This window comes from Chanodichthys erythropterus, chromosome 5, assembly GCF_024489055.1.
Source record: "Chanodichthys erythropterus isolate Z2021 chromosome 5, ASM2448905v1, whole genome shotgun sequence".
In the NCBI taxonomy this organism is placed as follows: domain Eukaryota; kingdom Metazoa; phylum Chordata; class Actinopteri; order Cypriniformes; family Xenocyprididae; genus Chanodichthys; species Chanodichthys erythropterus.
This window is the reverse complement of record NC_090225.1, coordinates 18,703,445-18,775,533: the sequence shown is the minus strand read 5'-3', so window position 1 is coordinate 18,775,533 and position 72,089 is coordinate 18,703,445. Positions and strand designations below refer to the sequence as shown.

At 37.5% G+C, this 72,089-nt stretch overlaps 1 protein-coding gene and 1 long non-coding RNA gene across 15 annotated transcripts; one reads left to right on the top strand and one right to left on the bottom strand.

Annotated features, from left to right (window-relative positions):
- Positions 1–29,825: 29,825 nt before the first annotated feature.
- On the bottom strand, positions 29,826–58,198 carry pax2a (paired box 2a). 14 transcript variants are annotated; one of them, XM_067386399.1, is made up of 12 exons: positions 57,177–58,198; positions 55,372–55,537; positions 54,497–54,694; positions 51,278–51,363; positions 51,017–51,187; positions 50,125–50,169; positions 44,185–44,360; positions 42,061–42,181; positions 36,746–36,955; positions 34,736–34,837; positions 32,095–32,181; positions 29,826–31,744 (listed from the first exon to the last, which is right to left on the bottom strand). In XM_067386399.1, exons 1-12 carry the CDS (start codon positions 57,217–57,219, stop codon positions 31,623–31,625), a joined length of 1,527 nt encoding a protein of 508 aa, XP_067242500.1. In that variant the 5' UTR covers positions 57,220–58,198; the 3' UTR covers positions 29,826–31,622. The 14 variants fall into 14 exon arrangements, with proteins under 14 accessions (XP_067242500.1, XP_067242503.1, XP_067242506.1 ...); XM_067386402.1 differs by having other exon boundaries at positions 51,017–51,136; XM_067386400.1 differs by having other exon boundaries at positions 31,554–31,763.
- On the top strand, positions 39,061–41,075 carry LOC137020614 (uncharacterized). Its single transcript, XR_010895212.1, has 3 exons — positions 39,061–40,051; positions 40,160–40,222; positions 41,051–41,075. It is a non-coding gene; the product is annotated as an uncharacterized lncRNA (long non-coding RNA).
- Positions 58,199–72,089: the final 13,891 nt, after the last annotated feature.

Genomic DNA, 72,089 nt, shown 5'->3' with positions numbered 1-72,089 from the left:
CTACGATGTTCCATCATGTTTAAAAAATAGATTTTGTAGACTTTTTTTGAAGATTTTTTAGGAATAGTGGCATATCTATTGTTCCTTAAAAACACAAGCAGCAAAATTCAGTTTTTAAACTAGATCGCCACAGTTATAAAACCCCTTTCCCACTCCAGTCAGATTTTGATAGCTCTCAATATGCTTTTAAGCTGGATTTCTATACATGTAGCAATCAGAGGGAAATATTTTACTGGAAAGGCAGTGCAGGGAAAAGCCTTAGCCTGGGTTCATCTTAAAAGCTCTTCTGTACAGATGTGCATGGAATTCAATATCCATGATGTGTGCAGTATATCACAGAGCCGGCTAGAGATAGGAAACGCAGCTCTAGCGCTGCTGAAGAGGCTTTTGGGGACTGAGAGTCTTGGAGTGACGCTCTGTATTCAGCCCCCAGCAAAATATCTGATACAACCATGAGCCTTCATCTCTACCTAACAGAATACTAATGCACAGTCTGTGTGGGCTTTAGCCACAAAAATCCACCTTTATAAGGTTAGGATGGGATTTTTTTTTATTATTATTCATTTAAACCGAGAACATGTAGATGAAACGAAACAACCAAAATAAAAAAAAGCATTTGTACATTTATCAGATTCAACTGATGGCTGAGCCGATTGCCTCACTAACCCTGCTGATGTGCCGCAATATGGCAAGTTTCCACAAGTCAGGCCTGGGTGAAGTGGTCATTAGAAACAAACATTGTCATTTGGAATGGATCGTTACTCATCTGAGTATTGTTCTCTCGTATTAATATGGAGATGACCTTCTCAGGAGGGGGCTGGCTTTGCTTAGCCGCAAATTATGATGAATACCAATTGCTATTTATGATATGCCGCAAAATACTTATGCATCATAGTGTCATATTCAAATTGGTGCCCGTAACCTTGCGATCCCTAAAAAGTCATATGTTATGAATTTGGGTTGGTGGCATTGTTTACGCTGCATTAATCATGCAAACATGCATTTGGAAAACAAATGGCTTGTGTGTTTTTTGGAAATGATTCAAAAAGGTCTGGCGCTGGTATCGCTTGCTCAATACACGGCGAGAATAAAGAAGACGTGGCTGTGGAATGGCTTGTAAGCCGTGTAGACACTTTATTTTTGATTCTATGTTTTTTTGTTGTTTTTTTTTTACATTTTGTTTAGCTAGAAACTGCTTCATGCTTTGCTGACACAAACATGTGTAAGACAAGCTGTGTGAAAGACCCATCAGCCATCTGTAAGTATAAAACAGTACAAAGCCTGAAAGTGCGTTGAAAATTTTTCTCTTTAATCTTCCCATAAGGCTTTTTTTTTTTTTTTTTTTTTAACGTTTGACTGCAGTCATGGTGGCAGCCTGTAAATATAAAATAGTAAAAATCTGTCATAACAGACATAGTATTCAAAGGCTCTAAAAGTGCAGAGAAAATGACTCCCATAATGCGTTTACATTTTTTTACATTTTTTATTTGTGATCTGTTCTTGATCTGCTTTTTTAAAATGAACATTATTATTGCTGACATTATGCATGCTGTCGATTATGGGATGGCTTGACCTTAGTTACCTAGTTACCCATATTGGATGCAGGTCAGTAATTGAATACCCACAGCAGACGTGCTGCTATTTCTTAGCGAGCTCAGCTGCTGAATGAGCTGTACTGTCATTGCCGTCCAATGAATAGGTTACAGCACGTCTGAATGAAGGTTATTCTTGGCTGGGACAAATAAAAGGATGTTGGTGATTTCATGAATCATAATGAACATGTGATGTGCACATTTTTGAGAGCTTAACCAAGCACAGCCTTGGGTTCCTTTCTCTCCGTCGCTCTGAAAGGTGACATCCAATGTTCTGATAAGGCACTTAATGTACATGAAGAGCCCTTGCATAGCTCATTTATTCATTGGCTCTTTCAAAAGCATCCTTTGTCTACACACGGGGCTTATTGTCTCCATATTAAGTGGGGTTCTGTGAAGATTTGAACAGCATCTTGACTCCCCTAAGTTGAAGTGCGGCCGAGGTTAAGTGGTCTCCGTGCTCGCAGCACCCATCTCCACTCCTGCGTGACAGCTGGGGACTAGGCCGTTGCTATGGTTATCACTCCTTCTGTTGCATTGCTGTGCCCCAGACTGCTCATTTGAGACAGAAGCAGTCCACCACCCAGACACGAAACAGCAATCCGCAGATCCGTAAACTTCCAGACAGGCGGATTTCTTGCCATTTTTCTCCCCTCCCTCTCTCTCTGCTTTGCTTATGGCATTTGGCTGTAACTGTACTTGCTTTGTTTTCACGCATTTGCAACTTTTAATTGCACACAAATTAAAGCAATCACATAAAAATGGAAAGTCATTTTTGGAACACTAAAAGTAAATTCCATTCACTCGAGACATCCTTCCTCCAGTTTATATTGCTCTCTCTTACAGAGCACAGTATTGCAGATGGAAGCTTTCCAATTGATAGTGAGGCCACTGATCAGGAAAATTATTTCAAATAGTTTTCACCACTACCCTCCCCACAGCATCGGCCTTTGTAATGGCACAGGAATAGTGAGCATGTTTATGGATGTTCTGCAAAGGGAATTTATTGAGATAATTGTAAATAGGCATATTTATCCTTGTGAACTTCTATAATATAATATAATATAATATAATATAATATAATATAATATAATATAATATAATATAATATAATATAATATAATATAATATAATATAATATAATATAATATAATATAATATAATATAATATAAATAATATAATAATTTAGTAATATATGTATTTTTATTAATATATATATATATATATAATTTTTTTATTAATTTATATAAATATAAATATTAATTAATATTTTTATTAATATATATATAAAATTACATTTGTATTAATAAACTTTATTTTGTGTGCATTGTTTAACATAATAGAATATATAAAATCTACTACTACTACTACTACTACTACTACTACTACTAATAATAATAATAATAATAATAATAATAATAATAATAATAATAATAATAATAATAATAATAATAATAATAATAATAATAATAATAATAATAATTAATATAATAGTGGTTTAAAATAATATATTGGTTTGTATTAAAAGAACAGTGACACTTAATTTTGCTTGTATATCTTTCTGCCTCTTGTTTTAAAATTTAATTAATTTTTTATTTTATTTTATTTTATTTTATTTTATTTTATTTTATTTTATTTTATTTTATTTTATTTTATTTTATTTTATTTTATTTTATTTTATTTTATTTTATTTTATTTTATTTTATTTTATTTTATTTTATTTTATTTTATTTTATTTTATTTTATTTTATTTTATACAAGCTCATTGTGTAAATGCAATCCACATTTTCATAAATGCGGTCTGTGCTGAGCCCTGTACTGTGATCTATGAATAAGTGTGTAGATATTAACTCGTTCTGGCAGTTTATTTCTAGAAACACAGTTTTTTTGCTAATAGGGGGACAGGCACATATGGATTAATTTTTGTCACCGCTGTCACTTTTAGCTCCAAATTAGTACATCCACCCTCCCTTTGTTAGAAACCCTGAGAGAGACGGCACTCCTTATCTCAGAATCTTCTCAAATCACAGAGCAACACAAGCAGACAAACAAAAACATTTCCTCCAGTGAGAGGCTTGTCTCTTGCAGGGCGAACATTAACAGCTCCGTATGCAGCTGTGCTTGTAATTGTGTTTTTTCTTCAGAGAGTCGTAAAGATGAACTTCAAAGACTTGGTTTAGTGCTTTAAACTAAAGGAGAACCATTCCGATCCCAAAGCGCTCCGCTTTCTCAATTACACTCAGTTCTTGACTAGATACATTTAAACTGATAGGTTAGATGAGGGTTACTTTGATCTCAAGTCTCAAAAGTACATTCCAGACCTGTCCCACTGCAGACGTAAATAGAGCAAGTGGACATCATTCTGGCAATTTATAGGTCTTCAGTTACCCCCGGTTGTCGTTGGCATGCCTAAACTCCGAGCCTGGCTCTTCCTGTCAGCACCTGTTTGTTGCTGGGCCAAAGTGCCTGGGCCGTGGAGCATCTGGAAGTCCCCACAGCGTTAACCTGCCTTTAGCACCTCCTCCGTCATGCTGCCGGCCGGCCTGCGTGAAGGGTAAATTCAGGCCGTGCGGCGGCGGGCCCCACTGGAGCCTCCGACCAGCAGGCTCACATTAGAGGACATTTGTTCCACAATATTGCTGCCTCCTGCTTTCCCTAGGCTGGGCTCGGCGCAGAAGGTAGAGGCAGATATTTGGGTTGTGGCCAAAGCATCTCCATAGCCACCTCGCTAACACTGCAGGTGCTGAGCTGGGCTCCCCACTGCTAGCACTCAGGGTCCAGAGCCCACACCGCCTGACGGAACAAATGCCGGCCGCACGCCGAATAAACTTATCTTGCTTGCATGACAACACATACCCTCGGGTTAGAGCACTGCGCTAGTTTTGCAAAGCAAGCGGGGTCAGGAGCACATCTTCGGCGCGAGGGGGAGGACGAGGAGGAGGGGTTCCTCCACAGACAGAAGAGAGGATGAAGGATGGCGTCCTTCTTGCATTCATATTTGGCTCCAATATGCATTTTTGATAAATGAGCAGATACAAAGTGTCTTTTTAAAGAGATAGTTCACCCAAAATGAAAATTCAGTCATCGCTTATACCATCATGTCATTCCAAATCTTGACTTTCATATGTGGAACACAAAAGATGCCTGTGTTTTTGTCCATACAGTGAAAATCAGTGTGGTCCAGCTTTGTTTTAGACCCCATTGACTTTCTTATTGTTTTGAGGAAACTGTCCCAGTAACAAGCTGTTATACAGGTAAGATTTTTGCACACTTTTTTTCCGAGAGTTTACGGTAAAGTCTTTTTTGTTTGTATTCGTCTGAAATGATTCAAATACACAATGGAGACTCCATCCTGGCAGATTGCAGTGATTAAATAGGTTTTAATGTGAGATCAATGACTTGAGGTGAAGTATAACGGTGTTGGCATGTGTTGAGTTGAATGGCTCACTTCTCCCCTGCTTTTAGAGCCCAATAAGATTTCATCAAGGTCCTGATGTAAGGGTGCCACAGGCATGATTGATCACCCCCAGCAGATTAGGACCCCCCACCCCCCACCCCAATCCCGGCCACGACCACCAGAGGCCGGCCGTGTCTGGGCGTAATGATTTGCAATGATCGGGGGTGAGGAGTTTGATGATGGATGAAGCTTTCTTAAGAGGTCAGACGGTCAAAGGAAAAAAGAGCATTGACCATACGGGGTATTGACACAGGCATTGGACACTGAATAGCATGGTGCCGTATGTCTTTATCATAATTAAGTGGGGATACTTAACCCTGGAATGATGTGGTTCCTCTTGTCCATTGGGAGGCACGAGCAGGCCTCCTCAGGGAAGCTCTCCCACAATAGCCGGCCATATTGTCAAATGATATGCTAATGGCGGTGACCCCTGGTTCGGAGGGGCTATTCCCACATCTGAGAGGTTACTCTCATGAACTGAGCCCACTTAATGAAGTTTAGGATATCTTTTCGTTATTTTTGTGGTCTAATATGGAAAATGAAAGCTATCAGGAGGATTTTTTGTTCATTATTAACTATACTGTTTGAAAGAAAGTTTACTTATTAAAGGGTTAGTTCACCCAAAAATGAAAATTATGTAATTTATTACTCACCCTCATGTTGTTTCACACCCCTAAGACGTTCGTTCATCTTTGGAACACAAATTAAGATAAAATTCGCTGGCTCGGTGAGGCATCTATTACCAGCAAGATAATTAACACTTTCAATGCCCAGAAAGCTACTTAAAGACGTATTTAAAACAGTTCATGTGACTACAATGGTTCAACCTTAATATTAGAAATCGACAAGAATACTTCTTGTTTGCCAAAAAACAAAATAATGACTTTTCAACAATATCTAGTGATGGCCAATTTCAAAACACTGCTTCATGAAGCTTCGAAGCTTTACGAATCTTTTGTTTTGAATCAGTGGTTCGGAGCACCAAAGTCACGTGATTTCAGTAAGCGTGGCTTCGTTGCGTTATAAGCGTTTCCAAATTTTAACAGTTCACGTGACTTTGGAAGTTTGATACGTGATCCGAACCACTGATTCGAAACAAAAGATTCGTAAAGTTTCGAAGCAGTGTTTTGAAATCGGTCATCATTAGTTGACTTGACATCACTATTGTTGAAAAGTCATTATTTTTATTTATTTTATTTTTGTTTTGTTTTTTTGTTTTGGCATTTTTCTCGTTGCTTTATAATATTAAGGTTGAACCACTGTCATGACATGAACTGTTTTAAATATGCTTTTAGCTTTTAACTTTCTGGGCATCTGAAAGTGTTAATTATCTTGCTGGCAATAGAGGCCTCACTGAGCCATCGTATTTTATCAAAAATATCTTAATTTGTGTTCTGAAGATGAACTAACTCTTTAAATGATTTTAATTGTGTCCTGTGTATGTAAAATATGCCAATATATGCAGTATATAAATTATACCAAAATGAGCCTGCTATCTGAAACAAAGGCAGTCATTGAGAGGATCCTTGACTATGCTGTTCTAGATAGTACATTGATTTTCTCAATTCATACATCATTCATTTTAGGTTTTTGGTTGGAAAAATTGTGTGGATAGCAGAGGATATTGATACAGTCCAACTGTATGAGTTTTATGCAGGCGATGCCTAAGAAGAACCTTGGATTTGGAGGGGTCGTCGCTGGCACACATGAGTGCATGCATCAGAGAGCAGGAGTGCTCAGCCAACTCCCCCAAAAAGCCTGTCCCTCGGTACGGGGAATTACACGACCTCTCTCAGCTCACCGTAACCTCCTCATTATACACACACCAATGAACTCGGATCATATTTTCCTGGGCAGTGGGAAAAAATGGAAATGGGAGGGAGGGTGGTGCCATGCATTTGAACAATGCTTTGCTGTTTTTTAAAATGACTCCATGGAGAAGTTCAGATCCCATGTTACCGTACAGACATTCCCATTTGCATTTTTGGTATTTTTGGAGTGTTTTTATGCCCCCTATTCTGAAAGCACAGAAAATAGTGTAAAACTGACTCTGATTATGCCAAGTAAAATTTCATATCTTGTCTTATGTTTGCAGACTTAAATCATATATATATATATATATTTTTTAATAAGGTTTATTTCTCAAAATAATCAAATATGGTTTTCTTTTCTTTTTTTTTCATTCATAATTATACATATAAATAAAATGGCTTCAAATGGAAAAGAATCACTAAATTAGATTCCAAATTAATTTTCAGTTTATAGTGTTTGGTCATTTAAGAGCAAGAGGTTGATTGTAGTGGACACTGTTTATGAGCCTCCTGTGCTGTCTCTGTCCGTGGTCTCTCTCTTTCGTTCCCCCCATTCATTTTCAAATTAACCTCCTAATAGACCTCATCTGTCCATGGAGAGCCTATTAACTAAAGATCTGTTTTCATCTGCTGGACAACTTAGGACAGGAGAGACCCCTGCCACACAGACCTCCGCTCCCATGCAGCGAGCAGCGTCAGAAACAAAAATCGAATCAAAAAAGAGGTAATAAAAGGATTTCATTACATATAGTTAATTACCTCCCAGGCCCGGGCCAACCTTTTCCTGGCAAAAGAATTAGAGAACCTTAATTGCTTTATCACCCGGCCTGTGATTTCCAGCAATCAGGCGGCTTTCATTTAATTCGGCTGCCAGGGGACAATGGGGTGCGCTCTGCTCTCTACCTGCCCTGGAGCACAGGTGCACATGGGGTGGAGTAGGGTGAGCCCCAAACTGGCAAATTTAGTGTCTGTGAATTAATGAAAATCAACAGCGGAGTCTGACGACTGCCCCTGAGGTGCGTGTTAGTGGAGGACGCTGTGCTTGAGAAGGAGATGACTAGTGAAGGCCTGTATCGGTATAGTGGCGAGAAGGCAGGGAAAACCTCACACTGGTCGCCTGAGGATAAACGGAAGGAACCGGAGGGATTTGGACAGCTAACGATATCTGAGCAATTAACACAGACTGTATGAGAAGGAGGAAACCTGACAGTCTCTTGAATGTCAGTATGATTAAATGGGATATATTAATTATAGAGACATGTTGCTTCTTTAGAATAAAAGGATTATCATATCATGTCTTTGAATATGTTTTACATTTAGGTCTACTGGGAAATAGGTTCCTATTTTTTTTTTTTTTTAAAAAAAGGAAATATATATTTCTGTTACTGTCGTAAAATTTAAAGACACTTTGAAATGGCTTGACTGTTTCTGTTGAAACAGGCCAAAAATATCCAGTAGCTTTTAGTTTACATCACTGTAGGGGTGGGCGATATGACCAAAATCATATATTGCGATATAAGTAATTTTATTTCACAATAACGATATATATCACGGAATAGTTACTTTTGCTTTAAATGATATCACAAATTTTCATAATTTCAAAATAGGCATTTTCAATATCATTAAAAAAATGAATACTAGCCTAAAAACTCTCAAGCTTACTGAAGACAAATAAATGGTGATAAAGAAAGAGCAAAGAAAACAAACTACAATAGTACAAAGACACAATTGAAATAGGCCTACCTGAAAAACTTCAAGCACTAGAAATGCTTCATAAAATTTTTTTTTTTTTTAAATTTAACATTAAAATTGCAATTTTAACCAAGGCTCCGGGACGTGTGAGGAGTCACCTTTCATTTGGGTCATACCCGTGTAACCCTCGGTTTCGTAGAAACCATGGAAACACCAAAGACGCTTTAATATTTACATGTTTTACTAGGCTAGGGAACAACTGTTTTGATATATTTGTAGACAGAAAAACGAATTATTGTTATATAGTATATATATGTAATCTAATTTTCTCGATTTTACCATGCTTTACCATGCCTCAGAGAAAAACAATATTTTGTGAAGTAGCTAACATAGCATAATCAGATGCAGCTTTATTTTTAGTTACGGTAATACAGAATTTTCTCCATCATACAATACGTTTTAAAATTAATTCCATGCCATTTATCAACACAAGCCATCCAGCATTTAATATGATATTCTAATATCGATCTAGCTTACTGCATTGTGCAACAAGTGTCTCACAGCAGCCACCAAGCGAACGCACAGAGTAACATTATATAACATAATTTTTAACACACTCAAATGTATCTAATATTATCTAATATGATAAACAGAGCTGCGTTACCTCATAAACTTACTCATGACCGGAAAAACGGAAGTGTCACCGGCCACTGTGGCATAATAAAAGTTCTGCTGCTTGCGGCGTGTGTTGCACAGTCGCTCCAGCAGCCTCGTTCAGCTCCCACAACACTCGGTCCTGCTCTGCTTCATACTACAGTTAATAATCGCATCCATGAACATGATTTCTGCCCGAGTCCTATCCCATTTTCCACCGGCTGTTGAGGTGAAGACCACATGTCCAAAGATTCCACGCTCAAACTTGACGTCATCAAGCTACGCCTTTGTTTTGAATAGGCCTCTAGCGACCTCTAACGGACAGAAAATTTTACATATTGCACCTTTAAGGCATAAATGGCTCTGTTTACTTACAAACATATGGTCACTTTGACACATAAATATTCGTATTTAACCGTTTAAGCCCAATTAGTCAGCAAAAAACACTCAGTTCAGTCCTCACTCGCTTTATGAGCTACCGCTTCATGTCGCGCATTTAGAGAGCGCGCTCGCTTGTTTTTAAACTGAAATGCTTAAAAATGCATGCAAACGATAAGCTTTCGTGACCACGCAGCATAGCAACGTCACGTGAGCATAACTGCTATAGAGACGATAGTCCAAAATCTCTTCCGGTTGACAAATTTCTACCAGTTAATAATGTCTGCCAGTATATCGCCCAAACCTACATCACAGCCGTGAACATTGTTTGCTTCACTCTTAGAATCCTTTAAAGTTCTATATAGAACATAGGCTATTCTTCTGCCAGGTGATTCATAGAACCTTTTAGGGGATCCCATCATTGTGATAATTTTATGGATTTAGTTTTATTAATTCATTTTATTATTTAGCTTAATTCACTTTAAATTAAACCGCTCATAAAAACACTTTATCACTAGAAAAAAATTTAATGAACATGAAAATATTATGCAAAAAAAAAAATGACCAAACAGCACCAGCATCACCAAAAGTTGTTTGGGAGGGTTTCCAGAAAAATCCTCCTCGCTCATCCAAAAACAAACTCCAGCATATTCAGTTGTCAGACATGACTTGAACTTTAAAAGGGACCTGGTTCTATAGTCAGATGAAGCTAAAAGAAAAGAGCTTTTTGGCAGCAAACCCACCAGATGGGTTTGGTGCACACATGGATAAAAAAGTACCCCATGACCACGGTTAAATATACTGCTGGATTTTTAATGCTGTGGGCCTATTTGTTTTGCTGGAGGTCCTGGACATCTTGTTCAGATACATGGTATCATGGATTCGATCAAATACTAACAGATAAAAATCAAAACCTGATCGCTTCTGCTACAAATCCTATAATGGGCCATGATTGGATCTTCCATCAGGACAATGATCCAAAATCAACACAAAAATGTGTCACTGAGCACAAAATGAAGCTTCTGCCATGGCCGTCCCAGTTCCCTGACCTGAACCGTAGAAAATGAGTGGGGTGAACTGAAGAGAAGAAGCACCAACATGGAGCAGGGAATCTGAAGGATCTGGAGAGATTCTGTATGGAGGAATGGTCTCTGATCTCTTCTCAGGTGTTCTCCAAACTCATCAGGCATTATAGAAGAAGACTCAGAGTTGTTATCTTGGGAAAAGGATGTTGCAATAACTGGGTGAAAGTCAACTTATAGGAGTCATTGAATTCAACTTCATGTTTTCAGAATAGCTGTTTAGTAGCGATAAGATGTCCGGTTGGTTTTATCCTGCAGTCCCTTACTTCTCCATTTATCCATGTGGTGCTAATGAGGTCAAATTTAAATACGAAATTCCTGACAGTACATTTTCTGACACTGCTACCTTTAGGTTCTGCATGGCTGTTTGAATCAAAGAGTGGTTATCTCTTATATTGAGCTGTTCTAACCTCTGTCCGGTCTGATTAAACACACCGCTGTGAATTTTCTTGTTATTCAAGACCAGGTTTCAGGGTCACTTTCTGTCGAAAACAAAAATGCACAGGCCAGTAGAAGACAGTATGCATGTTAAAGCAAATATTATTCCTTTCAAAGTTTTGATTCAGGTGTAAGGGTTGGCATTTCTTTTACAGTTGGACTTTTGGGGTTACTGTTTTGTTTTAATTAGAATGCATTGCAATAACACTCTCTCCTGATGTTGTGCTCCGTGTGAACTTTTGTTACATGTATTGGATTTTTTTATTTATTTGTGGGTAGTAGAAGTAGAGTTTTCAAGCAGTGCTCTAGCTGTCTTTGTGAGCTCCAGTTGCACTTGGCTAACTTATAAAATTACAGTATTGTTAAAGCATTGACATAAAAGATGCTGCACTTGCCACATTTTTTTCATTCTTTATTTATGCAGTACAAATATTTGGAGTCGTTAAGATTTTGTAATGTTTTTGAAAGTCCTTTATGCTAACCAAGGCTGCATTTATTTTATCAAAAAAAACAGTAAAAACTGTAAAATGGTAAAATATTATTACAATTTAAAATAACCACTTTCTATTTTAATATATTTTAAAATGTAATTTATTCCTGTGACAGTAAATCTGAATTTTCAGCATCATTACTCCAGTCTTCAGTGTCACATGATCTTTCAGAAATCATTCTAATATGCTGATTTGATGCTCAAGAAACATTTCTTATTATTTTCAGTGTTGAAAATAGTTTTTGAAGATTTTTTTTTTAGGATTCTTTGATTAGAAGTTTGAAAGAACAGCATTTATTTGAAATAGCAATCTTTTGTAACATTATAAATGTTCTTACTGTCACTATTGATCAATTTAATGCATCCTTAGTATTATTAAAGTATTATTTTCTCAAAAAAACAACAACTTTTAAATAGTTAAAATAGTGTGTGTGTGTTTGTGTGTGTGTGTGTGTGTGTGTGTGTCTTAAATGTCTTAAATTCTTAAATTCTTATCCATTTGTAGTCCCTGTGAGGAAAACAGATCATACTAAGTGAAGTTTTGTGAAAATGTAAAAATGAAAAGAAAAAAAAAATGAAATTTTTTTTTGGATAGGGTTAGGAGATAGAATATAAAGTTTGTACAGGTTAAAAATCATTATGTCTATGGAATGTCCCCAAAAGACACGTGTGTGTGTGTTTTACATAACGCAAGATGTTTATAATGAAAATATATATATTTTTTAATTTAAGCCCTAGTGAAACAGATATTAGTAATTGAATTGACACAATTTATCCTGTTTGAAAGTTTAGATATTTAGGTTCATTACATTCCCTCTTTGTATGTCAACTATTTGTAGACTTCTGTAGTTAATGTTTTTGTCTTGTGGAATATATATAAACTGTTTTTTATATAATATATATAATCTGTTTAGTCTTTCTTTTTTGCAGTGCTAAATAAAAAAAGAACATTTTTTTATTAACTAAATAAGATTTAGTCTCTTATTCATATATATATAGCTTGTGGTTGTTGTGGTTTATTTCACATTTAAACAGAACTCATTACCCAGTCTCTTCATTTACCGTCACCTTCTTTGTTTCAGCACTAGATAACCACAGATTGTCAGCCCTTGATTAAAACGTTGACTTTTTACTCAGAATTAACCTGATTATTGTAATTGAATGTAAAAGCGTGTAGCTCAGCACAGGCCATGATCAGTGGAGATGGATTAGGAGAGAAGGCTTTCAAATTGAATACAGTTTTCCCCTCTCAGCCCATTAATTGTGCCGTTTACCACTACCTGAGTAAGTGACCAGTGCTATTTAGTTTCTCTAATGATGATGCACAGTGGGCTTGGGTCGGAGATAATTAAAAAAAAAAAAAAAAAAAAGCTCTGCCTTTCTGTTTCAGCCTTTACTTTTGGCTCATTGACAGCTGAGCACAAACGAAATATTGAGCTGTCCTCTTGGCAGCATCCTGAATGCCAGCATCGAGTTCTTCAAATGGTCTCTTGTGCTATTTCAAGAGCTAAAAAAAAAAAAAAAAAAATATTGGTCTCTGGTCTTCTGCTCATGACTGACAGAAGTTTTTAAATGCGCTCTGGTGTTCAGCTGTGTGCCTCTCACTCGAAACTGTGACAAAGTTTTCAAAGTTTTGAGTATGATTTTTTTCCTCCCTACACAACATTGACTTTTCTACTTTTAACTTATCATTAACAGCATGAACTACATTTTTTTAATATAGTAAAATTGAATCCACTGCAGAAAACAAAAAAAATCATGACATTCATTTTTGGAGACGTCAACAGTACAACATAGTAGTGTGATAATGTGATGCGATTTGGGAGATTGTTTGGCAGCATTTTACAGTTTTAGGGACAAACCAGAGAGAGAGAGAGAGAGAGAGAGAGAGAGAGACCTTTGTGAAATCTCTCTCCATCTTTCTCTTTCTATGTCTCAGCAAGTGTTTTGCTATTCCACACATGTCCACAGGCTAAGTGACATCAAGCCTCATTATATTCATCACATGCCACATTTGTAACCTGTTAGGGGAGTAAATTGTGCTAAAATCAGCTGATGCCCCATCCCTATCTCCACTCTCACGGAGAAGATGTTCTCCGCTCTGAGAAGTGCAGCACAGGGTTAATTGGGTGGCTTTGGCCCTGTTATATTCTCTGCCGTTTCTGCCATGATGCCATATCTAACACATTTCAAAGCCTGACACCAGAATACATTGTGTCTGGATGAAAACTGCAGTTCGCTGATCTTCTTTGCAGCAAAATGAGGAATATGACATTTATTTGGAGAGGGTGGTCGGAGGTGCTGAACCTCATCTGTAGTAAACGGATAACATGAACGGATGAGTCTGTTTAATGAACTCATTTGGTTTCCAGCAGAAATGACTTTTTAACCTGCATTCTCTAGAGTTATTCTGAGAGGGATACATCTTCTGCTATCACTTCTTCTCTTGTTGTTTTAACCTATATCACATTGTGCAGTGCTGTTAGTCTTTTTGTCAAGAGAAATAAAGGCCTTAATTACAGATCTGGATAAAATAGACTATAGTATAAATGCACTAGTCTTTTTTACCATTGCATTATGTACATGGTTCAGAAAACAGCTACAGATAACACATTTTTGCCTTATTTTGCATAAATCTAAAAGGAAGAAAAATGTAAAGTCCTAATCATAAGATGATGAGGTTGATTATCAGGGAAAATGTATGTGTTTGTTTGTTTGTGTGTGTGTATATATGTGTGTGTGTGTGTGTGTGTGTGTGTATATATATATATATATATATATATATATATATAATGATATAAAATTATATATTATACAAGATTAATACAATATAGTTACAGAAAACATGTTTTAACTTTATGCTATTATATTAACTTAAGCTGCTTCTCAAGAAAATGTATCTTGATTTAATGTTTTGATATGTAATATAAAATATTTTTTTAAATATAATCCAACATAGAATAGAATAGAATAGAATAGAATAGAATAGAATAGAATAGAATAGAATAGATGCATCATACTTTAGTATTATGCAAGGATAATATCCATATTCAGGTGTGCTGGAAGCATGCTTTGTCTCAGAATAGAATAGAATAGAATAGAATAGAATAGAATATGCATCATATTTCAGTATTATACAAGGATAATATCCATATTCAGGTGTGCTGGAAGCATGCTTTGTCTCAGAATAGAATAGAATAGATGCATCATACTTTAGTATTATACAAGGATAATAAACATATTTATGTGCGCTGGAAGCATGCTGTGTCTCAGAATAGAATAGAATAGAATAGATGCATCATGCTTTAATATTATACAAGGATAATATCCATATTCAGATGTGCTGGAAACACGCTGTGTTTCAGAATAGAATAGAATAGAATAGAATAGAATAGAATAGAGTAGAATAGATGCATCATGCTTTAATATTATACAAGGATAATAGCCATATTCAGGTGCGCTGGAAGCATGCTGTGTCTCAGAATAGAATAGAATAGAATAGAATAGAATAGATGCATCATACTTTAGTATTATGCAAGGATAATATCCATATTCAGGTGTGCTGGAAGCACACTGTCTCAATAGAATAGAATAGAATAGAATAGAATAGAATAGAATAGAATAGAACAGAACAGAATAGAATAGAATATGCATCATATTTCAGTATTATACAAGGATAATATCCATATTCAGGTGTGCTGGAAGCATGCTGTGTCTCAGAATAGAATAGAATAGAATAGATGCATCATGCTTTAATATTATACAAGGATAATATCCATATTCAGATGTGCTGGAAACACGCTGTGTTTCAGAATAGAATAGAATAGAATAGAATAGAATAGAATAGATGCATCATGCTTTAATATTATACAAGGATAATATCCATATTCAGGTGTGCTGGAAGCACGCTGTGTCTCAGAATAGAATAGAATAGAATAGAATAGAATAGAATAGAATAGAATAGAATAGAATAGAATAGAATAGACACATCATACTTTAAAATTATACACAGATAATATCCATATTCAGGTGCGCTGGAAGCATGCTGTGTCTCAGAATAGAATAGAATAGAATAGAATAGAATAGAATAGAATAGAATAGAATAGAATAGATGCATCATGCTTTAATATTATACAAGGATAATATCCATATTCAGATGTGCTGGAAACACGCTGTGTTTCAGAATAGAATAGAATAGAATAGAGTAGAATAGAGTAGAATAGATGCATCATGCTTTAATATTATACAAGGATAATATCAATATTCAGGTGCGCTGGAAGCATGCTGTGTCTCAGAATAGAATAGAATAGAATAGAATAGAATAGAATAGATGCATCATACTTTAGTATTATGCAAGGATAATATCCATATTCAGGTGTGCTGGAAGCACACTGTCTCAATAGAATAGAATAGAATAGAAAAGAATAGAATAGAACAGAATAGAATAGAATATGCGTCATATTTCAGTATTATACAAGGATAATATCCATATTCAGGTGTGCTGGAAGCATGCTGTGTCTCAGAATAGAATAGAATAGATGCATCATACTTTAGTATTATACAAGGATAATAAATATATTTATGTGCGCTGGAAGCATGCTGTGTCTCAGAATAGAATAGAATAGAATAGAATAGAATAGATGCATCATGCTTTAATATTATACAAGGATAATATCCATATTCAGATGTGCTGGAAACACGCTGTGTTTCAGAATAGAATAGAATAGAATAGAATAGAATAGATGCATCATGCTTTAATATTATACAAGGATAATATCCATATTCAGGTGCACTGGAATCACTCTGTGTCTCAGAATAGAATAGAATAGATGTATCATGCTTTAATATTAAACAAGGATAATATCCATATTCAGGTGTGCTGGAAGCACGCTGTGTCTCAGAATATAATAGAGTAGAATAAAATAGAGTAGAATAGGATAGAATAGATGCATCATGCTTTAATATTAAACAAGGATAATATCCATATTCAGGTGTGCTGGAAGCACGCTGTGTCTCAGAATAGAATAGTGTAGAATAAAATAGAATAGAATAGAATAGAATAGATGCATCATGCTTTAATATTAAACAAGGATAATATCCATATTCAGATGTACTGGTATCACGCTGTGTCTCAGAATAGAATAGAATAGAATAGAATAGAATAGATGCATCATGCTTTAATATTAAACAAGGATAATATCCATATTCAGGTACACTGGAATCATGCTGTCTCAGAATAGAATAGAATAGAATAGAATAGAATAGAATAGAATAGAATAGAACAGAATAGAACAGAATAGAATAGATGCATCATGCTTTAATATTAAACAAGGATAATATCCATATTCAGGTGCACTGGAATCATGCTGTGTCTCAGAATAGAATAGAATAGAATAGAATAGAATAGAATAGAATAGAATAGAATAGAATAGATGCATCATGCTTTAATATTAAACAAGGATAATGTCCATATTCAGGTGTACTGGAATCACGCTGTGTCTCAGAATAGAATAAAATATAATACAATAGATGCATCATGCTTTAATATTAAACAAGGATAATATCCATATTCAGATGTGCTGGAAACACGCTGTGTTTCAGAATAGAATAGAATAGAATAGAATAGAATAGATGCATCATGCTTTAATATTAAACAAGGATAATATCCATATTCAGGTGTACTGGAATCACGCTGTGTCTCAGAATAGAATAGAATAGAATAGATGCATCATAATTTAATATTAAACAAGGATAATATCCATATTCAGGTGTGCTGGAAGCACGCTGTGTCTCAGAATAGAATAGAATAGAATAGAATAGAATAGAATAGAATTGAATAGAATAGAATAGAACAGAATAGAATAGATGCATCATGCTTTAATATTAAACAAGGATAATATCCATATTCAGGTGCACTGGAATCATGCTGTGTCTCAGAATAGAATAGAGTAGAATAGAATAGAATAGAATAGAATAGAATAGAATAGAATAGAATAGAATAGAATAGAATAGATGCATCATGCTTTAATATTAAACAAGGATAATGTCCATATTCAGGTGTACTGGAATCACGCTGTGTCTCAGAATAGAATAAAATATAATACAATAGATGCATCATGCTTTAATATTAAACAAGGATAATATCCATATTCAGGTGTACTGGAATCACGCTGTGTCTCAGAATAGAATAGAATAGAATAGATGCATCATAATTTAATATTAAACAAGGATAATATCCATATTCAGGTGTGCTGGAAGCACGCTGTGTCTCAGAATAGAATAGAGTAGAATAAAATAGAGCAGAATAGAATAGAATAGATGCATCATGCTTTAATATTAAACAAGGATAATATCCATATTCAGGTGTGCTGGAAGCACGCTGTGTCTCAGAATAGAATAGAGTACAATAAAATAGAGCAGAATAGAATAGAATAGAATAGAATAGAATAGAATAGAATAGAATAGAATAGAATAGATGCATCATGCTTTAATATTAAACAAGGATAATATCCATATTCAGATGTGCTGGAAGCACGCTGTGTCTCAGTGAGTACAGGTGGGCATGTAAAGAAGGCAGAAAGTCTTGTCATCTTGATTTTTAAATATGAAATCTCACTTAAGTTCTCCAGAGGGGAAACAAGCTTCACCCATTCTCTGCTACAGCAGAAGAGAGAGAGAGACAGAGAGAGCAAGAGAAATTTATGCCGCCACCAGTGCTGAGCATATGCTGGAATAATTAGGGGGGAAAATCTTGCGCTTATGCAAACTTCCAATTGCCAAAAAATAATCTGTCTCAAACAAAGGAAAGACCCCTATGGTGCTGGGGTCTATGGTTTCTGTCATACCTATTCCTGTGGGGTTTCACATGACAAAATGCAGAAAGTTGTTTTGTCCCTCTTCCTGTCATGTTACACCCCTTAACCGGAGTATTTTCCCCCCTCTCTCTCTCATCCTCTCTCTCTCTCTCTGTCTCTCATGTTGTCTTGCTGTCTGTGCTGTCAGCCCATAGCCTGGCACCTGCTCTCATGTTCCTAATTAGTCTCATTTAATTAATTATATTCTGCTGCACATCTCCTTATCTTCCTCTCGGTTCAGTTTTTTTTTCCCATTTACATTAGGCTGAGAAATGAGCTTCTCAGCTTTGTCTAATGAATTTAAAGAAATGTAGCCCTTGTAACACCACTTAAAATAGTATGAATTCTAGCGGCTATGGTTACTTTTCGACTGTAACCCTCTGATGCATGAATTATTTAAGCACATGTGAATAAAATATCTTAATGTTTCTTTCTTTGAAACAATATGTACAATACAATATTACATTGCACAATATATTTTTCCAAATAATATTTCATTTAAATAGAATTATGGGTCATAATATATAAATACAGTTTATTTTGTGGTGGACAAATGATATAATTTTGAGAAAAATATGTATTTGTTCATCCACATTATATATTTTAAGAGTTAGTTTATTTATAGGTATAAACGGCATGCATCAAAGGGTTAATAACTAATGCTCAGCCATGCGTCATGTTTTCTTGTTTGCTAAGCATGAGCTTTGTGATAAATTCAGGAAAAATAATATATTAATACTAAAATATGATTTTAATGAATGACGTGCAGATTGATTTATTTAGCTCACATCCATACAGTACATATCATATTGTTATATACTTCTAGTCCTTTATCTTTGGTTTCTTCCAAATTTCCCATGCCAGTTTATTTGTTCGTCCATTTACCAGTCGCTTAGAGTCAATCTGATATGCACCCTCCGTCAGCAATCCCCACGCTCAAGGCCTCAGTGCTTCGCATTTAGTTACTGACACACTCATCCGCCGGCTCTTTACCTTACCTAAGAAAACAAGTCAACTTTAAACACGGCAAGTGAGCCGCAGTCAGGGGCGCACTTCAGCAAAGACAGTTTACCTAAGCACCTTCTTTCTTCTCGGTTAGTTTCTCTATTTCATTTGTCAGATTCACTCAGCTTGCATGCCTCTGTTGTCTATCAGGTTTACTGAAGGTGTGATAAATAGCGTTTTTTTCAGCAGAGTGGACTGTAGAGGAGCCAGAATTCAACTGGGTCTAATGTGCTGACTTGAGACTCAGATTGGAGAGGCCGTGGGTGATCACTCATCATTTGATCTGCGATAAGGTATTGTGGTTAAGTTCCAGTGAAGTCAGAGTTCAGACAGTTCTCAACACCAGACTCTCTGTGATGAGAACTCTGCTGGAAAAGCAATTTCTCAAATTACTGCGTTAAACTCATAAATGACTTGATCCCGTGCTGTTGTTTTCCTGATAATCGCTATGTAGTCGACTATAATAACGTCTTCTGCATATGGCGAAGATAAACCATAAGACAGTCTCATGTGGTGCCTCCATATTGGACACCTGCAATAAATAGACTCCACTGTTTGGCAGATCAGTCCTCAATCTTTTCATCTAAGAGACTGCTATGGAAGTCCATCCAAGGTACCTGGGCTTTCATTCTGGCGGTGGAAAAAGCCTCAAATTTCACTTCCTGCTGGTTGAGATGGGGTGTTCCACAGATGCCTGAGTCCCAGCGCCTTCGGCTAGAGAAAGGGCCCCATCAATAATTCAGCTTCTGATCAGACTCTCCACAATGGGGAAGAACAAACTTTTGGCTTGACGGCAACCACGTCACACTGATAGTATTTCCCATGCTTAGATAGCTTTGCATTGACCATATGGACATCATAATTACCAGTGGGATGAGGCAACAGTCTCTTGATCACCAGGCCAAAAATCACACAACAACCTTAATTAGTTTGGGCTGCTTCAGAGCCCATCTTGGACTAATCTGGTGCTGTAATGATGTTTTCTGATAGGCAAGATACCATAGGTACTAATTAATTCTAATCGAATTTTGGAAACGTCCACGGAGAAAAAGAAAATGTAAGAGGAGAAATTTGAGCTGGATTATGTTATCTACTTTGAATCTTGTACATGTATTTAGCATTTTATGCGTGATTATGCAATTTAGCTGTTCCATTCGGTCACATATACAGTATGATTAACTAAATAAATGCAATATTTGAAATTTTCTACCTATTATAAGCTGTATTTGTTCTTGAAGTGTGTTCTTTATGTTTGCAGGTGAATAGTATGAATACATTTCAGGGCTTCAGACTGCGGTTATAATAATCACCAATGCGACAAAAAATAAAAACGAGTGAAATCACCATTGGCGTCAGTCAGTAAAGTTTTTTTGCTTGTATAAGTGTTTATATCAGATATCATGTAGTTTGAGTGCACACCATTGTTGCATGAACATGAATGCAGCTGTGATGTTTGATTTGCAAACAGTTTTCTTTTTTTAATGAGTCATTAAAAATGAATCAGATTCACTCAGTAAGTGAATCGTTTACTCCCTAACTATGTCAGATTTAAAATGAGCTTTTTTGTGACATTCATATAATAATGTGTAATTAAAGATGCAGCCACAGAGATTTGTTCTAGTGTATATACATAAATTGTCTATCTATAAACATTCAAATATTTAACAAAAAATATTATTGGTCATTGGTCCAGCTTTAACGGGATAGTTCACCCAAAAATGAAAATTACCCCATGATTTATTCACCCTCAAGCCATCCTAGGTGTATATGACTTACTTCTTTCTGATGAACACAATCTGAGATATATTAAATAATGTCCTGGCTTTTCCAGGCTTAATAATAATGGCAGTGAATAGAGGATGATATTTTGAAGCCCAAAAAAGTACATCCATCATAAACATACTCCACACGGCTCCGGGGGGTGAATAAAGAGTGTGTTTGTGTAAGAAAAATATCCATATTTTAAACTTTAGCTTTCGAAAGATGCCCGTACGCATCGTTTTACGGCAAAAGAGTAACCCTGATCTGGCGCATTGTCGAATGCAGAAGCGCAGAGGTTAGAGCAAAACAAAACACTGGTCACGAATTAGAAGTCTAAAACAAGAATTTTTAAAGAGAAATGTCGGAGGATTTTGGTAAAAGAGAAGACGAGCTTGAGTTTGTTGACTATCCTTTTTCGCGTCAGGGGGTTACTCTTTTGGCATAAGTCGACTTGTGTAGGCCGTCTGCCGGAAGATAGTTATTTTAATTTTTAAAATTTTAAATATGGATATTTTTCTTACACAAATGTCTGGCTTCGCTTCAGAAGGCCTTTATGCACCCCCGGAGGCCGTGTGGAGTACGTTTATGATGGATAGATGCACTTTTTTGGGCTTCAAAATATCCTCTATTCACTGCCATTATAAAGCTTGGAAAAGCCAGGACGTTATTTAATATATCTCCGATTGTATTCGTCTGAAAGAAGAAAGTCATATACACCTAGGATGGCTTGAGGGTGAGTAAATCATGGGGTAATTTAATTTTTGTGTGAAGTAACCCTCTAAGTTTGACTTTGACTTTGTTTGGGTGACGTCATGTTTGTTTTCTGTTTTTTTCAAAAAGGCAAAAATATTCTTACAAAAAAGATTAATATTTATATGGCACAATTGGGATCACTTTGGAGCATCAGATTTGAACTCATTTATATATAATAATAAATACATCTAGAATACACACAAATATCCATTTATCACAACCATGTGATGTTAAACAGATGCATATATTGTAAAGAGCCTCTCACCTCAGTTTTCTGCCTTGTTTTTCAACTTTTTGAATCCAACATCCCCTCCGCTTCCATGGCCTCATGGAATACTGAAGTTTCTCAGTGGAAACAGTACAGTATGTAATTAGTGTATTTTTTGTCCATTGTTTCATGAATAGTGCATATTCAGACATACTTCTCATTTGACTTACTGCTTTTCACATACTAAATATAGTAGAGAAGTGGGCATACTGCTATGTGTATATTTCCTGCTGTTTTACTAGAGCAGTGATTATTCACGAAATTGAAACAGTCAGCATGCATCCTCCATAAAGTCTCTTTCAGTCCATATGGAAGTGGCCGTACATGCGTATGTAACGAATCAGAGGTTATTTTCCAATAAAAGAGTATTTATAGTATTCAAAACGATGGGGTGGGATTCTATTCTATTAACCTGAGTGCAGTGTTAAAGGATCTGTTTATGGAGAGGAAATGACAAGAAATGGGGTTGACAGGCCTGGAGTGAGACAGTTAAATGCCCCTCGCTGCTTTGGATAATTAATAAATAAAGCACCAGGGGAGCCCTGCCATGCCTTTCTCTATGACAGGGGCTGTCTCCAGTGCGCTAAAGCATTAAATGACCAATTTCTGTCAGACTAACTTCCACCATGCACTCTCTCTTTCTTTCTCCCTCTCTCGCTTGCTCTTTTTCTCCCTTCTCTCCGTGGCTTCCTCCTCCGGCTCTCTCTCTCTTCTCCAAAGTAAGCTACTTTGCTCTCTTTGCACTGAGTTTTTCAGCGACTGATGGCTCTAGTTCATTTCTGCTGAATTAATTGGTCCCTGAATGAATTCTGTTGACAGGGCAATTCATCATGTGTTTGGCCTGACAGTGACTGGGTGTTGGGGAGGGGGTGGTGGTATAGAGAGGAACACTGAGCCAGGGGGAGGTTGGGGTTAGGAGGGACGATGGGGGTTGGTGCTTCTTCACTTTCTCTCCTTTTTCTGTCTTTCTCTGTCTATGTCTTGCTCTCTTTCTCTACTCAGACACTTAACGGGCGAGATGAGCCTCGGCGTGGAGTCTTGAGGACTCTAAAGGCGGGATTGTGTGTTGTTTTAGCCTCTGTCTCGAACATTAAGGGTGCCCTGGGGTTTCAAACACACAAACCCCCTTAGGTTGGGTCTTTGTCGGCTTTCAGAAGATCTCCACTTGATTGGATGGTCGGGTCAAAGCAAAACTCTCTGCTCTAGGCGCTCTGATTTCTCATTTCCTTACAGGCTAGGTGACATAATTGCATGGAGAAGCAGATTGCGTTAGTGCTTAATTACATAATGTGGCACACAATGGCCATTAGAAACGATCGTTTAGCCGTTGAAAGAAAATGAGATTTGGCTGCCGATGGAAGTGGCCAGATTTGGAGGCAGAGGGTCTCCGATCAGATGGGCTTCTGTAAGATTCCTGTGCTAATAATACAACTAATAAAACCACCCCGTTGTTTGGTGCGAAGGCCGAACCTGGTAGCTCTCAGCGCCACCCACACTGCGCTTTTTACAAAGCTAAATCAATCAGTGCTTGCTCATTAGGATGCTCACCAACTTATGTAACCGTCTCTTGGATGAGCTCACACAGCTTGGGTAAAAATGACCTCATAATCACAGCGCAGCCATCAAGACAGCATCTGAGCGCCAAAGCCACTGTGCTCGCGACAGAGATGATGCTGGGAAAAGGGTTTTATTTCGTTCGGATTATTTCCACAGTAAAGAAATTCAGTGTTAAATACATATTGAAAGGTCAGGTTCATTAAAAGTTGGATATGTAGTACGACCTATATACCTGCTACATACAGTCAAAGTCCCTTTCAAGGAAAGTCTGTTCACTTGGCGGTCATTTTTGCGACCCCCACCAGGCAGCTGTTTCGGCATCCAAGACCAAGTGCTATGTATCTGAATGGGGGAATCCTGAAATCTCTGCTTGCCAAACTCACATTTAAATGGCATATTTCTAATCAGCAACAAATTCTTATATGAACAGTCCCATAAATCATGTTTCCTATGTTTGATAGCATTTAAAAAGTTTATATTTCAGGCTAGATCTGCCAATGCGCATGTGCAGTTCTAAGAGCGCTGACTGTTCGTATAGTAACCGGAGCTTCTAACGGCAGCTGCATTGACACAATGACTTTACCAACTGGCACTTCTATTTAGAATCGGGACATATTCCGCCATATTGCTCATTGCACTTTCTCCTCGTTCATAAGTAATATGAGTCTTTGTACATCTAAGCCTGGTTTCACAGACAGGGTTTAGACTAAGCCAGGACTAGGCCTTAGTTAAATTAGAACTTTTATGTAGAACTTTTATAAATGTTCCTTAAAAATATAAAAAAACATTACTGGTGTGCATCAGTGCAAGTTGCTTTCAGTTAAATCAGCTCAAACATGCCTCTTAGTCTGGGGACTAGGCTTAAGATTTGTCTGTAAACCCTGGCACTAAAGTCTTTGATACAGTACACTCACATTAAGCAATATATAGCAAATCTCGGCTGCGTAATTATTTATATTGTCGCAAAATGTAAAATGTTTTATCACACAGCTCTTTATATAAATTAAATATAAATCCAACTTTATCCGCATATATACAGTACAGTACAGTACTGTACAGTACTCTCATGTCAAGTTGATATATAAATAAATATTGATAAATCTCAACTGCTTAATTAATTAATTTTTTTTTTTTTTTTTTTTGCAAAATGTAACCATATTATCGCCCATCTATGAAACTGGATATACAAGCATGTCATATAAACTATATACTGTACCATATCTTAACTGCTTGATTTATTTTAATGTAAATGTAAACTATATTACCGCCCAGCTCTAATCTGCTAAATGTGACTATAAAGATAATATAAACACTAATATCATGATTTTATGTAGTGCTGCTTTGAAACAATGTGTATTGTGAAAAGTGCTATACAAATACATTTGACTTAATTCAGACCTTTTTGCTGACTTCTGTGGAATCTGTGAAATATACAGATATGGTAACACTATACAAAAAGGTTTCATTAGTTAACAGTAGTTAATTACTTTAGTTAAAATGAACTAATAATGAACTGCACTTCTACAGTTCTTAGTTAATATTAATTTCAACATAATACATTATGGATATCAAATTTTGTATTTGTTAACATTAGTTAATGCACTGTGAACTAACATGAACAATGAACAGCTGGATTTTTAGGTAACACTTTACTTTACAGTGTCATTGTTACATATGTTACATGCAGTTACTATAGTAATAACTATAAATTATGCATAATTACATGCAACTAACCCCAAACCAAACCCTAATCCTAACCCTATTGTAAGTACATGTAGTTACTTAAAGGTGCTCTAAGTGATCCTGGGTGGAGTAACTTCCTGTTGAAGTTCGAAGTGTTGTCAAACAAAACATAGGCTAGCTAGACCCTCCCTCCTCCTCCTCCTCCCCCTCCCCTCCGTGCTTCCTGAAACAGTCATGAACGCGCATTTAAAATCATTCTTGTCGGTTATTGGCTGGAGCGTGTTTATTATGTTTCGTGGTCCAGGCTGCACCAGTTTGTTTTTATTGCTGTTTTTGGAGCTTGTGGCGACTACAGAGACCGTGTTTTTTTACAGTGTGTTCAGGGGACAGGCAGCTAGCGGATAGTGAGGAGATGTTTGCTGTATGTGACAAAAAATGTTTTGGCCTAAAGCCGCGTGACATCGCTTAGAGCACCTTTAATATTACTCAGTACTTAAATGTAAAATTACAGTGTAACAAAGACACCTTAAAATAAAGTGTAACTGATTTTTGTATTGTTGAATTAAAATGTATTGTTCATTGTTAGTACATGTTAGTTAATACTAATGTTAACAAATGTGACCTTTTTGAAAAGTGTTTCCATATAAAATGTTTCCCACAGATATGGTACAAGGCACTCATGACAAGATGCACAACTATCCAGAAGAAACTCACAGAAGTTTCAGATAGGAACAAGGCATGTAAAAAATAAATAAAGAAAGAAAAATAAAGGCAGAACAAATAGTCCCAGACATCAGATTTTTTTAAAAAAAGATTTGCAGCCTGATTTATCCACAGTTTTGCATGCTCAGATTGTTTGCTGGCCTGTGTTCATTTCATAGATATTTTAATTTACACCCTTTTCTTAAGTAGCATGGAAAATAAGTTCTTGTCATCTCACAAACTACACTGTCTTGATGATATACAGTACCTAAGAAATACTCCATTCCCAGACATCGTAGAAAATTTCATAATTAGCGGTGTCCCTAATGAGGTGGATTTGATTGACAGCCCCAGGTTGGCCTTTCCCCTCCCCAGCATCAAATATGACAGCAGTGATGATGACGAGCACATAGACGGCTGACAGGACTTAACAGTGAGTGCTGTCCAGTGCAACTCCTCTGGTGCTCCTTCTCTCTCCAGTGTGACACCCCATGACAGATGATGCCGTTTTCTCCCCATTCAAGCCTCAGAAAACAACAGACATTTTCCCATTTCTTATGAATAATGTGTCTACAAATCTTTATTGTTTGTAGGAAATTTACATAGAACTACATGGACACATTTTCCATGCGATTACCAATGTGACTAATGCTTGATGAGATGCAGGCGATGTCACGCTGGCCTGTTTCTTGGTAATGTGTATGTTTCTATGTCAGTGATCAGGTTATTCTTGTAAAACCAGTGTAATACAGTCATACTGTAGTCCTGGGTTGTCAGATAATTGGAATAGGGCTCACATGATGTGCGTTTCTGTAGCATACATAGAGTTTCTCTTAAGCAGATTAACAATTAGTTTGTATTTTGGACTGAGAGTTTATAATTTGAAATGAAAGTTTATAATAAAAGTTTCTAATACTGTGAGAATGCGTTAAAGGTTTTAACTTTTTTTATCTTTATCTTTTTTTTAATTTAGTTCCCAAAAAAGTGCACAGTATCCTAATGATATTCCAAATCTATAAACAGCAATGTAAAGTTCACTTTCCAAAAGTAGTTCACATAACCTTGAAATTCACTAGAGAATGAGACTGAACCGTCATGCATTTGTTTGTATAGTTGTCTCCAGTAGTACTGAGCTCGGGCCCCTCGCAGTGTTTGAGGAGCCGAGAGGATGACAGGTGCTTTTTGTAATGCCTTGCTGATGAGAGCCAATCAGCTGATTCCATTCTGCTGCTTTTTTTCCCCATCTCCCCTGTTGTCATCTGGCATGCTAAAGTAAAGATGAGCCTGATTGACAGATGCATCCGGGTTCACAGTTTATTGGTTCCAGCAAAAGAAGCAGATATGCCAATTTAGACAGGGGAGTGACAAAAAAGTTTCCATCTAAATGGAATAATTTTACCACTGGGAATTCTCAGCTGGGGGAAGAACAGAGGCAGGCCTTTTTCGTTATTTTAACAAGGGCTGAATGACAAACATATACGACAGTAAGAGGCTGACAGAACAGCAGCTTTTGATGCTTCACAGGGGAGCCATGAAATAAACAATAGGCAGAAAAATTGAATTACAGCAGGGTAGGATTGTCTGCTCGGGCTGGAGGAGAGCTGCTGCAGGCAGCAGTCAGCTGCGGAGGGAACCCAATGCATCATTAAATAGTCCACACTCTGTTTTACACCCTCACTGTGACGACTCCTCTCTGCTTCCGTTCCTCCACTGTTCCTTTTTCTTGCTAAGACTGTCTTTGCTCTCATTCTTCCTCGCTTCAACTTCTTTTATTTTTGCATCTCACTGTCTTGTTTAGCCTTAAATAACCTCTTGTGTCGCCTTTGCAATGGCATGAAGGTCCATAATGAGTTTTGGTTTTGTTAATAACTATAACTATGAATATGAAGGAATATACATATATAAATATGAATTCAAACCAAAAATTATTTTAAAAATATTTTTACTAGTGGGTGCAGGACAATATAGTTCATGTAATTTGAGGATAGCAAAATAAAGTAAACTGTGACATATTATACCTAAAAATTCTTCATACAGTGAACTACCAGTAAAATTGATAAAAATTTGGAACCAAAAATGATTCAGACACTTTGACCTGACCATGCTTTACTTAAGTGTTATCTGCCATAAAGATTTTTTTCTGACACAGTTTAACTCTGAGATCTTGTCACATTTTGTTACATTTTTTTTTTTAACTATAGTGAATAAACTGTATTGATGAATGAAATGTTCAAGTTGTCTGAATAAATTTTGGTTTGACTATGTATATATTTAATGTGTGTGTGTATAATATATATATATATATATATATATATATATATATATATATATATATATATATATATATATATATATATATATATATATATATATATATATATATATATATATATATATATATAGATATAGATATATATATATATTATAGATATAGATATATAGATATAGATAGATTTTAATTCAAATAATTTGTGTACATATTTTTAAAACAATATTACATATATCAGCACATTTTCAACTGCTATATATGTAATACTGATTTTTAAAATATGCATACATTTATATACATATGTATAATTTTTTATTACAATTTATAAATAATACATGATAAAATATTTGAATTAAAATATTACATATACACCACATATTTTATAATACGGTCTGTTAAATATTTGATTATGTACTTTTCTTATAGCCTTACTTGTTTTTTACACTCAGCAAATGAGTACATTTATTATGGACAATTCCAGATGTGATATTTTCATAACTATCATTTATACAAACCGAATGTCTCACAGGTTGGAGTGTCCTTGAACTCTGAATGACTCTTTCACGAAAGGGTTAATAATCACCACTATGGTCACAGGCTGACATACAAAAAATTTATTTCTCATATGCACAAAAAAAAAAAAAAAAAACAGAACTGGACAGAGGTGGAATAAAGTGATGGCTAAGGCCATGTCGCTTTTTGTTACATATTTTTCATCAGAAATTATTTTTATGCTTGCAAAAAATTTTGTTGTAGTACATATTTAGCATTATTTTAATGAAAGGAGAACCATCTCCCCTTCCTGCTCTGCTGCTGTGGGCTTGTTTTAAAATGAAGAATTCTGTCAAGAACATGTTTCCATGTTTTATGCGGGACAGCAGTTTAACATAATAGCTGGAATTTGTGGAATGATAAAAAAGAGACCCTTTTTTTCCCCTATTGTGTGAAATAGAACTTGTGGTTGTTCTGTGTGTACATTTATGTACATTTGTATTTGTTGTGATTTATTTCCCCCCCCTCCCTTTGCATGCTATAAATTTGAATAATCTGGTCTTGTAGTAAAATAACTTTAAACTAATATTTGCAAAAGGAATTCTGAAGTCGTGTTTTTACTCTATCTTGAATTATACAGGAAGGTTCAAAGTACAAAAACAGTCCACAAAACCAGGCATGTGAAATGTATTTGTTCATTTCTACAGGCTTATCCTCTGTACAGGATTTAGGGATCATTTAAAATGAAGGGTAAAATTGAACGCAGTAATAAAGGAGAATACAGAATACCATTTTACTTGATTTGCATAGAGACTTAAACAGTATGAACAAGTTAAGTAAATGTGAACCTAAACAAAACATACAAACAGCCGCACATGTGGTGATAGCATCTGAAACCCACCGAACGACGCAGGTCGGGTTTCAAACTTTTTGTTGTGCGTCTCTGCAAAGCACAACACATTGAAGACACAAATGTAATGTCAATCTTTTTTTCTTTTTCTTTCAATTCTCATATCTACAAATGGAATCAGTAAATTAGTACGATACTGCAATGGTGAAATGTAGATGATCTTATATACATAGAAGAATTGTTTTCACATTATACACAAATCATTCTACAAAGCAGCAGTTTGTTGCAAATGACATACCTTTAAGTAACAGAATTCACCTTTTCTGTGTACATTGCTGTGGGCCTAAGATGGATCTTTTCCTTTTTGTTCAACATTACCACATACAATCAGTTTTGACTACTATTAAAACATAATACTGTTTTATTGACAGATACAGCAAATAAAATATTAAATATCAAACTAAGTCTTTGGCAAACGTGGTATAAAGTACATTCACTTTACATTTCCAGGAGCGTATGGATGGACCGTTTCCATTTCTATCCTCAGTTAACATTTGGTGAAACGTTTGTTCGACCACACAGAGGGGTTACATGCATGTCTACCTCTCAGGACCATAGCCAAACCATAAAAAAAAATAAAAATAAAAAATAAAAATGAAATTAAAAAAGCTGTAAGGCATTTGTTGAACTTGTTGTACAATTGACTGCTAATGATTACTTTGGTACTGAGCCAGTCAGAGTGGTTCTGTCTCAGTTACACGATACAAAAATGGTTCTTGAAGTTTAAGGAATCATTTATGATCCACACGGAAGGACAAAAAAGGCATATACTGTACTAGTTTCTAACATATAGCAAGTGAATTTTTGTCCAGTGTTGCTGTTACTTTGTCAATTGGAGTAGACCTTTTTGCTTAAATATAACATGTAATCTGACAGACTTTAGAAGATAATTGCAATTCATTTGTACTTCTAAATCCAGTAATGCAAAATAGTGCAAACGAGAAAAGAGCGGCACCGATCATGATATTGGAGATTACACATGATGATGATGATAAAATGGAATATCCCGAAAAGGTATGACACACACAAATGCACACACGCACACAAACCATCAGCTAAACCAAAACAATAATTTAATATACGGTTTTCTTTTCAGGTCATTTACAGCAACAGTTAATTTCTTCAGTGTCTGACCTGTTTTGATCTTTTTTTTTCTGTTTTCTTTTCCCCCATTTTGATTGTGTATCACAGAAAATGTTAAATCATGTTGGTAATTTCATACCATGAGTCAGAGATGGCTTCTAAGACTGTTACACTTGTCTGTTTGACAGAAAATACAGCAATACTGCAGTTTTCTGCTCAGCTGACACGTCGCTGTTCTGTCCGTGAGAGGTAAGACACTAGTGAGATGGTGTAGGACATGGGCAAATTACTTTAAAGGCCTCAGGCAACCTTGTGTGTGTGATCTGTTAGTGATACTAAATACAGTATGCAAAGGAATGTATTGATTGATTTAAAGATAGAACAAAAAAAAAAATAACAACAACACATCAATTGTTACTTCGTATTTCTTCACACGGTTCATCTTGTTTTATATCTTGTATAATATATATATTTTTGTAGAATCTTTCAAAGTCTTTCAGGAAAGAGTTCAGTCATTGTTCAGTGATTTAGAGAATGAGAGCCTTAGTGTTGATGTTGCGTGGGGGGGGGGGGTATAGTTGATGTCTGGGGGGGGGGGACCCGCTGTTGCTTGACCCTCCTAATCCGATCTCGGCCCCATGAAACTGAAGACCGTGTAGCCATCTTCAATCCCTCTGACCTTAGCGCCATTCAGACTGGTACGATATGGAGGCCGCGGCCATGGTCCTGCAGTTTGATTGGGTTGCCATGGTAACTAGTGGCGGTCATAGGCAGTGGCAGCAGTGGGAGGGGCGGAGCCCCGGGATGCGGCACTATAATAATAAGGGGAACCTGGAAGTTAACAGAAGAGCGGAGCGTTTGAAACCACAGCAAGAGCAACACTTACGCCCACTCCTAATGATTTTGCTTATGTAAAATACAATCAAACTATTCTATTACATTGTGAAACCTCGGCACGCACAAAAACACTTGCGAAGGGCTTATGCGCGTCTTAATTTAGAGATGCAGTGTGTTATGACCTTGCTAATCAAAAAGAGAAATAAAACTGTAGCTAGTTTAGTAAAGCTGTATGCAAATAATGTCATTGTAAAATGTGATTATATTAATCCCACTTTAAAGTGACTAATCCCATAAGGGATAAGCAAAAAGGGTTAATACTCACTTAATAACGCGGGGTTGCTGAACCGCCAAGCTTCATTGTAAGTTGTGTACTGTGGGTGAGAGTAGGGATTTCCTGAAAAGTCGCTTCCTAAAATCAAACACAAATGACAGGTTAGCAATAAAGCAAACGGTGTATTTTAAAAGCATATTCATGGGTTGGTATGAGTTAAGCTCAACTGTTAGCATTTGTGGTATAATGAAGGTTATGCTGAGGAATTAACTGTATATTGAAAGTAAATGGTGCCAATTTATGGGGGGGGGGAAGCATTTTATAATTTCAATTAGCTTAAGTGCTTTTTTATTTTGTTGTATTATGAGCTTTAATGCTGTTCAAATAATCTTTTTTGTTGTTTTAGGGTTTTAGAGATGATGACGTAACATCAAAATCATTGTTTATGGCTAGTGAAACAGTGAGTATTTTAACTTTACAGATTTTTGCTCCCTTGTATGTGCCTCACTGTACACTGAAAAAAAAAAATTGGTGTAGGAGGTACTTTTACTTGGAAATTGCTTGAAAATTTCACAAATAATTACAAAGAAACAGCAAGTAAACACATTGAATTAAATGAGAAAAATTAAAACATTTCATGTGCTTACTCTAATAATGAAAAATCTAAAAAAAAAAAAAAGAAAGAAAAGGAAGGACAAGTAGCTGTCAATTGAGCTTAACCGAATTACAGTAATGCTGTATTTGAAATATTGCATCACATTAGTTCAGCACATCAGAACGAAAGGAACTGGCATTGTTTCACCGCTCTAGCTAGCAGATGGCCCGCCCTGTCCTCTTTCCTACGCCCTGGTGCTCGGCCATTTTGGCTGAATTTGTTACATTAATCCTGAGCTGGGTTTTGAAGTTTCTTTTCTTTGATTCTGCTGTTGCGCTCTTAAGATTCTCTTTTCTTTGGCCGCACCAAAGCCCGGCTTCAAAAAAACCTCCCCAATGGATTCGTTCTCGCGCACACTCGCCCCTTTTTATACGGCCGAATTCGACTTTCAGGAAGCGGCCCTGTCCATGTCAGTGAGCAATGCTGTTGGTCCCCCACGTTTCTTTCTTTTATGAGACAATAAAGGCTGGGTTTTATATGAAGCTGGTGAGGAATGGCTTTTGCTTTAACAGTGTTTGGGGTCTGTCACTAAATCTTAGTCGTTCGAGGGCCAGATGAATGGAAGTGCACACAAAACCCATGGCTCTAGGATTTAAGAGGATTTCTCAGCCTGTGTGACCAATGAAAATGAATCTTTGATGAAAACATATTTGATGTACCTGTAAAGATATGTTTGCCCAACAAATGAATCCTGTCACTGAATTAAATTTGCCCCTGCGAACCATTCATGTTTGTGGGCCGTGGAAGCCCAAGACAGACTTGAATCTATCTGAGGCACTCAACAGTGACCGAGAGAAGAATCCCTCTCTGTGTCTGATGTAAAATATTTGTTTTCCAATTTTCGCACACTGCATGTTTGTGCTCGGCTACGAGTCCGACTTTGTGAGCGCTGATGTTATCCCCTGGTTCCGCGTACAATTGCATTTACACTTTTCCAACTTCTCTGCGGCATCTCTCGGGCTGTCCGTTTGCATACGCATGTGTGTGATTGTGCTGTTTGGGGAGAGGGCACAGTTCTTGCTGCCAGATTGCATCCTGTCCTGGCAGTGAAACTCAAGTCAGGTCCCTCTGAGAGATAGTGATTTAAATATTTACAGGCCTTCCCGCCCGCTGTTTTGTGACCCTTAACTGTTTGCTGTGAACCTGAACTGCAGGTTAAGTAGAGGGGAAAAGAGATACGCTCTGCAGCACTGGAGGCAGGGGTGGAGAAAGCTGTGTTTATCGATGGCCTGTGAGAGCGTCGAACGGTTGGGGAGAGAGAGGGAGGGGCGTAATGAGCACTGGAATCCGAGTGGAACTGAGAGGAACTGTCCTATATCCCACACTTATGTCCTTGATCACTTATTGAGAGGCGCTAATTTTCTCCTCAGCAGCCGATAAGCTGAGAATCCTGTTCGGGTTATTGACGGGTCGAGATCGAGATTCACAATGCCTGTCGTTGTCTTTAGTTAGACTGCAATTCTGGCTCCTTGTCTTGCAATTCTGGCTCCTCATTAATCTTATCCTCATTAATATTATCCTGTTTAATAAACATTAGCATCACCAGAAATGTCATGGGCAATATGCTTGTAGCTTTTGTGTCACTTCTCTTTAACTCTCATTCTGAAAATGTTACCTGGCATTCTACACTAATATATTGAAGCTTTTAAAACATAAAAAAGAAGCTTTGGGACAGTGATAAGTGAATACTAATGCACGATTTTATATATATATAATATATATATACATATATATACATATATATACATATATATACATATATATATATATATATATATATATATATATATATATATATATATATATATATATATATATATATATATATAATATATATATACATATATATACATATATATACATATATATACATATACAACTAGGTTTTTTTTTTTCAAGATATAGAAGTGCAAATTCAGGTTGGCTTTGCATGACCTCAGGTTTCCTGAAGATGATCAGTTGCAGAGGACCATTTCCTGAAAATATTACGAGCTCTCTTAAAATTAACGTCCTCGTAAAAAAAGTAATTACACTTACCAGGGACCATTCCAGCAAGTGTAGAGGTGGGGTAGCTGCCCTGCCCAGTAGGGGGAACGTGAGGTGGGTACCCTGGTAGGGTTGTGCTTGCCATGTCTCGACCTGTAAAGAAAGTCAAAATTTGTAAGTGCACAATCCACATCACAAAAAAAAAAAAATAATAATAATAAAATAAATAAATAAATAATGGGCTATAAGTGACCAAAGGGTGATAAATATATGATTATCCTAAAATCTTTCAAATAAAATAATAATAATAATAATAATAATAATAAAAAGCTTAAAGAACTTAAAAAACTTCTTTTTAGATTAATACCACCATATATCTACTATTTGTATGGAGTTTCTTTTGCATATGCTGTAAAAAAAGATAAAGTGAACACCACAAATTGTGGCACTTTAAAATGTATGATGCATAGAATAAAGTGGAAAAAGCAAAGCATTAAACTACTTAAAGTGGAACACCATGTACATCAATAACAATAATACTCAAACATTTGTTTTTAAACACAACCCCTGTAACCATATTCATACAATCTAAAAAGTCAACTCAAGCTTATTTGTTGTAGACAAATAACTAGAAAACCCACATGCCAATCATGCATTGGGTAAAGTTCACCTCTCCTTAAATTCACAACCTGAAAAACTGTTGACCCTGCAGAAGCTAAAAACACCTCCACTGCTTTTTTTCCCTCTTCTAGGTCACTCGGCCTTTTAACATCCTCTATTACACAGAGTGGCGCTGCTGGCCTGTTTTGACTGAAGTGTTTTAAATTGCTTGACAGAGAGAAGCACAGAATGCCCTCGGCCTGCTGGTGGCATTGCTGCTGCTAAAAAGCCCAAAACATCACGAGAGTGCAGAGCACACATTGCCTCCATATTCAGTTCTGTAATTGGAGGTGACAGCTAGCAATCCTGCAGGATGTGCTGGCTCAAACTTTAGAGCACGTAGGCCTTCGTCAGTCCTGACTGGGCCCTCGTGAGGTCCGGCATCATTGTTTGAAAGGGGACCATTAAGGGTCGGAGGGGGGGGGGATGCATTCCCCCGGTCCAGCTACTAACAAGAGAGCTGCCAGTCAAACAGACAGCAATGTGAAAACTTGTGTTTAAATATGATATTGTGCTTTTTGTTTAATTTACAGGAACTGAAGGCAAATTATAGCCATATTGTTGTCTTGTTTTTGGTCATTATGAGCACAAAGCAAATAAATGAAATTTGCACTTATGGAGTATCACAAGAGACACAATGTCACTCACACGTTAACAAGCATGTTAAAAAATACTAGTGCACAGACTTCTAATCACTAAAAAAAAGAAGGAAAACCAGAGAACTAGAGAAGTGTTAGCAGTACTTCTCAGGACAGTACAGGATAGGAGCTGTCACCAGAAGTGCCATGAAAGTGCCCTAGTGGATTTTTTAAAAAATATTTAGAAAATTTAGTTGTAGTTTTATACATAAATGTATACCTCAATTATATATACACAGACACTACCTTTCAAAAGTTTTTTTTTTTTTTTTTTAAAACCTTTCAACCTGTTTTTGAAAGAGGTCTCTTATGCTCATCAAGGCTACATTTTATTTGATCAAAAATACAGTATAATAGGAATAGTAATATTGTGAAATATTAGTACAACTTAAATTAATTAGATTGGGCAAAGCTGAATTTTTTTCGGTATTCTTTAATGATTAAAAAGTTCAAAAGAACAGCAATTATTTTTTTTACTGTCACTTTTAATTAATATAATGCACAATTGCTGAATAAAAGTATTAATTTCTTTCAAAAATATCTTGCTCTCCCCAAATTTGTAAAGGTAGTGTAACACTTACATGAAAAATTAGTTATAGAGTGTTTTTCTCTTCCTTTGGTAATGTGTAGGGCACAAAATGACCTTGGACTGCTATTGGTGCCCTCTCAGAAAGAAACAGATGCATGACGCCTCTGGCTGTTTCCCCCATTTACCAGCGCTTGGTAAGTTTCTATTTTTTTTTTTTTTTTTGTTGGGCTGTACCTGCTATAATAGGCTGGCTTGCATACTGGCTGTAGCTGGGGGCATGATGGGCATAGGCACCGTAGCAGGGGGTGGAGGCATCTACTGACACGCTGGGCTGGAGGGGCAACAGTTCCGCTAGGCCCGAGACTGCCAGTGAGGAAGGGGTGAAAGGAGCCAGGGAAGCCTCATGCGGCTCCTGCTTAACACACGCGGAGGATGAATGTGACTCTGCCAGGTGGAGAAAAACAACAAAAAAAAGCCACACACACACAATCAGACAATGCACAATCACTCGCACTCAGCAAAAAAAAAAAAAAAAGAAAAAAAAAAGAATCATGACAGATGGAAGTACTGAATGGGAGCAGTAAAAGAAAAGGAAAATGAAGTTTGGCTGACAGTGTTTGGTGTTGTTGTAATGCTACATTGCGTTTAGGAGGAAAAGAAGGATTTATGTGAAGTTCCGACTGCCGTGGTGTTCTGACTCAGTTCCTTGGGTGTGTTCAGGAGTTTTAACAGAGCCTCCAGAGGCAGACGCTCAGAAAACAACATTTCTACACGCACGAGGGGATTTGGTCATGGTAAGCCGGGAAATGTTACTGTGTGCGTGTGCTGTGTGTGGGTTTTATGTGCGGATCCACACATAATTGCATCAAAGATGCTTTAAAACTTTTGCCACACATATTTGTGGGCTGCATATTTTATCGTTAAACTATATTTTGCATTGTTTCTGTAAAACTATTTGACAAAATAATTATTTATTTCTGTTTTTCAGTATTTTTACAGTTTTTTTAGTACTCCCAGCAACTCTCAGTGAAACATCACCTCTCACAAAAACATTAGGATTGATATTTTATTCCTTATGGAGGCTTGGAATGTATCTCTACAAATTCAGGATTTGCAACATAAATTTAAAATAGATTAAAAAATATATCCAATTTTATTGTGGACATTTTTTGTTGATGTAAACATTGTTATAGATGGAACAGCCACTGATTTTAATCTTGAATCTCTTTGATTCCATTTGAGAGAACAAAAAAATATTCAGAATATCACAATATTCCATATTTTGCGATATCAAAAATAAATTTTTTTGGAATACCAAGAAAAGTTACAGGCCAGGTGGCTAGTTATATTTATTTGACAAAACTACCCACTTTGTAAGTCTTAGTTTTGGGCCCTGCTTACTCACACTTATGAACAGAATAGATTAGAAGTGAAAACATATTTTTTTCTCATAAACAGATTGGAGAAATCTTTGGTTCCATTGTTTTTTTGTTTTTTTTCTATCCATTTTTTCCTCAGAGTGGAAAGCAACATATAATTTGCTCCATAACTGAAGAGACTTTCACAGTCTTCTATCAACTTTAGATTTATATCTGAATCTAAATAAAGCAAAAATTTTATACAAACCTGATTGGAATTATTTATCCGTCAAATGAGCTAAAAATGAGCAAATATAAACAGGTAAATCACTTTCAAACAATATCTCTAGAATAGCATCAGCAAACAGCAGAATGGCTCACAGATCAATCAAGCTCAAATACAGAGAAATTTCCCTAAGGTTCGAAGGTAAGAGTCGCATCTCCAAAAAAAAGCCTGCAAATCGCGACATGGCCTCTTTGCATCGCCGGCCTTAATATCATTTGGCTGATGAGGTTTGGCATTTTTCATCTTAGCGGGTTTGCCACTGCAGCTCAAGCAATCAATGCGAGTTCTGTCTTCATCTCTCTCTCCACTCATCCTCTTTAACATCCTCTGCTGTTAACATGGTCTGTGGGGAGGGCTCTCACAGCTTCATGATAGCCTCATTAGCTGTTTCCCAACTATTGTTGTTTTACAACCGAGCTATGTGCGGAGAGTCGCTCATTAAGATAAGGCCTCCTTGTTGTCAGATGCAACCCTGACAACCCGTTCTGACCTAACGCCAGGAAATCAGGCAACTTAACTGGCCTCTTTCCCACACAAATCAATGGCAGAATTTTCTTTCCTGCGTAGGTCTGGGACTCGCAGCCGAATCTTCATACAGCAGAAGCAGGATAAACATGGCGTTTTTTTAATTGAGAGACACATGGAGAAACGAGGCGGTTAGATGACTATATTTCAAAGAGGAAGATGATGGCCATAAAGCCTAACTTCAAAAATAAAAAACCTTAGAGGCCAATAAAGGAGAAAAGGAAGAGAGGCTGTCTGAGGAATTAGGCCTTGCTTTTTCACGGCCTCTGCTTTGCCGCTGTAAAGCAGACAAGGGTGTTCGCTACACTGACCGAAGCCCAGTGTTCAAGATCACTGAACTCTGAAACTAATCAGAGGTGCTGTTGCTTATTGTCCTGGAAACAAGCAAGACCTGCAAAAAGGAAGGCTGTCAACCTCCTGATTACAGAGATGGAAGATAAACACTGGCCTATGTGGAGGCGCATCACATCTCAACATGAACCAGAGCTATAGAGTTCTCTATGGCTGTCTCGCTCTCACAAATGCATGGTTTCCCACAAAAAGAGAGATGGGAATGACTTCCATTTTTTTAATGGCAAAAGTCACCTGCCTTGGAGATTAAAATAAAAAACTTGTATTTAACAGACACCTTCATGTTTTGTAACAGCACTGAAATCTTTGACCTCAATTTTCAACAATTTCTCACAAGCAAAAACAGACTGCTTCTCCCCGATCAATTACAGCAATGAAATGTCTGGATGGCCAAATTGCTTTAATCCCCAATATAAGTTCCTGAAGTTATTCATTATCAAATGTGTGCTCAAAGGTTAGTGTGCTATTGTGAGGCTGAAATAAACATTAATTTGGGCTCTAGGGCCTGCCGGGGCTTCTGGTGACTCAAGACAGAGGCAGTTTGTCACCGGGCCACACATCAGGTACCTCAGTCTAGCCAGCAGCGTGTTGTTTGCTGCTCACTGGAGAATAGCGGGCCACACTTAAAAAATGGCTCTCTGTCGGATATATTTCAGCCGGAGTTCATCAGCAGCATAAGCCGACACAAAGCAGTCTTTTCTTTCACTCTGCCTGCGTATGCTGCTTTTCTTTCTTACTTTTCTAGCTTGTTTTTTTTCTTTCTTTTTTTTTCAGACATGGAGCTCTGTTGCTTTCAGGCCCGGGCTCTCAGTATTTTTTTTTCCCTTTCCCCCTCCTCTCCTTCCATCTCTCTGAAGAGATTTGGAACAAGGGGGATCCCTTCAGCACCTGCTCAGGTTTTCAGCGGGTCGGAGGGGTGCCCATTTACACGGTACCATCCTACTGGCACCAGGAAGACTTCCATTATATGGCTCGGCAGGAACAGTGCTTAAGAATCCGCACTAGTCATTCATTGTGAAGGTATGTGCAAACGGCTTTTTTAAAAGGCTAGTCATATCTGGACAGCATCCAGACTTTTTACTGCAGTTTGAATAAATCATGCCATTGTTTTTCCCCCCTCTACTACAGTTAATACATGAAAGTGTGGAATGTGCTTGACTCATTGGGCAAGTACTGCCTACAGAAGCACAGGTTAGTCCCTCCTCATATAACTCTATCATCTGTACTTTCTGGGATTTTATAGCATTATTTATAAATGAATAATATTTATTTATTCATAAATGTATTTATATGTTTTTAAGTATGCATCTATTCCATTATTTAAAGGAATGTACTTTACTCCAAGTTTTATTTATCTGTTTATTTTTATTTTTGTTAGATTTCATCCAGCATCATAAATTTCAATCAAATACATAAGCTATTTTAGAATAGCTTTTCCTTTAAGACTTTCGGTACAGAGCAGTAACCCCTAAAACTAATTGGGTAAACAGTTAACACAAAAAACTCGTCTCCTATGCCTCGTAGTGCCCTTAAAATTCCAATTTCTGGTTTGTAATGAAGAGTTCATTAATCATTCATCTTTAATAGATTATGCAAATCGCACGACATAAAATCAACAAGATCAATGGCAGCGTGAATTTTAATTGGCTCAGGAAAACATTGCTGGGAATGAGCATAATCTCCAGCTCTATCCAATGAGAGGGAGTAATTTATTCAGAATTGGCTCTCAGTGTAAATGCGAAGGGTAATTTAGCACCTCCTTTAACTCTGTCCTTATTCTTATTTTCAGTTTATCACATGCGAGTACCACATAACATTACATTATTGGATCTTTGAACTGCTTTTCTAGCTTTTTTTTTTTTTTTTTTTTTTTTAATAAATGAAGTTATTACTGCCAAAAGTCATTTAGAATACGACATGGAACAGTTAATATACAAGACTCTCAAGAAATGTCATTTGAGGCTAGACATTCTGAAAGAGTTTTAGAATGTAATTTAAAACTGTATTTTATTTTTTCAGAAAATGCTGAATTTAGGATGCCAGGGGTAGGTATCATCATCATGCATGCATAAACCAACACTGTTTTGAAATCATTAACAACAATAAAAACTTAAACAACCATTCTCTACCAGGGCCGTTCCTATGCCTCACTAGAAGCAAGAGGTGGTCTGCACTAAGACCCCCGGTGTGTCCCGTCCCAGGTGCAAGAAAGGCCACCTGCCATGAGGGTGCTCCCTAGACCGAGACTGCTTTCATACAAAGGACAAAAACACACCTTTCTTCTCCAGAGGCCCAACTTTCTGGAGGGAACTCTACCTCCCACATATTACCAAGGGGGGAAAAAAGCCCTTTCTTTTCACATAACATTATCCAGCTATCATTTGAGAAGGGGGCACAGCAATTTTCAATCATCCTGTCCTCCGCCCACACAGAACTCATTGGCTTTGATGGCTCCTGCATAATTATGTGAATTTTATTAAAAGCTCAGCGTATTAATCTCAGCCCGACAGTTGGCTATCAGTAAACTTAACCTTCTCTGAGGTAATAACAGCCGCAACAATGAAACAATCTTTCAATTAGCCAGGCTGACATTAACCACCGCATACCACAAGAAAAAAACAAAAACGATGCAACAATAAAGGCCAAACCATGCTAGACCGCCATATTTCTTTCTGAGAACTATGAGCTGAATGAAAACCTTTCAGTACACAATGGAAAAGTGGTAAAACAATCCATCGTTTTTTTGCACGGTGACACTGGCCGACAATTTCCCATAATCGCTTTGAATGTTTGGGTCTTGCATGCAAGTAGCAGCGCCTGTCTGTTTCGATCGCCTCTCTCTTACATGGCCCCTCAGAGCAGGCAGCACTAATCCATCCACTTTAGATCAACATGTCACATTCCACTCTCACCTGTCCGCTCAACTTATAAAGCTCACTTTACCACATAAAACACTCACATAGACTAGAATATGAATGTCCTGCCAGTATTCTAATGGTCAGCTGGGACGGTCGATCCAGCGCTCTTACCTGTCACTACCGGGTAGCTCTGTGACACGCTGGAGCCCAAATCTGAGCTGACGCTGGTTGACAGACTGGGCTTGACTTCATCCAGTCCAGGGTTCAGTGCTGGTAGCGAGTATTCATTAGCCTGCCAATGAGGGGAGGGGGGACACTTTTAAGTAGATATATCTTGGGATCCAAGCATCACTTTTAGGTGTCCAATTAGAAAGCCAGTCCTATATGTTATTTTTAAACAATTTCTCTTCTTTTTATGATTTAAGGAAGGGAAAGTGTTGTACACAAAGTACCAGGGATTTAATATAGTGGCGGCTCAGTTACTGTGGCTTTGTAAATGGGCACCTGAAATCCAGTTCTACTACACTTGCACATTACTTTTCTTTCCCCCAGTCAGAGAGATGTGCATGTGTGTTTTGGTGCAGTTAATGTGAACTGTGTGTGCATACATTAAGGTTGTGAGCGGGACAGAGAGTAGGATTTGGAACAGACTGAAAGGAAGGGGTGTCAGCTGTCTCTTTGTGCTTGACTGCAGTCATTCCCCTGACCAGCCAAGGGAGGAGACGGGTCCGCTTTGTTAGATTACCAACATGGCCTCGTTTCGAGACCATTTGAAATTGTTTTCTTTAGGATGAGAAAATGATGACACCAACATAAGCCCCAAAACCGCTCTCTATTATAATTTATAAAAATGCTAAAACATTGACGACTATGTTGTCTGGATTATGCTGCATTTGAGATACTACGACTTTCTTCAAATAGATTTCTTTGTAACTAATTCAACAAATGAGAATAGATTTCCGGCTCCCATTGTTCCTCACTTATTAAAGTGCGAGCATACATATGTCCGCTCTTATGCGTATACGTCCGCGTGCGTGTGTGCGTTCGTGCATTTGCGCACCACAATAGGCCTGTGTCCCAATGGGAAATGCTGTGACCCCAGACTTGTCTGTCTCTATTCCAGATAAACTCTAATTGTCTGCTACAAATGTTCAGTTGGCCAGTAGCGGATGTTCCTCTCTATTTGGTCTGGCCTCAGATGCACAACAGCTATTTTATCATGCAGATAGGGGCAAGTTGGGCGTGGGGCAACTGAAGAGCCATCTGAAAAGGATGACCAAATGGCTGGCAGAAGTGTGGGAGGGGTGAGCCCATTGAGTTTAGCATTTCCAAAATGGCTTTTTAATGCGCGGCCTCACACACCAGACATGGCTAATAGGTCCGCTCTTTCAAGAGTTAAAAAGGGGGCGCAAAAATGGACCAATAAATGGGAATGTAGTCTGATTAATATTACATTAAATTAAAAGTGATTTTTCTGGACTGTTCCAGGGCTGTTTTTTCCCCCGCGTTTAGCCTCTTTCCTTGCCTTTTTTAATACCTTCTTGGCTTCTCTTTGTGATTGCAAGTCATTTCCAATTCGTTTTGGTATTGATCTTCCAGTAGAAATCAGTTTTGTAATTAGCTGCAAATTAGGCCCTCTACTAGGGGTGAGGGCTGTCCCCCTGATTTATCACCAGTGTAATTCTCTGCGATCGGAGAGAAATTAAAATGAACTCAATTAGGCCACTTCTTTTGCTTTATGGGCCTCTACTTGGAGTTTCAAGGAAAAATTAATAGTCACTGGTTGTTTGATAGTATAATGAAAGTAAATAAAGCTTATCTCTTGTAATAAGCCAAAAGCTTTAAATAAGAGCTTGTATATACAAGGTGGTGGGGTTTTTTTGTTTTTTTTGGGGGAGGATTGTTTTTCGCAGCATAATTTTTCGTGAGACTCTTCATTCAGACCGAAGATTTGTCAATTATTTTTCATATTCGTATCAGTGGATTCATGCTGAAGTGCATTTATTAAAACTAAATTAATCTGGCTTTAATGCACCTTACACTATTTAATGCATATATTAGTGATGCTCGGGCAAGATGCATCATTTAACATTTGTCTGGGATTTGATCGTATAGTGACTTGATTTTACTAGTTCACCGTAAAGAGATTTTATTCAGAAATAAAAAATCTGTTGGTTCAAATGAGCTCTGCTGTCCGCTCACACTCTCTTAAAATTAGTACTGTCTAACAATCTCAAGATTTTTGTTAATGTATTAGTTTGTTAGTATTCGTCCATTTGCCTCAATATTACTAACCTGCTCTGGCTTGATGTGTTCTGACGTAGGGAAGACGTCGGGGTATGACGGCCGCTCAAACACCCGATCCAGAGCCTCCAGCTGTTGTTGAGTGAAGGCATCGGCCCTCAGGTGCTTCCGTAAACTCTCCACACTACCCTGAGAATCACTGTTTGGGCCAGAGCCATCTGAACCATCTATGAGAGGAGAGAGGGACAAGGCCACATGCTAGTACCAGTCGTTATGGTCCCGTTTCTCCCCGGGGCAGGCACCCCATAACCCCCACCTCCCCCCACCCCGCACCCAACACAACAGCTACGTCTAGCGCTGTAGTGCACCTCTCAGCACCACTAGATGAAAGATTGGAGTATATCAGCTCAAATTCAGTCAGCGCTAGCCTCAAACTGATCCTAATAACTGTGGAAAGATAGAGCACATGAGGCTGGGAGAGAAAGAGAGGGAGGGAAAGATGTGGATGGTGCAAAGTGGGGGAGAGAAGACCCACACCTCCCCCATCCCAGATCAGCATCAGCACCGTCATCATCTGATAGGCCTGCAGTAATTGATGGATTGCCTTCAGCGCAAATATATACTTGTTGGGAACGTCATGTGTTTTAGTGCGAGCCACCTTGTTCTCTTTTCCGTCAGTGGGCTAGTGGAAAATGGAGAGCTATTATTTAAAAGGCACAATTTCCTTTAGAATGTAATGCTGCTTTCACTTTCAGATTGCTTTTCCCTGGAAAAATGGGAGGCCAGTCCCGGCTTGAATACAATTACGCAGCTTGACTGCCAGCTTATGCATTTCCCTCCATCTCGCTCTCTATAAACAAATGAACAGTTTCCCCTCAGACCGTGACCTCATCACCCTGCCGAAGCAGGTAGCCTTCCTTCCCCAGTGCCTCATTTTGTTCTTCCGGAAACCCCTTCGCAAACATTCGGCAAACGTCCGTGCAACCTCGGCAGCCTCCCGCCTCTCGGTCTCTGGTGGTGGAGGGGCTTTTTTTGCTCCCTTACAAATCTGTCATTCTAAATTTGCAGCAGATTATGTTCTCTCCTCGGCGAGAGCGTAGTGATATATGATATGCAAGGCCCCTATTGATTGCCTGATCTGGTGGCAGGAGAGAGGCGAAATGAACTTGAAATGAACATCATGCCTCAACTCATTGTGCGTATAATACTCTACTTAATCCCACATTTTTCTGTGCTATGGAATTCAATTGATCAATCATGTTCCACTGATAGTACCATTTCAGGGGCTTTATTGCCATTCTACCCGCCAGCTTGACCTTTTTTCAATGGCTGAGGCCACAGGATGAACTGACTTTCAGGAGAAATGGATCCACAGAGAGGTCTGATAAGAGACTGGGAGATATTATGTGTGTGTGTGTGTGTGTGTGTGTGTGTGAGTGTGAGTGTGTATTTAAGCTACACAGAGGCGACATTTTTTCTCTTCCTATTAAGTTGAGGTTGTTTTGTTGTGTTTTTCTTCCTGCATTATCTGAGTCATTCCATATCTGAGAGCAGGCATTTTTTATAGACAGCTCCCTTGGGGGCCTTCTATAAGGCTGCGTGTTGTTGCTGTATAAACCTCAATTGTTCTCTTTGGTACAGAAGAAAATAGAGTCATTAATTACTTTCTATCAGCTGGTCTAAGTGCAAACTGCGATCAATAAGCAGGCGTTTGTCATTTGCTTCGGTGCAGCATGTTTGCCATACTCAAAAGCCCAAAGCACGCAGGGCCGCTAGTTGACATGGGGACGGAGCTGAGGTTTGAGCTGTGGGGGGCTGGGCTGTTCTCTGTGATGTTACAGTTAGGGGAGATTTAGGTTAGATCAAGGTTAGATCAGCGTTTCACAATGGAATTTTGGACAATCACAGGAATTCGCTGTGAATGCGGTAATGTTGTCTAGACTATATATATAGCTCCGCTCCTATTTACATCAGTGCTTGTGCTATATTGATTTCATTGGAACACTTGAGTGTGTTTGTTTTGACATCCCACTGCATTAGCACTCTGGTGCTATGGGACTAGAGCTCTGTCAGATCAGATAACCAGAGTCCATAAAACAGGCCTCCCATGGGCTTCCTCCTCTGGAGAGCCCAGTTCAAATAAAACTAAGAACAAGAGACAGTCAAGGGTTTATCATGGTGAACTTGTCATTTTAATAGATGCACTGTACGAAGTCAATGTCTGTATGTGTAAGTGCTTTTGAATATTTTAAAGGAAAATGTACTAAATTTGTTGATTATGAACTCTGAGAGAATATATTAGGTTTTAGGAAGTATGTGTTTAGGGTTGACCGGGCAGGTGTGACATTCTTTTAAGAGAACAGTGCTGAGTTTCCTGCTTTCATCTCATCAGATAAGGCTGGCTTGGATGAGAGAGCTTTTTGAAAAGCAAATGAGGGTCTCTTGACCCCAATGACCCTTGACCTGATATCACACATCCCTTGTTTTTATGTATTACTTTAAGTGTTATATGGATAGTTCACCCAAAAATGAAACTTTTATTATCATTTACTCGCCCTCATGTTGTTCCACACCTGTATGACTTTTTAGTTGTAAACAAAATACAGTGTGTTAAAGAATTAAGCCTTTTTTTCATACAGTGAAAGTCCAAAGTTGATTTTCACAAATTAAAATGTCACACAGGTTGTAAACATGTGGGCATGTGAATGATGACAGAATTTTCATTTTTAGATGATCCCTTAAAGCCTGATGTTAAGTATTCCATCCTATCAAAATGTTCTGATTGGAAAAAAAAAAATCAGCTTTTGTCCTAATAAAAAGTGAACTTTAATATACATGCTCAAAAACTAGAAATTTGTGTGGGTTTACACTAGTTATATAGGCTGAAGAAGCGAATATAAAAAGATTTGGCACTCCTATTTATGAAATCTACAGTGCGGCAAGCCTGCACTGCAAATAACTAAATCAGAAGAAGATGAGACAATAAGAAAAAGAACAAGAGAGAGAGATGGAGGGAGAGAAAGGGCGAGGTGGCAGCAGCAGCAGCAGCACAACCGGGGCTGTTAATTTCCTGTTATGTTACAGCGTGTTTAAAGGCTTTATTAATTCAATTTAGCGTCGCTGAACAGTTTGCAGGCTGCCAGTAGGAGCTGCGCTTTCTTCCTTTTCCTTTTTTCTTTTCTCAGGCTACCGCTGTCAGCATGGGTTTCTCCTCTCACCCATAACACACATTTCTTTACTGTACTCACACCCGGTCCGTCATTTAGCACATCGGCCTCATGTGACGCAGCGTTCTGGAACGCAATTAATGAATGCGTATCTCCCTTGCTCTCACTCTCTTTCCTTTTAAAATCTGCGTAATGCGGCGCACCATTAATTCTCAGCATCAACGTTCATAATTGACTTTTCTCTGACATGATTCCTCTTCGAGCGAACCACCCTGTCCTTAGATGTTTTCGTGCTGCAGATTTTCGCGTTTGTGCTATCGGTCCAGGCCGGGGTGGCGGGTCTGCTTGAATGCAGATGTATCAGCCAAGCGGGGGCATAGACCTTTTGTGTCCTTTGATAAGGAGCCCGGCACCTTCTTCTCAGCCGGTTACGCTCTGCAGCCTCGCTCAAATCTGGGCTTTCTCTTTCATACAGAGGCCATCATCATGATGAGATCGGTGGGATGTTCTTATTCGATTTAGATTGAGGCCAATCCATTTCTTGGTTTGGATGTATTTCATTTCTATTCTTTTTTAAAGTAGAATCCATATTGACACAATAGAATCTCACAAGCCATGAAATGGAAGCGCAGGTTAAAGCATTCTAGCTGTGGGCCAAACTATTTTAGCATGGGGATTTGAAGTGTGTTGTCGCTCACTCTCGAAGTAATACTTTTAGATGAAAAAAAACAAACAAAAACAAGCAACAAAGTGAAACTTTTGCGTACTTGTACCACGATGGCACGGATATAATCTCTTTATCGCGTTAACGTCAAATAAATACGTCGCTAGGCCTTATAAATCAACCCTCTTTCATGTGAATGCACGCTCCCACAGCTGATTCAAGCGTCAATCTGTGTTTTTGCATGTGATTTATTGCAACCGGCCTACTCCCTATGTAGGTTATGTTTGGACTCATACAGATGGAAGAGAGCTGGGTCACACCAACCTGCTAATCAGCCGACGCAAGGACAGGTGAGAACGAAACTGATTGGAAATACGCAACTCGTGCCTGTACGCTAGTAATTAACTCAGTTCATTCATTTGTGTCATTTTGTAACAAAGTATTAACTTTGACAAATGAGAAATCCCAAACAGGCTTAATTTCCCTCTTTTGCCATTAATGCATTTGGCAAGAGAGGCATTCTATTTTCCATAATGAGATACACAAATAAATCTGGCAATGGATTGAAGGGCCTGTGAAGGCAGCAATAAGGTTGAGGCGCATTCTCTGTGCTGGCATAATTGGTATCACTGCTTGCAGACATATAAACCAATCTTTACACAGATAGGGCTGTGTCTTCCTCTTCCCCTTTAGGCTATTTCTTTTGTCTCCTCAATAGCTTGCACATCCACGATAGAGGAAGGGGGTGCTAATTCGTGAATTAATAGCTTTTCTCTGCAGAATTGCAAATTCTCTTAAATGTCACTATGTTCAACTTGCGGGGAGCTATTGCCACCAAAGAACTAATCTTGGGAGGCTCCCCCCAACCCCTCCCTCCCTCCCTCTCTCCCTCCCTCTGAAGGTCCGCACCACGTCGAACGTCATCCGTAGCCGGCGAGCAACGCGCTACTTTTAATTTGCAGTAACACATGAAAATGACAGATTAATGACTCTTATGACACCTATGTCCCTGAAGCTCCTCTTGCAAAGACCCGGTGTACATAACGCGTGTCACACTACATTATCTCCATATCACTCTTGTAATGGGGACCTTTTTTTTTTTAAAGGGCACTAGCATCATCAAATATAAAGTCGGCGGACGCCTACGTCTCTTAAATCAAGCATCGAATGAACGCTAACTCATTACAAATGACTTTTTCACTTCCCAGAACTGGCTGTTTTCAACCTCATTTTACACGTTACGTGTTTCAAAGTGCATTTGCGCAGCTCTTCCTAAAATCGGATTAGCATATTTCTGTTATGTCATCATCTAATGAAGGGAAGATTGGCTGCGCCCAGCCAAATAAGGCTCAGGTAGCCCAAGGCTGCTGGGCTGCTATGAAATTGAAACCATACACTGGCTGTCGCTCTGCCTCCCTGATGTCTCGGTGTGAAATAAGGGCTAAGTTTAAATAACACAATGCTTTTTAGACATTTGGCACTGTATCAAATTACCAGCCATGAGCTCTTCATCAGGGACACGGCATGACATATGCCCTACAAATGTCTCGGTACACCTTGAGAGACCTGCATAAGGTTGTGTGATGCCAGAGGAGGGAAACACATTGGCAACAACAGGAATATTTACTCTAGTAGTTATAATGAAAGGTAATCCTCGCTGAAGCGGTATTAAATTTGATATTGCGCACACGAGGCAACTCGTGTTTTCCCGCCTAGTGTTTTATGATGCAATTACACTCAAGCTCTTCATCCACTCTTCATGTCGTGTCAGTTCTAATCAAACTAGGCATAACTACCGGTGCTGGCGTTTGGCTGGGTAATCCCCTCTCGTCATGTTATGTCCTTTCTCTGTTTTTAGAAGCAAACAGTCTATGACAGTGGCAGAGGAAAAGCCCCACGTTGGTCTCGGTAAGAGCATGCCACACTGTAGCAAATGTGATTTGCCACAGTCGCTTTCTCGCAGTGTTTATATATGATCCAGAGCTCTCTCCATAAAGATATCATTAAGCGTCAGTGCGCTCCGTTTCATCCCCCTCCCCTCGACACACAACCCTACACGTACACGTGCACACACTCACACACACCCTCACAGAGCACTTGATCAGACTCGAGTGGCTCGTGATTGAGCAAGCAAGAGAAAGGTGGGCTAACAGAACTTACAATATCCTATTTTCCTCCCATCCAAGTGGTTGCCACTCCAGAGAACTAAAGAGATGGAAACATAAAAGAAGCAAGTAGCCCTGCTTTGATAAATGTTTTAAGAGATCATTTCCAACCACTTCAACCTCCCTCCCTCTGACTACAGCACTTTCTGTGTTCCCGTTCGGCCCAGTGCCACATGGATGTTTATTCACTAGCATTCAAAAGGCGATTGTATGAAGAGCTGATCAGCCATTAGGCCTTAGGCGGTATGTGCCCTCTCATTTATAAAAGGAGAGAGAATGTTGGCATGAGCAGGTTGGCAGTTCCCTTATTGCTGCTATTTCAGTTCTTCAAAAGCACAAATACACAGCCAGAAATTAAAATGTCAGAATATGTCTTGAGTTGTTTTTTAAGTCAATTATAAATCGCACATCAGGTACTTTTTGCATTACATTCTGCATTTCCAGTCTGTTCTGAGCACATTTTTGCCATTTCCTCATGCATTTATGTTGCTGATTTCTTTGTCTTCATTTCCATTGACCTGTATTATTTACAAAAGCCGTATCCCTGACGCACTACCTAAGCGCTACGCTGTCATGATTCGGACCAAATGATAGCATGTAGGCATATTCTTGTTTGCGCAGAGCTACTGTATCATCAAATAAAATGTGCTAGAGCCGTACAAACACCATAGTATCAAACGGCTGAATGTAACAGTCCAATCTGCTTTACTACATAACAAGTCACTTGAGAGCGCTTTTTTTTTTCTTTTACAAAATGCTTTGTCCAGTGCTATCAAAATGCCATCTTCATCTCCCCACACAAATTGGAAATTACAGGGGGCTGTAGAGAGGCCTAGAAAAGGAGTGAGAGGGGAATAAAAGCGATGGAGAGAAATCCAGTCTCTTACCATCATCGCGTTTTCTCTTTTCGCCGTTGGAGCGAGGGATTCCTAGGATGCCATTAATAGAGTAGGACCCCACGGGGTCATTGGAAGCGCTTGACACAGGTGGGGAGGCTGTGCTGGGCACTGAAAGAGCACAGGAATAGGTTAACGTATATGGAGTGCTCTCAAGATCACCTTAAAAGAGAATGAATTAACATTAGGTCACAGGCATAATTGATGTCATTACGATTTTAATGTTTATAGGCTAAATGAATGCTGTCTCACCTATAGTGTGTCCCGCTGTGGTGAGAGGCGTTCCTGTGCCGTCGGAGGATGGGTGGAAAGGCTGCTGAACTTTGGTTCGAATTATCCTACGAAATGACAGTTAAAAGAACACGATGAGTTGAGGGAAAAGCTAGTTCGCTGGATCATTTTACGGTAAGCTTTCGCATAGCCTGATGCGACCCATTGCGTGTGTAAAACTCTAGTGTTGTTTTGGGGCCTTCTTATATAGATGCACTGATTCTGTCACAAATAACCAATCTTGGGGTATTAGGGCCAATCATGGAGGAGATGTGCGAGGCAGAGTGGGAGCTACCGCGGAGAGAGTGGATTCAATCAAATGGGATCCCATCTTTAGAAATATGATAAAGTCCCACTACCTCGAAGGTGTGATATGGGGGAAAGTCTTCATTGCACTTTGGTCTGAATGATCTTGCAAACAAAGCATGAAATCACATCAATTCACCTCAATGATGAGCTTCACTGCCCCGAACTGGCCTCAGCTTTAATAATCTCTCTCTCTCCCTCTCCTTCTCCTTCTTTATCTATCTCAATCTCTCCCTCTATCCTCCTCCTCACTGAAGCAAGCGAAGATTGCTTGTAGAGTGTGGATACTGACTTCCCAGATCTGACATTTTTTTTCTAGCACAAACATTCATGGGTGCCAGCATGGATGAGGCCCTATTGATTGGGACTTGGGGATATAAAAAAAAAAGTTGGGAATTAGAGGCAGAGAAGAACAGATGCAAATAGAGGGCTATAAATTATATGTGACAGGAAAGCAATAGTGTCTTATTGCTTCACCAAAGCCCACTGCTGCATCTGATGTCTTTAATCTGGGACACACTTTTGAGAGAAGAAGCTGTCACCTTATTCGAGGAACACATTTATACTCGTTGGCTACACATTTTCACATTTGTATAAACTATAATATGGCGGTAAATTTCATTACTAAGGAAATCCTCATTCTGTATGTGCTGATGCACTTGACTTGACTAAGACTTGATTTAGTGAACTGATATATATATATATATAAATTAAAAATTCAATTATTTAATTTAATGTCAATAAAATAATACTTTTATAGTATATCTTCCTAGACAAACACCTTATCAGTATTTTGTGAATTCCTTTTTAACATCCATCCAAAACAATGATTTAACCCTGTGTCTAGCGTTAGCCACACAAACTCAATAGCTTGGATCCATGTTCTCGCTATCGAATGAGCTATTTGGAAGGTGTGAATTAATGACTTGCCAGGGTGCTGAGAATTCCCTGTAGAAATATTAAAATATGAATCGATGCTATTGAAAGGACGCTTAGGATTCAGGCGATAGAAGGGCTCAGAACTGGTTGTGTGCCAGTGACTTCATGCTGTGAGGAGGACACAGAGAACACCCCAGACAGTGTGTAATCTTTAATAATTCATGCAGAGAAAATGTGCTTAAAGCTGGGACATCTTCTAATGTCAACAGAGCAGAGGTCAACCTCTTAAGCGCTTAGTGCATGAGGGTCCTGCCTCTGAAGTCTGCTCACTCATGAGGGAATACTTTTAGACAGGGTACAAGAACACCTGTTTGAAATGGCGCAAGGCGTACAGTTCGACTACAGCCTGCTATAATTATAATAAATGTTAAAATATTGTGTTTGCATTTTGTTTGTACTTTGCCGCTTTAAGCAATCTCAAAGTTAAAGGACAGTGTTTTCCGGTGCTGTACAATCCAGTTCACTTAAAAACAGCCCACACTGATGTTTACTGTAGCAAATCCTAATTTATTAAATAATACAGGCAAGTTTTGAAATAATTAGCTCGGGTATCGTTTTTATCCGATGTGTGTATAGAAAACCATCTTTGTATGGTTCAGAATAGCAATCCAAATAAATCCCTTACATCCCTATATATTAATTTCACATATAAACAGAGGTCCTTACAGTGGCCCTCCTCTGAGGTGATAACTTGAACATCATTGGAAACAAAGGTTTAGTGGCTCTTCTTTCATGTCATTAATGCAGATTAAAAATTTACCACATACATGTGTTGAGACCAGTTCAAATTGCCCTTTTTAAGCAGCCATAGTGCATGAAATGAATTTTTTCAGCCTCTCTCTCCCCCGTTTTTTTTTTTTTTTTTTTGTTTCTTTTTCTGAGGAAATGTCTTGTGCGGGTCGGCCCATGATCTCTCTTCAGCTCATTAAAATGTAATGCTGCTGGCCAGCTCTATGGAACAGTGCCTCCTAACCAAAGTTCATTACTCCTGCTTGCAGGTAGGCCTTTTTCACCTTGTTCTTCCACTCTTAATACCCCCTCCCACCACCATGTCTCCATCTCACTTGGGATAGTCTTGCTAGCCTTTGTATTTTAATAAGAAATAAGAATGGTAACTTAAGACTATTTATTTTCAACTGACTGATTTAATGTAGGTAGGCATATATAAGTAAATTAGGACTGCAAATAATCTCCTTTGCATTATTTACCATAACATAAGGACTACAGGGCCTTTTTGTTAGTCCTTGGTAAGTTAATAACTTACTGAAATTGCTGAGGTGGAAGCCCAGTTACATATCCACCGCATTCAAAATATTTTTTTGCACTATTCTTATTTAATAATATTAATAATAATAATAATAATTTAGATTTATTAATTATTGTGTTATTATTAGTTAAATTAAGATCAATTACACATCTCCTTTTTTCAACGTTTAAATAAAATAACTTTTTTTTCTTTATGGTCTTGCGTACTATATTTTTTTTACTGCTGTGATGAGATTCCGTATAAAGCAGTGGGGTCTGGTCGCGTATTTCCCAGTGCCAATGGATCTGGTTACAGAGTATTGATTGGTTTTCATCGAGACAGATGTGATTTTCGCGACCTCAACTATAGATCCTCTGCAGGCTGTGGACAGATTTGGGATTGAGTTGCACATTTGAGACCACCCCGAGAGCAAGAATTAAAAAAGCAAAAACATCACCCATGGAATAAGCATTGTAAATTGGAAACGATACGTACAGTTTTCAGTACAAGGCCTCTAAAGGATTTTAAATTACCTAATGATAATTTGGCCGTTAGTGTTTGGAAACGCCGTTTTGATAACAGTAGACTCTACTGCTGAAGGTCGGTAGAGAACGGAATTAACAAATAGTTGTGTTCTGTCACTGACATCATGTTTTTTTCAAATAAATGTGAAATTTAAAATGTGAAAAAGGAATTTTAACCCGCTTTACCTGTTTATAGATGAAACACTTGGTACTGTGTCGTTGTCACAAACGCCCTCGGCCAGGAGTCGGTCCCTGATCTCCCAGGCGAACATTGTGGGATTCTGCCGCTTGTATTCTGCGATTTTATCCACAACTTTGGGCGTCGCCACTTTTGGTTTGGACCCCCCAATAACTCCAGGTTTAATACTGCCGGTTTCATAATATCTGGAAAAGATGAGAGCGATAATTCGTTATTTAAAATTTTCCTCACGTCATAGCGATGGCGATTTTTTTTTCTCTAGCGTGTGGCATTGAGCATAAAGGCTATTTATAAACAATGAGTTATGAATACGGACCATACAATCTAATGATTTAAATATATTTTGACTTTTAAATTATCAGATGTTATTTTTTTCCCCAACCCTTGATACGGGAAAATGTGTAATTTCTATTTTAACATGTACATTCAATAGGTTTTGCGTCTTCAATCATTAACATTCGTAGCCTGCGATCTAAAATCGCAATCATTCATTTATCAAACGGTTTCCTCAGCGACTGATATGTCCCATGCATCCCACGATTAATACATGCCACCAACACATCTCATAATTTCTAAGGAACATTTAAAGTGCAGAATACCTTATAAGATCCTTTTGATAGCTGAAAAATATTTCACAAAATTCAAAAATCTATAACAGTTTCCTAGAAAACATATCCTTCCTCCTTCACAATGAATTAAGTGAATTTAATATTACACCTTTTCACTAAAAGGAAAAAACTTACTAATACGATGCATTACAGTACAATAGGATGTTTATTTAGTACATGAAGCAATAACATTTGATTACTAGTATCAGTTCTCTATAGTTGGACAAATTTGCTACATCTGTAATTTTTCGTACCTTCCGAGAATTTTGCTGACACAGCCATGGCTGACCCGTAGTTGTCTTGAGATGTCACAAGGTCTGACTCCTTGGTGCGCGAGCTCCACGATTCTTTGCCTGACCACGTCAGGTAGGGGTCTGCCATTCACAAACACCCCTCCTAGCTGGTTCACACCGCCGTGCCCTATATGGGATACAACAACACAGACACAAAAAGCATAACATTACATACATATAGAAGATAGGCTGCGCCGTTAACATGGCTACCACACAGAAGCATTTAATTTTCTATTTCTCCCCTCACTCTCTCTCTCTTTCTCTCTTTAACACTCTCCGCATGAGAGCGCGCGCACACACACACTCACACTACCTGTATGTGCACGTGTGGACAACCATAAACAATAAGACAGTAAGCTATAATGTATAGTAACTGAGAAATAGAATGAGTAAAATGTTTTGACCTCCTTGTTTTTTTTTTTTTTTTTGCTTTTAGCCTAGCTACTACTGTAGGCTACTATGACAATATTAATCAATTATCATCAAAAGGTTCACGTGACGGTTAATAATGTTTTCCTCATAGGCTACAGTTAAAACAAATTACATTTGTACGTTGGGCAAAATTTTTAATTTATAGTTACTTCAATCAATTTGCTTTATGTTTATATATTTGTCAGCACAAGACAGCATGATAAATAACTATATTGTTATATTATACAGTTGTACGGATAATATAATAATAATAATAATAATAATAATAATTTATTATTATTCCACCCATAACCCTCTTTTTTTATACGCAATCATGATTGTAAACACTAGCAAAACGTCATGAGCTATTCTACCCACAAGACCCGCTGCAGTTAGGTAGTATTTTCCTCTTCTATTCCATTGCAGCCAAACACATGTCGCATAGATTATGTTTCAACCTGTTTAATTTTCCTTGCACAATTATTGTAAATAATTAAAAAGAGCTTTGATAACTCATATTACAACCATGGAGTAGGCTACTGCAAAATAATTAAGAATTAATTATTTAAATTATACCCAGGCCTTCCGTCATCTTGTTTCAATACCGTGTTTTCAACAACATAGCACAAATAACTCACTTTTAAAATTCTTATTATCGTGCCTAACAGCAAACCTTTTCTCTCTCATTTTCAAAATGTAGAGCACATTTATTTGGATTAAAAACCCCGCGCTTTAAAAAATGTACGGTTTTTAAAAGGCAATGTTTTGTAAAATAATTTAATCATTTGGCGATATTTATCGCGTCGGCACATGTTAGATATTTATGATAAATAAATATTTTTTGCAGTAGCCTATAGCTACATCTCTTGTCACTTCACATGTGTCAGTAGCCTAATTTACTCAAACATTGAACTCAAAAATAAGAAACATATTGCGTGAAATATGCACGAACCATTTACATTTTACATACAACGCAGAATGAGTAATTTTAAATTAAAATACGCTAAATATTGCAATCGACTTTTTGAACCACTTTTTGTCGGAACAAACGATTAAAAGGCCGCTTAGTATAACATAAGCGATCGCTGATATTTCTTCGCGGTGACTACTTTCCGTATTCGCTTTACCGAGCGAGAAGTAGCCTATGCTATACAATATAAAAAAAAAAAAAAATAAAAAAAAAACATTTATACCTTTTTGTAAGAGCTTTAAAAAACTTGTTAAGAGCGAGTAGCTTAATTCGGACAGGTTACTGTCTTACAAAGCCAACTCTACCGAAACGCTAAACAATTTACTTGATTTATGCTAAACAAGGTAGAGATTTTTGAAGGGAAAAAAACTGATATTTTACTCACGGTGCATCGCCGAGAAGGGGTCTGCTTTGCAGTGAATATCCATGGGATAGCAAAGGAAGGAAAGATAATCGACTGAGGTCGCCGTCTCGCCTTGATTATGTAGCTATAATTGGAATTAATAAAGATCGCTATCCGTTCAAAGCACAGTGCTTCCGATGCCAGTGTACAGGAGAAGTTCTTCAGCGAGCGACGAACTTTATCTCGTGCTGATCAGTCCATTCAATGAAGACACGAGGCTGGTCAGGTGCAGATCATGTCCTGCACTAGTCTCTCAAAAAATCTTTTACGCAGGAACGTTAGCGTAATCAGTCGTTCAGTTAATATTTGTTAGCTACATATTTAAGGGAACGCAAGCATTAGTGGTTGCGTCTCCTCCAGTGTCCTCTGGTGAAACTGCAGTGTAAATTCCTCGATATGGAGAAGCGTTTCTGGTAAAGTCTGAGGGGTACAGTCAGATTCGTCCGGGGATGACAGGAAAAAACATGGACACGGCGAGTGTCTCTCGGTCCCCCTCTCTTCAAGAATGGGATGTGCCTGTTAGAAGCTTTGGGCTGAGACTGAAACCCCTCTTCTCAGTGTGTCTGTTTCTAAAAGCTGCAGTCCACCGCCCCCCTCCTTCCCAGATCCCCCCTCGCATAGAGATGGATGACATGTCAGACAAAGGCAATAGATTCCAACACTTTGTGATTCGCCAACGCAAAAAGCTGGAGCACCAAATGAGGAGGTCTCTTCATCTGACACTTCGGAAGGGGAGGGATGCAAACAGGGAAATGAGGAGAGATGGGTTAAAAAAATCGAGGAAATTAAAAGACAAGTGGAAAGGAAGCGGTACCACCAGCGGCCAGGCATCGTGGTATTTCGAAACTGTATGTTGTCAAACTACATGAATCATGTTTGAATCATATTGGTGACCTAAACGTAGAGACTGAATGTGTGTGTGTGTGTGTGTGTGTGTGTGTGTGTGTGTGGTTGATGGGCACTATGTTGTCATGATGAGAATAGTTAAGGATGACGAAAGGTCTTAATCTTTATGTTTCTATTTCTACTGTCTTTATTTGTTTATTTTTTTTTTCTATTTAGCTTAGGTCTTGTCGGATGTTTCCACATTTTTCCGAACATATATTATAATGCATTGGCGTTAAATAAGCTATTATTAAATTGTTAAGCAATATTAGCCTAGCGTGTGGCATTTTTTTTCTAGAACAAGGTAGTCTGTTTTAGGAAATACGGGAAATGTAAACAATACTATTTAGCATAAATATTCGAAGTGTGCAGGTATAATGTAGCCTAAATGTAGCCTATAATCTCAATTTCTGACAAACATTATCTAGTGCATTTGACAGCTATCTGACAATCAAGAATTACTATATGAATAATGCATTTTAAACTATAACAACACTACTAAGTTTGGCCTGTCAAATGTTAGTGAAAGGATTGTCTCTTTTGGCCATGCTGTTTAGGATGCTGTATTGTAGGCTTTTCTGTAGATGGCGCTGCTTAGTTTGCTTTATTTCACTGAGGGAGGTTCTTGAAGTTTGTTTTATGGTTATCCAACAAAATTCTTGATTGCTGATGACAAGTGGTGAACTTAATGTTTGTTCGTTTTATTTATTTTTCTTACTTATTGTTTTTACTTAAAGCTCAGATGCATAAGAGCTGAGAACGACGGTTGTTCATCGTTGACTCGTGGTTTTGTCAGTTTGTTTATGATATAGTTGATTAGCGAGTGTACCTAATATGCTTCCCTTGACGTTTCACTTTTTTTTAAATTTTAAACCAGATCTATCTATCTATCTATCTATCTATCTATCTATCTATCTATCTATCTATCTATCTATCTATCTATCTATCTATCTATCTATCTATCTATCTATCTATCTATCTATCTATCTATCTATCTATCTACAGTAATTCAATATAAACTGTTTATATTTCTTATGTCAGAGAAATTTTTTTTTTTTTTTATAAGAATCATATAAGTTTTTAGATCCTGGATAGTGATCATGTTTACTTTTTTCCCACTTCTGAAGCAAGTAATAAAGCTTCCTATCCTAAATTTCATATTTTTCTGGAAAATGTATTTTTATCCCGTTAAAATACAAATAGAATCGTATGCACTTATTTTACGTATATAAATATATATATATATATATATATATATATATATATATATATATATATATATATATATATATATATATATATATATATATATAGCATGCATTCAATTATTATTATTATATTGTTATTATTGCTGCCATCATTATTGTTTTTACTGTTTTCGTTTTTAGTAAAATGGCACGTAGCCTACACATAGAGCTGAATTTAAGCACCTATGTTTAAAACAAAAATGCCCGTAGTAATTGTTAAAAAGTGCAGGCTTTGGCTTGACTGAAGCAGACTCTTTACACATTTATAAAGTGTTCGCACTGTGACCGTTGTAGGTTCGGCTAAAAGAACAGGAGGCTATGTTATGTTATGCCTCCCGGCTAAATTTGGGGACGATTCTTCTTTTTGTTAGTATTTTTGGAGGGAGCTTCTGGTACAATATGTAACACCATGGGCTGTAATTTCACACTCGACTACACATTTCCCCTAAAGCTGCTTTTATTTCCCCGCAAGACCCCAGCTTTTTGCCTCCACTCCCCTTTACTATATTAGTTACTTCCTCTGTTAAATGATAGGAAAACTAATTGCAACTGATCTTAGCGACCATTGAATACTAAAGGCTGTATTGCGACTTATATATTTCACGTGGCCCCTCAACGTTATAATTTTTTTGTTTTGTTTTCTTCTAGATGATATGCGTCCTGTCACAGCTGGGCAAAGGTAGAATGTGTAATAAACTGCAAGCGTGCCGTTTTAAATAAGCGGGTAAACATACAAAATATTTTTTGAGGTCTGCTTTGGGTGTTTGAAAACTTTCACATTTTGCATTTTCTTTAGATCAGCCCTTTGTGAACATGAGGTTTTACTCTTAAGATAACTATTGGGAGAGAGTGATCGAACGTGTCAAAAGAGAGCTAGTCAGAAAGAGAGAGAGAGAGAAAGAGAGAGAGATACTCGATTGCACGCGAAGGTGCAGTGATACAGTGCATCTGTTTTGACAGCCTCTGCTATACGCCACATAAGTTTGTTAGTCAAAGTGAACAGCGATGAACGTCCAATGAGAACGCAGAAAATCACTTCTATTCGACTTTCCAATATTTCTATTTCCCCTTTTAAAAGCCCATAGGTTTCAACTCATTCACTGTAATATTGTCAACGTCACCAATCGATAGTTTCCACTCCACTAGACCTGCTGTCCACGTCAGTGTGCTATAGCCTAGGAGAATGCAAGTATCCTTAGCTTTTACAGCAGGAGTAACCCATAATGGAATTTTAAGGAGTCTGATATACACTTACTGCGATTTTCAATCGCTGCTGTTTTAGAATTTTCGAGAGGTATTCATTTGTCAGACTGAAAAAAATAACGGAGAAATCGTTTTGGGTTTTGCCATTGTGGAAAACAGTGTTTTTTTGTTTGTTTTTTTTCTTGGAAAAAAAGTTAAAACTAAGAGTATAAGACCAATCTCTGGTCAAGTTCAAAAGATTATCATAGAAATTAAACAGTCTGCCGAATAATAGGCCTACTGGCATTAATAATAATAATAATAATAATAATAATAGGATAATAATAATAATAATAATAATAATAATAATAATAATATAGTTTTTGTTGTGTTGCCCAAAATAGGCTGCCTAAATTATTGAGTACGAAAAATAATTTTATCCCCAAATGACTCTTTCCTATATTAATTACATATCGGGATGTTTTAACATCTAGTTCTTCAATCAACAAAAAAATTGAGGTTTCCAAATATTTGACCGCTGTAACCAAAACAACAAAACGGCATTCACAACGCCATAGTCATGATATCAGCTGTGTCTTTAGATTACCCATTCATGGTGTCTATAGAGTGAACAGATGGACCATCAATTGAGTTCTGTCCACAGCATCAGAGATTGATTTTGTACTTGCTTTTAATTTTACCATAATTAATTAGATTATTACAAGTGTTATATTGATCTTCACATTTATACCCAAAATAGAAAGGTGAATTAGCATATGATCTATGTTTTCAATTAAGCGAACTGCATAAACAATGACGACAACATATTAATAACAACAACGACAACAATATACTCGTAGCCTAATACTAGGCTATTTAAAATATTAGTCTATTAATATTGCCATAAAAACTATGCGATTGCAAAAAGGCTAATGTTTTGGGAAAATTAATATTTGAATTATGCAATGAGAAATCCCGCAGTAATACTATTATGGATTACAGTGAGCACTTATGTCAACACACGGGCCCAGCTAATAGCATCGCATAATAACATAATTCCAGCGTGAATCACATGTACAGATTGGCAAGGCAAATGTCAGACTTTCCACCACGCAAATTACAACCGTAAGAGCAAACAGACGACTGCGCTTGCAACACTATAGGGCGGTCAATAAAAGGTTAGTCGCTGGTCAAGTAGTTTGCGTTTGAAAAGTAGCTACTACACCTACTGTATGTTCTTACCTGAGCTGACGGCGACTCACCCCTACCGCTAGAAAATAAACACTCACACTGTTTGGCGAGACGAAAAGAGAGCCCTGCGCTTACCTGATCGACCAGAGCTGTGAGCCATGGCTTTTCCCTGTCTAATGGTCCGTTTCGTCGATGCAGCCCACTAGATCTGTCCGGCCTCCTGCGTTCCCTCCTCGGCTGGGCGTCCTGCCTCTCCCCGCTGCTTTTCACAACCTTTGACCGATCATCCAAAACTAAACGGTTTAGACGACAACAAAAAAGGAGAGCAACCTCTGCTCCACTGAACTAGATTGATAAAGGAGGGAAAATAGCAATCAAAGCAAATAAAGCGTTGCAGGTGTTATATAAAAAGAAAGAATAAAACTTGTCTGTTGGAAGTAAAGAGGGGACTAAAGAGTATGGAGATATGCTAAGATCCGCACGCAGGCGTTTACGTTTAGGAGACTCAAAGGTAGGACTTATAGCGATAAATATTCATCATCTTTTGAAAACATATGTTTATATGCTTATGTGTGCACGTATAAGCTTAAAATGTTCTGATAGTGAACTTGTATGAAGTTTGCTCAGAAGTTCGCGTGAATGCTTATGATAACTGATTCGTGCTGCTCATTGGCTGAACTTTAAGGTGAACCTGTTCTCAGTAGGAGGGTCTATAAACGAGCTAAAACGGAATTTGAATTCATGCTAATGTATTATGAGGTCAGATTAATTACATGTTATATTAAGTAGTTTTGACGTGTGTGTGCGTGTGTGCGTGCGTGTGTGTGTGTGTGTGTGTGTGTGTTTCTAGCTGTTTACAAATTTTTAAATGTGTTATATTGTTTAACTTAAGTTTAAGTCATATAATAATAATAATAATAGGCTAATAATAATATAGCTTTGGCAATATTATATTACTTAAAGTCATTCCAAAGCTATTTTTTATAGATAGATAGATAGATAGATAGATAGATAGATAGATAGATAGATAGATAGATAGATAGATAGATAGATAGATAGATTTAATTAATTTCCTAAAAACATTGATCAAACAATGCTGTTGAATAGTTACCTTGATGTTGCATATTTAATTGCCAGGTCAATTGAATTAACACCTGATGGCACATAGCTATACTTTTATTTCTGTATGCTATTGTCCACAATTTATATACGTTACCAGTGTTTCGTAAACCTTTGAAATGAGTTAAGAGACTATAGCCACCTTACAGCACAGTAATCCTTATACCCGCCTCACCAGCCGGCAGAAAAAAAAGGAAAGGCCAAACTTTTCAGTTGAGCAGTCAAAGGTGTGCTCCCCCCTGTCACGGAAACAAGCCTTTACTCATTTGTTGGGGATGATAGTTGGTTGTATTTTAAACCAACGTAACGTTTCCTGCTTTGCACTAGAATAACGTTGCAGTTCATATAGCTCACTTTATTTGCAGTTTTGTTGGAATTATAAATATTGTACAATAGAATTAAGTCCCTTTTTGTTTAAAATAGATTTCATTAGCCTGTTAATGCCAGTTCAGGTAAATACAAAAATAAATAAATAAAATAAACTAGGACAACTCTGCATGCATAACTTTAAAGTAGCCTAGAAAATACCATTTGTCGCTGAGGGATCAGATTTATAAAAAGAATCTTGAGAATGTGAAGTCTGTATGTTAAGGTTGAATGAAACCGCTAGTTCTGCATTTCTGTTGCTGGCTTTATTCCTTAGAAACATTATAATAGTTACACGTCTCTGTCACTAGTAATTAACATTCAGGACAATTAAATTAGTCTGATGTAGAGCATTGCACATGTAACAAGGCGTCCACCCATGTTTTAATGAAATCGATTTCGCCGGCCCTCTCTGGCTTCAGTAAGCACAATTCTGACGTTTTAGATCCCTAAACTCTGACAACAGCAGATTCACACAAAATGTTTGTTAACTAGGTGAAGTTGAGGCTATAATAATTTAATGTACAGTTTTATCTCTTTACCACGCTCTGTCGTTCTTTTAGATTTTGTAATACGGCATATTTGCAAGTTACTTGTCTGTTAATGTTCCAGTTAGTAGACTTTATCATCCCTTTCCTCTTTTCTCTTCGCGATCGCTCGCGCTGTTAAGCTCTGACGGAAGTTCCCACTCATCCGCTCTACTTATATGTGCATTTGTGATGGGGCTATACATGCATCCGCATCGAACATTTGAGCCATATTGCTCACAACATAATTCCGTGTCGTTTTGCTACTTTAATGTACTGAATCCTTGAGTGGCCGCGCGACTGTTCTCCTCGCATAGTTGGCGTTTTGCAATAAACCACATCTATGGTTTTTATGTCGAATCAGATGAATACGCGTGTTATTCGTTGTGAGAATGTTTCAGTGCGAAGCTGATGTATAGAAATAAATATATACGAAAAGTAACGGTTTTATTATGTAGTTTATCAGTAGATACAATTATTTTAAATTGCTGTAGGCTGATTACTATTATTTATGGATTATAGACTATAGCTTTTTTCTTTTCTTTTTTCTTTTCTTTTCTTTTCTTTTCTTTTCTTTTCTTTTCTTTTCTTTTCTTTTCTTTTCCAAATGACTGAATGAAGCAAATAGAAAGACCCCTAAAAAGAGATAAATATGAACTTGAATATTATTTAATACTCTTCTTAAGTATTATCTGTTATTTATTATATAGGTATATATATTTAATATATATGTATGTATGTATATATATATATATATATATATATATATATATATATATATATATTTTTATTATATATATATATATATATATATATATATATATATATATATATATATATATATATTAGAAACCATAATGTGTGTGCATGTATGTGTGTACATATATAATAAAACACACACACACAAACATATATATATATATATATAAATGGTTATGGTAAATAAATTTAAAAAAAAAATCTAATCTTAATTTTCGAATCATAATGTATTTTAATATTCCTATATATAATGAGTTTCCAATTGCAATTTGTGTGTGTGTGTGTGTGTGTGTGTGTGTGTGTGTGTGTGTGTGTGTGTGTGTGTGTGTGTGTGTGTGTGTGTGTGTGTGTGTGTGTGTGTTGGACCCTGAGGCAACCCAGGGTGCTCTCAAGCCAGCTGCCACTGTTCAAAACAGACAGGAAACAGCTTCCACTAACACGACTGCAATATGGAAAGCAGCGACCTCCTTGATGCACCCCATGGCATGATTCTAATATCCCCCCTCACTCTTCACGCACACACTTACATACATGCATAAATGCAGGATTAAATGGTTTATTATCTTAACCAGTTGTGACATTTATATTTTCAATAAGATCATATGGTTGATATTTTGGAGATCATTCATAGGACCTTGACCCGTTTCAGCAGTAGCCCAGGAGCATTTGGGAACGTGTGCCTGGAGTGCGATAGAGAGAGACTTGATTTCCCTGTGCTGTAGAGATGCTTTGTTTCACTGTAAATGTGTGTGTGTGAGTGCATATCTATTATCCTTCTGAGAAATACAGAGCCGCTCGGCTCCCACACTGGCCTCTGATCATCGCCCTGTAAATGCAGCCTGTCACCTTCAGTGGTGTAATGATCACAGAAACAGTGACCTTGATCTATGGCAAGCCATAACTGAGAAGAGAGAACGTCTCCCACACTCCACACTCAGATATAACAGTGATACAGGGGAAGCCAAAGGAGGATTCAGAACAGGGCCATTTGATTGGCAATAAAGGTTGTTGGAGTGTCTGTAATGGATGTGAGATCTCTCCTGTTATCATCCATTTGGATAGGGCATCGACTGAAGACGACGTGATTCCAGATTGAAAACTCAGGGAGTGGCTGATTATGGTTTTATTGCATAGTCCATTACACTGGTCAACACTACACACTGTTTCTCAAAGCAGAGGCTGTGGTGGATTAATGGGGCAGCGCTTCTGTTCTCTCCAGCCCCCTCGGACATACGCACCTTTCCTTCCCTTCAGCAAGGCTTTTTGAACATGTCCCAGTTCTTGCCACATTTAGCTTTAAATAAGTTTCACCCTCCCTTCTTCTTCTTGAAGGAAGGGCGCAGTGGGTTCATGCACCCTGTGAGTTCAGCACTCATCATTTATCATCCCTCTTTTTTTTTTTTTCTTTTTTTTTTTTTGGAAACGATGAACAATATTATGTCATAGACTCCTCTTGTGATGGAAACTATATGTACATCTGTATAACATTTGATAAAGGGATAGTTCAGCCATAATTCAAATTGTCATCATTTACTCACCCCCATGTTTTTTTGTTTGTCTGTTTGTCAATACAGTGTAAATCAATGTCATCCAGTGTTTATTTGGACCTCATTTACTTGCATTGTATGTACAAAAACATTTGAAACATTCTTCAAAATATATTGTGGTTCCATTCCAGCCTCTCATTCTCTCTGTAAACTGCACAAATAAAGGCAAAAATAAATATATCTAAAAATTATTTCAATGAATATAATCTTTTGTTATTCCACAGAAGAAAGTCAAATGGGTTTGGAACAACATGAGGGTGAGTCTATGATGACAGAATTTTCATTTTTGGGTGAACTAACAAACTAACTTCTAAAGAAGTAGTTAGTTTGAACAAAATGTGTTAACATGAACATTTTGCTTTATGGGCAAATTAAATATCTCAAAATCAGAGTCAGAAAAATGTAACCTGGCATACTGGTGAAGGGCACTAAAAACAGTATAAGAGACAATAAATAATGTGGGAAAAAGTAAAAAATTCTCCCTGTGGAAATCTGGATGCTTTTTGTGAAATCTGGTCCCCACAACAGCGAGCCCCATCAACTCATCTCCCCTTGCCAGCTTTTCATATTTAAAGCCAGTACGGGTTTAATTACCAAATGATGACAGTGTCATATGGTGCCATGATGGCACAGGATATGTGCGAGACACTGACTGACAGTGGGAAGCTGGAAAGCAAAACGGGGGAGAAAAAAAAAAATAGCTGAGACAGTAAAACATCTGTAATTTGCAATTCACTGGTGTTCAGTGGTTGCTCATGGATTAAAGATTAAAAACTATTGTCTAGCAGATGGAAGAGAGAGAGGGAGAAAGAGAGAGAAACATGGAGGGAGGGGGAGCTTCTAAGCAGCCCATTTACATTTGTATATAAGCAGCACTGTTAGGATAATCACATGGAAAAAATAAGCTGTCTCCATCACACACCCAAGGCAATGCCTCCATTAGCCCCATCTCCAGATGCAGATGCTTCTGTTTTCAGATCGATTTGTGGTGACAGCATGTTGCCCTCTATAACAGCTTGGCATATAGTTTGGTACAAGTGAAGAGAGAATCTTTTACTTATTGTCTTTGCGATGCCACTGTGCTAAATGCAGCCATCTACAGTGTAAAACTTCCTCTAATATGCAATACTCTGTGTTTGGTTGACCAGTGTCTAGAATAAAAAGTGAGCTAATTTTTCTCTGTTGGTGATTGAAGAGCTACACCTGATCTTTTTGTAATTGTAATTAATTGGTGTTTTGTTAGTCTTGCTGTGCCTTAATTAGTTAGCACTGCCCAGTAGAGAGAATGAGAAGCAGAGCCCGGTACACTGCAAATAATTATTAGAAATGGCTATAAGCTAATGCTTTCACTGTGAAGTTGACCCTACTTTGATATGCTCATAGGTTCCTTTGATGCATTCGGGTGTACGGGGGTAACGGGCAGCCTATTGGAGCATGGCAGACCACCTGAGAGTTGTTTTCTGGACTCTGGGAGGTCACCTGACACCAGTGCTCCGGAGAAGGTGCACAGCACTGGATTTCACGTGAGTTAAAGGACCTCTTCAATAAAACATCACCAGCTTTCATTGGTGCACGCTTGAGCTGCTTGTGTAATTGACTTTTTGACTTTTTTCAGATTTGCATGGACTCTTCAAAAGTAGCTCACCTGGCAAGTATCGCTCTGCTCCAAAATTACAGTAACGCTGTGTTATATTACAAATAATAAGAACTCTCCACTGGCCACAGCTACTCATGCAGTCTTAATTCACCTCTAAAGGCTTGTTTACATCAAGTATGATAGCTACATAATGACATCCTCACCATCAGCAATGAAGTTCTGTTTATTATAAGTATGTGCTGCAGTTTTGACGTCTGCTGTTTTGAATGCTCACCCTCTTTAATGGGTTAGTTCACCCAAAAGTTAAATGAAGTCATTAAGTACTCGCCCTCATGTCGTTCCAAACCTGCAAGACCTTTGTTCATTTTCGGAACACAAATTAAGATATTTTTGATGAAATCCGAGAGGTTTTTTTTATGTCTAATGGAAAGCAACGAAATTACCACATTCAAGGTCCAGAGAAGTAGTAAAGACATTGTTAAAATAGTCACCGTGACTACAGTGGTTCAACCTTAATGTTATGAAGCGACAAGAATACTTTTTGTGCGCGAAAACAAAACAAAAACAATGACTTTATTCAACAATTTTTCCTCTTCCCTGTCAGTGTTGTGCAGCAGAGCTTCCATGTTTTCCGAATCTGTTCACGTGAGCAGCACGACGCATGTATGTGATGCTGACGCAGAAGCCGGCTAATAATGAGTTGGCGTTCGGATGTAAACACTGAAGCTTGCGCTGAGTTCACTGCGTCAACTGTGTAGAAGACTGACAAGGAAGAGGAAAAATTGTTCAATAAAGTCATTATTTTTGTTTTGTTTTTATGCATAAAAAGTATTCTCGTCGCTTTATAACTTTAAGGTTGAACCACTGTAGTCACATAGACTATTTTTACTATATCCTTATTACTTCTCTGGACCTTGAATGTGGTAATTTCGTTGCTTTCTATTAGAGATTTCATCAAAAATATATTAATTTGCATTTTGAGGATGAACAAAGGTCTTACAGGTTTGAAACGACATGATAGTGAGTAATAAATGACAGAAATTTCATTTTTGGGTGAACTAACCCTTTAAAGTTGGGTCAGTTGATTGGCCGTCAATGTTTTTATTGTTCATTAGCTGGAAAAAATCATTATGAAAGTGATTCCGATGATGATATCGCTCCCCTGTGCCGCCTTGTTATAACTTTGCTATTCTTTTAAATTTAGAACAATTTTTAAATATATATCTTTATTGTTGTTGTTACACTCTAAAAAATGCTGGGTTAAAAACAACCCAAGTTGGGTTGAAAATGGACAAACCCAGCAATTGGGTTGTTTTAACCCAGTGGTTGGGTTAAATGTTTGCCTAAAGTGCTGGGTAATTTTATTTAACTCAACTGTTGTATAAAAATTACTGTATTGCTTTCTTAAAATGAACCCAAAATATGCTGGAAATTAACATTTATTAATATGTTTAATAAATGAGCATTTATTAATAAGATAATGAATAATAAACAATAAACATTTATTAAATTGCTTATTAATAAATGTACACCTTTTGATTATTATTGTTGCCTCTAGTAATTATGTGTCTGATTTTTAATTTCTCACCTATTTTGGATTCATTTTAAGCCAGCCATATAGTCATCTTTAATCAGTAGTTGGGTTAAATAAAACTACCCAGCAGGTTGGGCAAACATTTAACCCAACCACTGGGTTAAAACAACCCAATTGCTGGGTTTGTCCATTTTCAACCCAACTTGCCAACTAACATTTTTAGAGTGCATAGTTATCCTTAGTGTGAATGGGCCTTTAAACAAGCTATAGGAAGTGTACGTTTGGGGTAAATGAGAGCCTACCATGCAGTTCAAATAGTGTAAATTAAAGGCATAATTCACCCCAAAATGAAAATGAAAATTCTTTATTTACTCATATAATTTTATATACAAACAACATTGGACCCCATGAAGAAAAAAAACAAAAAAAAAAACATTTTTTATAGAAATATCTTTTTATGTTCCACAGATGAAAGAAAGGTTTGGAATGACATGAGGGTGAGTAAATGATGGGAGAATTTTCATATCTTTAATATATTTTAATAGCTGTTAAGGCATCTCAAATGAAATATGAGATTGGAGAATACTATAATTGCATTCTCTCTGAAGTGAAGGCGCAAGCAGGATGTTCTGTAGGTGAAATTCAATATGGGCAAACCATTTTAGCCATCGAAGGAGTGAGGTGACGAATCATTTCTGTTCTGAATGGATGATTCAGAGCCAGAGGTGAATTATACAGGGGTTTGTTTGTATCTGTGCCTTTGATCCCCCTCTGATAGTCTCTACACCGCACAACATCTGTCACGCCGCATGCCACATTCGCTCACATAGAGCTTTAGGTGATGCTAGTGTATGGTTATTCCTGCCACACGGTCCACATGGGCATCCCCAACGCCAGTGCTCATTAGCAGGCAGGTGGCGTTAGAGTTTCGACTGGGGCCGAGACAAGAAATAGAACCTGGCAAACTGGGTTGTACGTCCGCATTGGGTAATCCCCGCCAGATTGCCAGGATATCAGAAGTGACATCACAAAGCCAACAAAAATTAGCATCCCTAATGGTCTGCCAGGCCAAACATTATTCTTCATGATGAGAAGCAGTCATGCCTGCCCAGGGCTCCTGATGATTTGGCCAAAAGCAGTGGAGGCCCCTAAGATCTCAGCTCCAGCCAAAACCAACAGGCTCTATTCTCCAACCCATGAAGACTGGTTGTACATTACCCCAAAGGAAGTTCCTGTGAAAAACCATCATATACTGCTGATGCCTTCAGATTCCAGAAGATCCTTGGAAATATCCTTCAAATGAGACTCTCACCTGGCACTTGACTACCAGTGAAAAACACCTTGACTAGATTTAGAAGCTAAAACCAAGAAAGATCAATGAGAGGAGAGGGGGAGAGTGGCAGATTTAATTAATTACTGCACATTAGAATGTTTGTTTACAAAAGTGAACAGTTACAAGGGGCCTGATGGTAATTAATTTAAAACGTACTTCCCCCTGTCCCTGCCTCGCGTCTGCAGCAGACATGGTAGTTTCATGGCAGGTAAGCCTACGTCTCATTGGATTTCCATCAATTGCTCAAAGGTGTGTTTGAAAACAAAGATGCATGGTACACAAATTAGCCTGAATGTTAACATGATTGCATATTAAGAAATCTAATTAGTATTCCAGGGAATCAAAAGGGAAGAGCTGCATGATGTTGTGATATTGCATATCTAAGAGGAAAGTTTCACCATTTTATTTTTCATTCTCTATAATATTTAAATGTAACTTAAGATTTTAAATAGATCTGTGAATTCTCTTTGTGACGATGACTTTATTTCACCAAAGATGTCACTGTGGTTGCATGTGTGTATGTTTTCATCTGTGGTCAGGAGGTCTCTCGAGGTCCCCCTCCAGGACAATGATGTATTTAAGTCCCCTAAGAGGTCAGATGGACTCTGTCCAGAACATCACCTGCAATCAATAGTGTTGGTAAACCAGGCTCAACTGAGTGGCCATGAAGACTCCCCTTATAAACACGCTCACAGAGAGGCCGGCATGGCCCATTGCTTTGCTAAAACCGCAACCAACATCCTGACACACACACACACACACACAACACATGCCACTACTCTGAAAACAAGTGTTGATGACAAAGAGAAGAAAAATAACAGCACCTCAGCGGTAAGTGGAGAGCCTCCAGGTGATGAAATCCTCTCCAAAGTGACACAAAATTGAAGCAAATTGACAGCCATGTGAATGTGTTTATAAATGCTAGTGGGTGGTACTGCCGTGAAGCAGTGAGCCCGCTGGAGTGAGGGCTGGGATTTTTTATTTTATTTTATTTTATTTTATTTTATTTTATTTTATTTTATTTTATTTTATTATTTTATTTTATTTTATTTTATTTTATTTTATTTTATTTTATTTTATTTTATTTTTTATTTTATTTTATTTTATTTTATTTTATTTTATTTTATTTTATTTTATTTTATTTTATTTTATTTTATTTTATTTTATTTTATTTTATTTTATTTTATTTTATTTTATTTTATTTTATTTTATTTTATTTTATTTTATTTTATTTTATTTTATTATTTAAAAAAAACATATAGTCTTCATAATGGCATTTAGCTTCATTATATTTGCTATTTTGATAGCTAAAATGTGCATAAATCTACATTATTTCTGTCAGTCTAATAAATAAGGAAAGTATATCAACAAACAATTGGTAACATACACTAAAAAATGCTGGGTTAAAAACAACCCAAGTTGGGTTGAAAATGGACAAACCCAGCAATTGGGTTGTTTTAACCCAGTGAATAGGTTGTTTTAACCCAGCGGTTGGGTTAAATGTTTGCCCAACCTGCTAGGTAGTTTTGTTTAACTTAACTATTGTTTAAAAAAATAAAAAAAAATTAAACCCAAAGTATATTGGAAATTAAAATGTATTAATATTTT

Bases quoted from the DNA above. Each gene is read 5' to 3' on its own strand.
- pax2a (XM_067386399.1), bottom strand. From the start codon at position 57,219: ATGGATATTCACTGCAAAGCAGACCCCTTCTCGGCGATGCACC. The intron at 36,956-42,060 runs GTAAGAGCGCTG...TCCACCTGGCAG, and splicing joins GAGCTACCCGGTAGTGACAG to AGTCACATTCATCCTCCGCG. The intron at 31,745-32,094 runs GTGAGTATTAAC...TTATTATTATAG, and splicing joins CAGCAACCCCGCGTTATTAA to TGCCGCATCCCGGGGCTCCG.